This window comes from Talpa europaea (assembly GCF_964194135.1).
Source record: "Talpa europaea genome assembly, chromosome: 16".
In the NCBI taxonomy this organism is placed as follows: domain Eukaryota; kingdom Metazoa; phylum Chordata; class Mammalia; order Eulipotyphla; family Talpidae; genus Talpa; species Talpa europaea.
The window spans coordinates 8,030,354-8,102,442 of NC_140084.1; the positions used below are offsets into that span (position 1 = coordinate 8,030,354).

The 72,089-nt window shown below is 41.4% G+C and overlaps 1 protein-coding gene across 1 annotated transcript; it reads left to right on the top strand.

The window, feature by feature from the left end:
- Positions 1 to 6,306: 6,306 nt before the first annotated feature.
- Positions 6,307 to 48,506, top strand: CYB5B (cytochrome b5 type B; the record flags this gene model as incomplete). The annotated part of the gene is made up of 5 exons (XM_084256711.1): positions 6,307 to 6,468; positions 29,192 to 29,320; positions 29,855 to 29,884; positions 44,953 to 44,981; positions 48,416 to 48,506. 5 exons carry the CDS (start codon positions 6,307 to 6,309, stop codon positions 48,504 to 48,506), a joined length of 441 nt encoding a protein of 146 aa, XP_084112837.1.
- Between the last annotated feature and the right edge of the window lie 23,583 nt (positions 48,507 to 72,089).

Consider the following 72,089-nt stretch of genomic DNA (forward strand, 5'->3'; position numbering starts at 1 on the left):
CCAACCTATGGGGCTGTCCACAGCCACTGCAGCACCAGTTTGATCCCCAGGCAGGAAGCTGCCCACATGGTTCAGCAGACCTCTCCTGACTCACCCGCTGCTCCTCTCAGCAGTGTGTTTCGGTCGGTCTGCCTGTTCTGTTCCCCACTCTGTCTCTGGTGAATCCTCTCACCCCCCACACCTCTGGCCTGTGCCCCAGTTCTTGTATGCATAAATAGATAAATCTTTGAAGAAGAAAAAAAAAAGGAAATATATCCTATAGATGAAAATGTGCACGAGTGAAATGACATACCTATTTATTGAACCATTGGAGATAATGACAAAAGACTGGAAATAACCCAAATACATTATTAAAAGACAAACTGAGGCATATTGAAAATTTTAAGAGTTTATTTCATCAGAAATTGACACCAGTCAGGCAGTGCTCAGCTCCAAGTGGCTAGGAGAGCTCCACATACAGGGAGTCTGGGAGACATTTTTAGAGAAAAGGCAGAAGCAAAGTAAGGAAATGAAAGCCCTACTTGACCATTTCCAATTGGTTGTCCTTGGTGTTTTGATTTTGTAACCCTGAGGCATTTATAGACTTAGATTTTAGTTTGCTTTCATAGAATGAGAGTTGCCTAAGTCCATCAGCCTCCTTGTTAACACTATATTAATAGTAGACTAATCAAATAAACTAAGTTATAACCAAAAACAGAATATGTGACTGTAAAAAGAATGAAAAATCTCTCCAAACTGATACGGAATGATCTCAAAGAAATTAAGTTACTAAAACAACATGATCAAAATGTGTGTACTAAACTACACTTTGGATAAAAAAGAGGGCTGTTGAGAGGATGAGAAAGTGAAAGTGAATAGGAGGTGGGAACTGAATATACATACATAGATACATATACATGTATCTATGTAGTGAGAGACACCCATAAACATTTATTCACACATATTTTCCTTTCTAAGCATGAATGTATTTATTACCTGTTAAAAACAAACTTACAAACACTGGAAGAGAGAAAAGTCAGTGTTCTGAAGCCAGGAAAACCAACTCAGGGTATTAATCATCCTGGTCAGTGGCTGTTTGTACAGCTGTAGTTTCTTTTACCTTTAGAAACTGGACTGGATTGGTGAGGGTTGGGCCCCATTGGCATAAGACTCAACAGGATGGTCTGGGGAAAACTCCAGATGAGGCCAGCCAACAGGCTAGGGTAGTCTGGCTGACCAAGGAGTTGGAACAACTCTAAGATGCTTGCAACGAAACTCCCCCTAAAGCCATATCCTGGAGGATATGGGCTCCTAACTTTACACCCACTTCCTGAAACCTCCCTGATACTGGATGGATCAGGTCTGACCCTGGGAAGGGGAATGTGGAACTGTGATGGCTTTAAATGTTTCCCTTCCCAGGCCTCCCTCGTGGCGCAAGGGGTTAAGTCACAGCACTATAAGGCTATCCGTAGCCACTGCAGCTCTCAGGAGTTCCATCCCCAGCCAGCCAGGGAGCTACCCACCTGGTGTATCAAACCTCTCCTGTCTCACCCACTGCGCCCCTCAGCAGGGTATTTCAGTCAATCCCCTGTTCTGTTCCCCTCTCTGTCTCTGGTAAATCCTCTCACCCTCCCACACTTCTGGCCTGTGCCCCAATTCTTGTGTGCATAAATAAGAAAAAAAATCTTAAAAAATTTAAAAAAAGTAAAAAAAAGTAAAAATTTCCCTTCCCACAGGCAGGGTAAGAGATTAGGTTGCCAGGGCACATAATACCTTGAGAAGGGGATTAACAGATTGGAGGGCCACCCCTTTGTATTCCATTCCTGGAACAGGATAGGAGAACCACCCACCCCCCCCCACTCCAGCCCAGCACTCACAGTATGAGTACACAGAAGGTGTGTTTTAAAAACACATCAAAACACTGCAAAAAATGGGACAGAATCCTTGTTCCTTGCTGTTTGCAGAGCATGAACAGTTATCCTTGACATTTTCCCATTCCAGTTCCACTGTTTATACAAAAGCAAAACAAACTTTCAAGTAAATTAATAACTTCCCTTGAGTGGCATTTTACACACGAAGGCTACTGCTACCTGAGATTATTTAGAGATAAAACACCGGTACCAGTAGGAGAGGATTGCCTGATATGTGAAAATTGCAAAAGTAAAATGTTAATGTTAAAAATGTTTTGTATGCTAAGTGCCATCTTCCTCTTGGAAAGCTAAGTTTCCTTAAGAGTTGGATCTCATTTATAGCATCTACAAATAATATTCCAACACAGTCAGCATTTATTGAGGACTCTCTGTGGCAGGGACTATGCTAAGAGTTTTGCTTAATTCTCTCATTACACAGTGCTTAGCTATTGTCATTTAGAAGATATTTGTCAAAGAACTTGAAAAAGAAATCCATCTAATACTGAAGAAGAGAAAATTATAGACCAGTATTTCTCATGCATAGAGATGCAAAGATCCTTTAAAAATAGCAGCAAATTGAATTTAACAATATTAAAGACTAACATAACCAGGAATGAAAGATGATTAAAAAAATAAGAAAGACAATTAAGTTTTTGAAAACCATTCACAATATAATTCACCATCTTAACAAAATAAAGGAGAAAATTGTATAATTATCCCAATAGATGCAGAAAAAAAATCTGTATTAGAAATCATAACAAGCGGGCCTCCCTGGTGGCGCAGCGGTTGAGCACTGGGTTGCGAAGCTGCCCACGGCCTCTGTGGCGCCGGTTCGATCCCCGGCTGCTCCCCGGCCACCGGAGGAGGGTCCCACGTGGCGCGCAGACCTCTCCTGCCTCCCGCTGCTACCCTCAGCAGTGTACTTCGGTCCTTCTGCCTGCTCTGCTCCCCGCTCTGGCTCTGGTGAATTCTCTCACCCTCCCGCGCTTCTGACTGTACCCAGTGCATGTATTAACAAAAACAAACAAACAAATAAATAAATAAATAAACGTGCCTCTATTAAAAAAAAAAACTTAAAAAAAAAAAGAAATCATAACAAGCACTAAAACTATATGTGAGTTTGGCAAAGTCAGAGGCTACAAAGTGAATGTACAAAATCATATTTTTCTATTATAACTGAAAACAATTGGAAAATAACTCCGTTTATAATAGCATTAAAGCCATAAAATACTTAGAAACATTTAACAAAAATGCACACCTCTGTTACTCAAAACTATAAATTAAAAGAAAGATTTAAATCAGTGGCGATATAGATGCCATATTTGTGGATTGCGAAACTCAAGATTAGTAAAATGCCCATTCTCTATAAATTTATCTATAAACTGTTATATTAACAGGCTGATTTTTAAAAGAATTCTTTTTTTGAATAATTTTACAGAAAAGTTGCAAAAATACTAGAGTGTTCCTATGTGTTTTCATCCAGTTTCCCATAATGGTAACAAATTATATTACTATGATACATTTGTCAAAAATAAGAAATCAGAATTATATAAAATAAAATATTAATTAAAAAAATAAGAAATCAACACAGTACATTATTAGTACCTCTGGCCTGTACCCCAGTTCTCATATGCATAAATAAATAAATCTTTGAAAAAAAATTGGCAGACCTAGGAGTCAGTGTCTGGTGGGAAGTATTACAGTGGGAGGGGGACATGAGAAAAATGACATTACATCATGATCAACCTGTCAGTTGTAATGGCAGTTAAAATGAGGTGCCCATGACACTGCATGTTAACCAATATGCTGGGATCTGCAGTGGGGGACAGTTGAAGTGAATGTGATTTTAGAACACATAGAAACTAAAGTAGTGTAGGTCATGTCCTCATGACCTACTTTATTTGTATTTCACTGGTGTTTCCCTCAAAAACTTTTTCTATTCTAGGATCCAATCCAGAAAAACACACTGCATTTAATTGTCACCTTAGTCTGCTCAGACCTGTGACAATTTGTCAGTGCTCCCCCCCCCCACCTCCCGTCCGAGTTTAATAGTTCTGGGAAGTACCGCTCAGATTTTGTACAATGTCCCTCAGTTTGGGTTGGTCTAATGTTTTTCTCATGTTTAGACTGAAATTATGGGCTTGGGGGAAGGATGCCACGGGGGTGAAGTGCCCTCTTCATCACACACCAGGCGGTGCTTGTTATCAACATGAGTTATCACTAGTGATGTTAACTTTGATCACAAAGCTGATTTTAAAATTTATGTAGAAGTGCGAAGGACGTAGAATATAGCAAAAACATTCTAGAAAATGAGAGCAAAGCCGAAGGACTTACAGTACCTGACTTCAAACATTGCTACAAAGCTGTAATAATCAAGACTGTGGAGTTGGCATAGGATAGACAAAACGATGGAACAGAGTAGAACTTTCAGAAAAATCTACACTCTTGTCTATTAAGGAAATTTTCAACAAAGACATGAAAGCAATTCAAAGGGGATTTGTGTTTTCATCAAATGGTGTTGGAACAGGTAGCCACCGTGGCAAAAAAAAAAAAAACCAGATTGAGAACGCTGCCTAAGATTACCAAGTTTATGAGTGCAGGGACAGGGCCTCCAAGTTCCCCAAAGTTAGACTTTCTCACTAACGTGATATAAATTGTAAATAGGAATTCACAATTAACATATTTTGGACACACTATTTTTCAGAATTGAATTCAATTTGAAGCTGTACTCTTTATAAACGTCAATGTCACGGAGGAAAAAGACTAATGAAGCATAATTATATGCAACACATGACTCTGGATTGCATCCTGGATCACAGTAACGCACCAAAATTCCACAACTGGGAAATAATACGAACAACATGTTAGGTAATAGCTTAGCAAGCATGTCAATGTCAAAATTCCTTAAAGTTGAAACTTACACTGGGGTTATATAAGCACATGTCCTTATTCTTTGAAGATATATGCTGAACTATTTGGAAGTCAAGGGTCATGGTGTTCTGCAGTTTATTCTAAATTGAATGATAATAATAATGTTAAATCATTTATGTATGGAGAAATAGTAACAATTGGTGAATCTAAAAGTATATGAGAGTTCATTGTATTGTACTTCAACTAACCTGTTTGAAAAATGCTAAAACAGAAATTAAATTTTAATTAAAAAACACTTTAATGTGATCCTTATTCCCCTTGCTATGACAGTGACAAATTCAGCCTCAGTCATTTATGGGAGTTGATCTCCTTCCAGGAATTTTAGAGTGGAAAACATTCAAGAAGGGCCTTTTAGTCTTCAGTCCACATTCTTAAGCATCCTGAGACTCCGTGCATGAAAGATGTGTGGCAGTGGTGACAGTCTTCATACTGGGGCCTAAGTGTCTGGGAACCCTGAATCCAGGACCCTTTGAGGAAGCTTATAGGACGCCTGCTACTGAGAAACCCCAGTCCAGAGGTGCGGGGGTGGGGTGGGGTGAGAGGATTCACCAGACACAGAGTGGGGAACAGAACTGGCAGCTCTACTGAGACCCACTGCTGAGGGGAGCAGCGGGCAAGACAGAGGTCTGCTGCGCCGTGGTGGTAGTTCCCTGGTCAGGGATCGAACTTGTGCTGCAGCGATCCAGGGATCGCTTCATAGGTTGTGTCTTAACCCCTTGCGCCACCAGCGAGGTCCCACGAAGTCAGTCTTACTGGTGGCAGAAACACTACACCCAATCTCTATCCTAATAAGGTCGCAGGCTCCGTCACTCCGCCTTTTCCAGCACCATCTATCTATTACTCTGTGCCAAGTGCTCTTGCAGATACTCTCTCATCGGCCACGCTTCTCTGTAGGACACAGGATGCCATGCGCAGTGTCCTGATGAGGTGACGGCCTTAGAGAGGAGACGCCCCAGAGCGCGGCCTGGAGGCTGCAAGGCCGAGATCAGCCCGGCACTGGCCACCGAGGAGGCGGGGAAAACGCGCCTCCGGGACTCAGGAGGGGTCCCCGGCGAAGGCAGGGGCAGGGGGAAACTGGGAACTCGGCTCCCTCCGGCAGAGCTCCGCAGGCCCGCCTCGGAGCGAAGGGGAAGCCTGTCCCGGGTGACACCTGCCGACCGGCTTCTTCAGTCCGTTTCCAAAATCACGGCATCTGATTGGAGAGATAGCGGGGTATGGGCGGCCCTGGTTGGCTAGTGGGACCTCGAGCCAGGCCAACGCCCGAGGGTCAGGCGGGGAGTGGGCGGGATTTGGAGCTGAATCCCTCCTTTCATTGGCGAAAAGAAGACGACCCGGGCACTATTCGGAAGCCTGATTGGCCGTTGCCAGAGCCCGCTCCGGCCGTGTGGTTCCCAATTACGGAAGCCGGGAAGGCCCGAGCGCCGCGTTCCCTGAGGAAGTTCGCGCGGAAGCCCGGGTGGCAGGGCCGGAGAGACTCCCAGGCCCCATGGCGTCCGTGGAAGCCAGCGGCAGCGGTGGGAAAGGGCAAGGGGTCGAGAAGCCCGTCACTTATTATCGATTGGAGGAGGTGGCGAAGCGCAACTCCCCGGAGAACATATGGCTGGTGATTCACGGGCGAGTCTACGATATCACCCGCTTCCTCAACGAGGTGGGGGCCCCGGGGGGCGCAGCCCCAGGGAGGTGCAGGGGTGCGGGGTAGTGGGGCCGGCGAGGCAGTGGGGGGTGTGGGGGCGTGAGGGAAATGACGGCTGGCTGAGGGCCACGAGGCCTGCGACGAAGGGTCACGACACCCACGCCCCCAGGGGGCAGGTGGGGAGCCGAGGTCTGCTTGCCTTTCCCGCCTGCGCTGGAGGCTCAGACCTTCAATTACAGAGGTTACTTCACGCGTGCTGAGCACGGACTGCCCGCCGGGCTGGCTCCAGGCCGTCGTTACCCCCATTTTACAGTGAGGGAAACTGAGCCTCAGAGAGCCCGAGGACACTCAAGGTCACACACTTAGCAGCCCGGCTCTGAAGAGCCCCAGCCTCTCCTTTCACTTTACCGTCTGAAGTATAACCGTTTGGGGGTTTTTATCTTGAGAAGAAGCTGAGATCACCCCTACCCCAAATACACTGCCTCCCCCAGCCCCCTTTTCTAAATTGGAGTTGACCTTGACGCCAAAAGGTCTCGAGTTTCCTTTTTTTTTTTTTTTTTTTTGCGGTATTGAGTCAGGTTTTGTTATCTTAAATCTTCAAGGCTGTTGTATTAGTTCTCAGTAAAGAATTTCTGGAGACCTTTGTATTACAGAGTTGGTGGTGTTTAGTTTAAGGAAAAGGATAGGCATTTGATTTGTTTAGACCTCATGGGTGTTATCACTTGCAGATTTTTTTTTTAAAAGATTTATTTATTTTTATACAAGAGCTGGGGTACAGGCCAGAGGCGCAGGAGGGTGAGAGGATTCACCAGAGACAGAGTGGGGAGCAGAACAGGCAGATTGACTGAAATACACTGCTGAAGGGAGCAGGGGGCAGACAGGAGAGGTCTGTCATGCCATGTGGGAATCTCCCTGGGCAGCCGGGAATCGAACTCACGCTGCAGAGGCTGTGGACAACTTCACAGCACTGTGCTCAACCTGCTGCGCCAACGGGGAGGCCCCACTTGCAGAAATTTTAGACCATTTACAATGGACAGTAGCATGAGTTTTGACAAATATAAGAAATAAGGGTATTTCCATCAATCCAAAAGTTCCCTTTTGCTCCTTTGAAGTTGTTCCCCCACCCCAATCTTGGATGAACCACATAGATGTAAATTATATATAATTTTTGTGGTGTGAATCATTTTATTTTGAAAAACAGATTGATAGTGGTAATTACTTGCAGGTCTTTCATGCTGTAACCTTCCTGTAACTGAGAAAACAGTTCTCTCTCTCTCTTTTTTTTTTTTTTTTTAATAGAGGCATGTTATTTATTTATTTATTTATCTGTTTGCTTGTTTTGTTTATACATGCACTGGATACAGTCAGAAGCGCGGGAGGGTGAGAGAATTCACCAGAGCCAGAGCAGGGAGCAGAGCAGGCAGAAGGACCAAAGTACACTGCTGAGGGGAGCAGCGGGCGGCAGGAGAGGTCTGCACGCCATGTGGGACCCTCCTCTGGCGGCCGGGGAGCAGCCGGGGATCAAACCAGCGCCGCGGAGGCCACGGGCAGCTTCGCAACCCAGCGCTCAACCGCTGCGCCACCGGGGAGGCCCCAGTTCTTTCTTTTTTAACACTAAAGCACAAGCTCTCTGCTTCCGCTACCCCATGTTTTGATTACTTTAAAGCCTACCTTCTTGAAGTGGAGACTACAGTCATGTACCTATTTGGTTATCTCTAGATTCCTGTTCTCCCATCCACATATGGAATAGCCCCTTCCTAAGTTCTCCAGAGAGTTCTAGGTAGACAAATCAAAGTACCCAATGCTGCTTGAGCCACATTCCTGTTTTAATTATGTTTTCCATTCTCCACATCTTAGCAGCCAGTGCTGGCCTTCTTCCTACCTCAGAGATCATTACTTTTAAGTCTCCTCATTGGTACTTGATCACCCTTCTAAATGTCTGGCAACCTCTGGTTTATGTTCTCACTCTGTACCCAAACCTTCAGTGACTATGTCGCCACTCATAGCTTTACCCACCTGTTTATTTTCATCTGCCTCCCCTGTGTGCAGATAGCTTTTCCCATTACCTGGTCTATAGCTGGCCCCCACAATTTCATAGGCCAAGACCTGTGGGGCCTCTCCACTCAGATATCCTCCAAGTACTGCAAACCTACAGGTGACTCCAGCCTATGTTCCCTTTTAATGGATGGGCACAGCCATTCTCCCAATTCCTTACATCAAAACCCTGGGATGCAGGTAGGTATATGTAACGTCACCCTGTGATTTCCCTGGACCTACTGTGGAAAAGGCTAAATCATGATCTCAGTGTAAGTACAGGTGTGCATCAAGTCCCTTATGCTGCTGGTTCACAACAGAGACCCTTAACATGTCCTGAACAGAGGTGTATGCCCTAGTTTGGATTGGCCCCTAGGCAACTGCAGAAGAAGACCTGGGGGAAAGCAGTTCTTTTCTGCTAGTTTTTTCTCTGAAGCAAAATTTTCTATTACTTTGGGGCCTGGGGAAGAAATCGCTACATCCGGATGCATAAATCTATAAAAGTCTTTAAAACTTAAAGGTTTCTAAGATTATTTTTAATCTTCCAGGGCCCAATAAATTAACACCATTAGAATTTAGTAACTTCTTGGCATTTGTGTGGTATATGGCATTTAATACTTTTTTTTTTTTAATAGAGGCATGTTTTTATTTATTTATTTGTTTGTTTGTTTGTTTATACATGCACTGGGTACAGTCAGAAGCGCGGGAGGGTGAGAGAATTCACCAGAGCCAGAGCGGGAGGCAGAGCAGGCAGAAGGACCGAAGTACACTGCTGAGGGGAGCAGCGGGCGGCAGGAGAGGTCTGCGCGCCACGTGGGACCCTCCTCCGGTGGACGGGGAGCAGCTGGGGATCGAACCGGCGCCGCAGAGGCCGCGGGCAGCTTCGCAACCCAGCGCTCAACGGCTGCGCCACTGGGGAGGCCTGGCATTTAATACTTTTAAAAGTGCTTTCCCATTATTTCATCCTTGAGATAACTAGTTGAAAGTGGCTTGGAAAATAGGGACCCTTATTTTGACCAGGTTGTTACAGGTTCAGAGAGATATTGGTCGTACAGTTGGTAAGTAGAGAGATTGATTTAGATAGATCCCTGGTTTTCTCTTGTCTACATGTCATTACAGGTTTCCCCCACTATCTGAAGACAGACTATTCCTATTTGGTATGATTTGGTAGGTTATTTTTTTTTACAGATTTATTTATACAAGAACTGGGGCACAGGCCAGACGTGGGGGGAGGTGAGAGGATTCACCAGAGACAGAATGGGGAACAGAATGGGCAGACTAACTGAAGTACACTGCTGAGGGGAGCAGCGGGTGAGACAGGAGAGGTCTGCCGCGCCATGTGGGTTGCTCCCTGGCGATCTGGGAATTGAACCCGCACTGCAGAGACTGTGGACAGCTTGACAGTGCTGCACTCAACCCGCTGCACCACCAGGGAGGCCCTGGTAGGTTATTTTTTGGGTCCAGGTATGCTAAAAGATTTTTCCATATAAATTAATGGTAACAGCTTTCCCAGGCCTATGACATAACCTGCCAAATGGAGCATTCTGCTTTTGAGTAGTGGGAGAAATATGTACTTCAGAATTCTGGCTTTAGCTATGCCCTTTGATGTTCCCTCCATAATAAGTTTTAGTTACAGTTTGTAGCATGTTAAAGCATAGTTTATATTAGGTAGACAATCATATTTTTCAGTTGTGGCTTCATTTCCTCCCAAATTTCTTCTTGATTGATTTAGAATAGATGATGAGCTTGCAAGAAACACTCCCTGTTATAGAGCATATAAATTCTTCAGTCTTCAATAATAGTTTGCTCACTTGGTTCACCGCATGGTCACTGAGCCAGAGATAGCACAGGTGTGCCAAGAATGCCCTTGGAGCTTGAGCTTCAGCTCTACCTGCAGCTAGTCATTCTTACCTCTTCTGAAATATCTGTTTTCTTGTTCATTCCAGATCCATTCATTCACATACTGTTTCAAACATGTGTTAGGTGTATGCTATGTGCCAGATACCATTGTAGGTATTGGGCAGTGAATGTTATAAACATGCCCTCATGGAGATTACGCAAAGTAAATGCTAAAAAAAAAATTTGCTATCTTCGTGGTAGGTGCTAACAAGAAAAATAAAGCAGAGGACGATGGCCTGTATGAAGTGAAGGTGTGATGATGGGGGTGAAATTTTAGGAATAATGGCCAGAGATGGCTTTTTTTTTCCCTAAGATTCATTCATTCATTCATTCATTTATTTATTTATGCAAGCACTGGGTAATTGTCAGAAGCATGGGAGGGTGAGAGAATTCACCAGAGCCAGAGCCGGGAACAGAACAGGCAGACTGACGAAATACACTGCTGAGGGGAGCAGCGGGCTGCAGGAGAGGTCTGCGCGCCATGCAGGACCCTCCTCCAGTGGCCGGGGAGCAGCCGGAGATCGAACCGGTGCTGCAGAGGCTGCGGGCAGCTTCGCAACCCAGCGCTCAACCACTGTGCCACCGGGGAGGCCCAGAGATGGCTTTTTTAAGATGGCTAAAGACCAGAGGAAATAGAGAGAGAGAGCCATGTGGCTAACTGCAGGAAGAGCACACAAGGTCAGAGGCCTCACAGTGGCGTGTATCTGGTATGCTGAGGAAGAGTGAGGGAGGCCATGGAGGCTACAGAATAGTAGATGAGGTCAGCATGATCCAGGAAGAGCAGGTCATGTGTAGCTTTGCAGGTTTTAGGAAGGATGTTGATTTTTGTTCTAATGGAAACCATTGACAGGGAAGTGACAGGTGACCTCATGATTTAATAGCATCACCTGATTGCACTGTTCGTAAGAGCTTGAAGGAGCACAGGGTCAGAACTGAGGAGCTCAGGACCTCCTCGGTGGCGCAGCAGGTTGAGCACAGCACTGTGAAGCTGTCTGCAGCCTCTGCAGTGCAGGTTTGATTCCTGGCCAGCCAGGGAGATTATCACTTGGCACGACAGACCTCTCCTGTCTCGCCCGCTGCTCCCCTCAGCAGTGTATTTCAGTAAACTGCCTGTTCTACTCCCCACTCTGTCTCTGGTGACTCCTCTCAACACACCCCCCACAGATATCTCTGGCCTGTACCCCAGCTCTTGTATAAAAATAAATAAATCTTAAAAAAAAAAAAAAAACCCAAAAACTGAGAAGCTCAGTTAGAAGCTGTTGTAGTGATTTGGGCAAGAGGTGGTAGCTTGGACCAGGGTGCTGGCAGTAGGGTTAGTGACAAGTATGAGATTTTGGGTGTACTGTGATGGGCTAATAGAATTTAATAATGCTTTGGATTTGGGGAGTGAGAGAAGTCGATGATACCGAAGTTTTTACCCTCCAGGTCTGAAAGAATAGAGTTACTGTTAGATGAGAGGGGGACAACTTATAATTGGTTTTCTTTTTTTTTTTTTAAAGATTTATTTATACATATAAGAATGGGGTACAGGCCAGAGTTGGGGGGGGTCAGAGGATTCACCAGAGACAGAATGGGGAACAGAACAGGCAGATTGACTGAAATACCCTGCTGAGAGGAGCAGCTGGCAAGTCAGGAGAGGTCTGCTACGCCATGTGGGCAGTTCCCTGGCCGGGGATTGAACTCTTGCTGCAGTGGCTGCGGACAGCTTCATAGGTTGTGTTTTAACCCCTTGTGCCACCAGGGAGGCCCTATAATTGGTTTCCATCATCTTTCCGATCTAAAATGCCTTTGGGTTCCTCCTTATAAAGGAGTTCCTCAACCTAAATATCTTGCACTGTTTAGTGCTGTCTGGTTTTCTTTTTGTTAATGGATATGTTTAGAGTCTGATCCTGGGGTTTGATTGTGGTAATTTAGAATTGGTAATGTAATTGAATTATCTTTCCCCTAAAAGATTAAATTTGCATTTTGAGTCACTTTGTATTGGTTTATGAAATTATGAGTGAAAAGTTAGAATCCTGTCATAGTAGACATTGTTCTATCACTTAGTGCTTTAGAAAAATCACGTAAGGGCCTCCCCGGTGGCGCAGCGGTTGAGCGCTGGGTTGCGAACCTGCCCGCAGCCTCTGTGGCACCGGTTCGATCCCTGGCTGCTCCCCGGCCACCAGAGGAGGGTCCCACATGGCGCGCAGACCTCTCCTGCCTCCCGCTGCTCCCCTCAGCAGTGTACTTCGGTCCTTGCCTGCTCTGCTCCCTGCTCTGGCTCTGGTGAATTCTCTCACCCTCCCGTGCTTCTGACTGTACCCAGTGCATGTATAAACAAAAACAAGCAAATAAATAAATAAATAAAACATGCCTCTATTAAAAAAAAAGGAAAAAAAAAGAAAAATCACATAAAAAATGCTACAATACCTTATGACATGGACTAGAAAATGTCAAAGTGCATCTTCCTTAGCAAGGGTATGATTTTTTGAGCCTTTGTTTCAGTTAGTATTTGTTCTCACTATGAATAAAAAGAGACAAAAGTTTGAGAACCTCTGACTTAATGGAAAAATAACCATTTCTGAGAGGATTAACTTAAAATAACCCATTGTGATTTTAAAGCTTTCTATACATTATTTAGTGACTGTTAGTGTAAATGGGACTATTACTTTCGTGCCTGCCACATATATTGGGTAGCATTTTATTCATTCAACAAATATTTGTTCAGTGCTGAGTTCAGGTACTACGATTCTGATACATAAAAGTAAGTCGTGTGTTCTTGAAGCTCTCCTTCCAGGGGAGACAACAAATGAAATAGTTTAAAATGATAATGCTTCCTGTGAAGGAAACAAACAAGGAGTTGAAAAAGGAAAATAAGTTGGAGGGGAGGTATCTTTAATATGTGACATAGGAACACCTGGGTGAGAAGATGACTTTTAATAGAGCTGATAAGGTACTTCCTTTGGGAAGAGTAGATAAAAGAGCTTTCTATCAGCATTTCCAACAATCAAAGGTTTGGCACATTAGGGCCTGAAAGCAACTGTGGACCAAAGCTTGTCAGGAGCCAGGACAGATAAGGGTGGGTAGGAAGTATGGATTTGACTATCAATATAATACAGTGAGGGGTGTGAAACTGTTTTCCAAGTAGATTACTTTTGCTGAGGAGTCTAGTTTAGAAGGGGAAGCAGCACAGAAGGGAAGAAAGGGAAACTCTTTTAATCCCAAGAATTTGTTTGAATTCTACATCTTCTGCACATATACCAGTAGATGCAAATGTATAAAGAAGTACAATCATAGTATTCTTTAACTGAATTATAGTACATATTAATTGATTTTGTTTAGTTGTAACAATATAGTATTTATTGGGTGTTTAAGTGCTTTTCATGTTACTTCTCTTTTAATTAACCATTCCAACAATATTTTAGAGATGAGAAAACTGGGGAGCAGAGGGGTAATAAAATTCTGTGGGCTGGGGTCCTGCCCGATAGCCTGTGCCTATGATATTAGGGTTTGTCTCAGTTTTTTTCATCGTTGGAGGGTATGGAATTAGGTATGTTTTATAGCCACTTTCTTTTGCATTTAGATATAATTTGAAAGGTTGGGGATGTGACATAGGAAAGTTACAACAGGTACCTTTTTCTGGAACCCAGCTAATTTTTTCATTTTTTGAATAGGTTATCCAGTTATACCTTGAAAAGCCTCTGCCCTTATGCCTAGTTCTACTGCCTCCCAAAATTAACTGCAGTTTATGTATTCTCCACGGTTTTGTTTTGCATATGCAAGCCAGAGTGAATGTAGTCCCTCCCACTCTTTTTATACAAAAGGTAGCATACTTTACACGCTGACCTGTGCCTTGCTTATTTTTACTTGTTTATCTCTGTTATCTTTGCATATTAATACCTGAACAGTCTCTTATTCTTCATAGAATTTTTTTCATGGGCCATAATTATTCAGCATTCTCTTCCTTAGATAAACATTTGGGTTGTTGGTAATATTTTGCTAAGTTTGTTGTTGTTGTTGTTTTAAAGATTTATTTATTTATGCATACAAGAACTGGGGTACAGGCCAGAGTTGCAGGGGAGGGTGAGAGGATTCACCAGAGACAGAGCAGGGAACAGAACTGGCAGACTGACGAAATACACTGCTGAGAGGAACAGCGGGTGAGTGAGGAGAGGTCTGCTGCACCATGTGGGTAGCTCCCTGGCCAGGGATCGAACTTGTGCTGCAGTGGCTGTAAATAGGTTCACAGGTTGCGTTTGAACCCCTTGCGCCAGCATGGAGGCCCTGTTGTTGTTGTTTTTAAGCCCCTAAGTCAATTCTGTTGATATCTAATGTACATACAAAAAATGTACAGATTTTATGTGTAGAGTTTTCACAAATGTCTCCCCTTTGTAATGACCATCACAATCAAGACATAAAACATTTCTGTCACCTCTGCCCCAAACCATGATTTGATTTCTAACACTAGAACAGTGAGCACTTTTTGTGACCAACTTTGCTTCACCTATCTGTGAGAATCACCTGTTGTTTTCCATGTATCAGCTATTTGTTCCTTTTGATTTTGCTTTATGAGTATACAAAACATTTATTCACCTGCTTGACATTTGGGGTGTTGTCTTTCTTTTTTTTTTTTCCTCTTTTGTCTATAATGATGAAAGCTGCTATGAACTTTGATGGGTAAATCTTTGTGTGGACATGTTTTCTTTCTCTTGGGTCAGTAACCGTGAGTGAGATTGCTGGGTCATATAGTTTTGTTTTTACTTTTAAAGCAACTGTCAGACTTTTCCCCAAAGTGTTCACATCATTTTACGCTCCTAGCAGCAAGGCACAAGTGTTCTAATTTCTCCACAACCTCATTGACATGTGATGTTTGTTAGTCATTTTACTTTTAGCTGGTCTAATGGTTGTGTATTTGTGTATAATTATGGTCTTAACTTGCATCTCCCTGATCACTAATAGATATTGAGTATCTTCATGGACTTATTGGCCGTTTGTCTTCTTGTGAAGTGTCCATTTTTTTAATTGGGTTGGTTTTTTCATTATTGACTTGAAAGCCGCGTTTATATATTCTGGATGCAAATCCTTTTAGATGTAAATATTGCAGATACTTTTACCCATTCTATATTTTGCCATTTCATTTTCTTAATGTCTTTAGAAGAGAATTTTGGTGAATTCTTATACACATGAAATAAAATTCTAATGGCTAGGTGTTGGTTTTGCATGTCTAGTTGTTTTCTTACTTGACCACTTAATAGTTGCGTAATCTCGGGCAAATTAGCTAGTAAAGGTCCTTTCCTTCTGTAAATGGAGATAGTAGTACCTCTACCAGAGTTGTTTTTGTGACAGTTAATTTTTATAGACTTGCTATGGTCCCTGGCATAAAGAGCTCAGTAAATGTTAGCTGTTGTTTTTATTAGTAGTAGGAAATTAAATACATTGTTTCCTCTGTATCTTGCTAAGTGGCAGGTGCTCGGAAGAGAAAGTGAAGACAAAGATGAATGATTAGCTTTGAACTTGCAGAGAGTATGAGATTTTTGTAAGTAATTGTTGAGCAAGGGAGAGTGTGGTCTTGCCTTAAGACTGAGAATACAGGTTCTGTTTGGTGCATCCCAAGCTCCCCCCCAAAAGTGTTAGTTTGACTAATAATTCTTAGTGAATTTCTCCAAAATTAGTCAAGAAAGTGTGATTTGATCTTTGCCTACCTTGTGGAATTCGCAAATCTATAAACAGTGCTTTGTTTTCCTTGAGCAGTCTCAGGTGGTTAGTCCTGGGAAAGGCTAGAAATAAAATGAAGTTTAACCTCCAGCACTGTCCAGGTGAGATCTGTAACAACAAATCGACTTTTCTTATTTATTCATTTTGCATGTGGCATGGGTACCTCACACCAGAAAAGGAGAGGGGCATAGGGAGAGAAGAAAGAGTGAGTGCTCCCTGGGTCTCACTGAGTTCTAGATATCATGCTGTATTCTGGAACATAACCTTGAATAAAATAATCTGGTCCCTATTCTTATGAAGCCTGTATGAAGTCTGGTGGGGGAAGAAAGACAGTCCATAAACAGTTGTGATAAATAATCATCATGATGGTGCCTGAGGAATTGTGAGACTCTATAATAGTGGTACCTCATCCGGTGGGGATAAGGGTATCAAGTTATGTTTGGACCTGCAGACCTGAACTTCACACCCTGGCAGTGGTCACTTTGCCAAGGTTACACCCTGTCTGGCAACCATCAAGTTAGCCTCCTCTTGGTGACAGCCCTGTGTAACTGAGCTCATTCTAGTCCAAATGCAAATACCCATGGGCCTGCATCATTTCCTCCTGTTCACCACCCAGGTTTGTTATCTTTCTCTGGCCAGTCAGATTGTTTTTTAGGAAGTAGTTTTTATACTCCCCCAAATATTAACCTTCGTGTATTATTTTGGTGAGGTATTCTCATGATCTTTTTGGCTAGTGGTCCCTCTTTCCATCACCCAGCCTAATTTTGCAGCTTCCGCAGTCCAACTTAATGTTTCTAGCTTTTATTTTCCAAGTCAGATGTCTTTAGCATATCCCTATTGTTAAATTTTTATTACATCAGTATGGAATTTCCACCCACAGAGAATTTGTAATTTTTTCCTAACAAGATTTTTACTCTGTGACTATTTGCCATTTTTCACATTCTCTACTTTTCTGTCACTTTCCTTTCCAAAGAATGAGTATTCGGGAATTATTAGTTTCTATTAGTAAATTGTCCTCTTTCTTTTCTATATTGAAGCATTGATTTTCTTCCTCTTTCCAATAGTGCTCAGTAAAGAAAAGCCAACATATTCTGTGGACAGTTTGACTGACCAAAGTCGTCCTGAGGACATTAAAAAAATTGCTTTATATTTCCCTTGACTGAGAGAGATAAATAGATCATGGTCATTGTTTCATCTCTTTTGATTAGGATCAAGGTTGCAGTATAATTTATTTGAAATGTTTTATTTGTACTGTTCTATAATGCTTACATAATATACATTGAGACAAAGTCTATTAGTCTTAAAGCACAAAAGTTATCCAAGTCAAAAGAATCTTTTTTGCAAATTCATACAAGATTTAAAAGCAAAGCAGGGGCCTTCCTGGTGGAGCAAGGGGTTAAGCACCCCACTATGAAGCAATCCACAGCCTCTGCAGCACGAGTTCGATCCCCGGCCGGCCAGGGAGCAACCCACATGGTGAGGCAGACCTCTCCTGTCTTGCCTGCTGCTCCCTTCAGCAGTGTATTTCAGTCCGTCTGCCTGTTCTGTTCCCACTGTCTGTGGTGGATCGTCTCTTCCCCCGCATCTCTGGCCTGTACCCCACCTCTTGTATGCATAAATAAATAAATCTTTAAAAAAATAAAATAAAAGCAAAGCAGGTCCTAGGAGAAATGGGAACTATGTATACCTTATATTAGGTTTACTTTAAAAATATTGGGAGGAGGGGCCTCCCCGGTGGCGTAGCAGTTGAGTGCTGGGCTGCGAAGCTGCCAGCAGCCTCTGCACCGCCATCGAGGGTCCCACATGGCGTGCAGACCTCTGCTGCCACGCCTGCTGCTCCCCTCAGCAGTGTCCTCCGTCTGTCTGCCTGTTCTGCTTCCCGCTCTGGCTCTAGTGAATTCTCACCCTCCCGCACTTCTTTTTATTTTTTTTTTAATTCTTTTTTTTTTTATTTTTAATAGAGGCATGATTTATTTATTTGTTTGTTTGTTTGTTTGTTTTGTTTATACATGCACTGGGTACAGTCAGAAGCGTGGGAGGGTGAGAGAATTCACCAGAGCAGGGAGCAGAGCAGGCAGAAGGACCGAAGTACACTGCTGAGGGGAGCAGCGGGCGGCAGGAGAGGTCTGCGCGCCATGTGGGACCCTCCTCCGGTGGCCGGGGAGCAGCTGGGGATCGAACCGGCGCCGCAGAGGCCGCGGGCAGCTTCACAACCCAGCGCTCAACCGCTGCGCCACCGGGAGGCCCCCCGCACTTCTGACTGTACCCAGTGCTTGTATAAATAAATAAATAAATCTTTAAAAAAGAAAAAAATATTGGGAGGAATTTGATTGTCCAAAATATTTGAATAGTGTAGGCAACCAATCTAGATTACGGAGTATCACTCCCAGACACCTGTAGTCTTAACTTGTCTTATGTGATTCAGGAAAATGCTGCGTTTTGTCTTATGTAGATTATAGGTATATAAATCTTGCTTTCCTGTTTTTTTAATTATTATCACAAAATAAATGTGACAAAATTTTTCATTTTAATCTTTTTTAACTGTATAATTCAAGTAGTAATTGCATTTGCAATATTGTGTAACCATCACTGGTATTTCTAAAACTTTTTCATCACATCAAACAGGAACTCTGTAACCATTTAGGCAATAACACCTACTCTCCCACCCCCTCCCTCTCACCAAGTTCCCGGTAACCTGTAACCTGCTTTGTGTCTGTGAATTTGTCTATTCTAGGTACCTCATAAATGGGGTCACACAATATTTGTCCTTTTGCTTTTGCCTCTTTCACTTAGTATGATTTTTTTTTTGTTTTTAAGATTTATTTATTTATTTATACAAGCACTGGTACAGTCAGAAGTGCGGGAGGGTTAGAGAATTTACCAGAGTCAGAGCAGAGAGCAGAGCAGGCACACTGACAAAATACACTGCTGAGGGGAGCACCGGGTGGTAGGAGAGGTCTGCACTCCATGTGGGACCCTTACCCGGTGGCTGGGGATCGAACCGGCGCTGCAGAGGCTGCAGGCAGCTTTGCAATCCAGCGCTCAACTGCTGCTCCACCGGGGAGGCCCTAGCATGATTTTAAAACATTTTTATTGTGGTAAAATAGACATAGGATAAAATTTCCTTTTAAATATTTGGAAGTGCACACTTCCGTGGCATTTAAATACATTCACATAGGTGTGGGACCATCACTACCGTACATCTGCAGAACTGTTTCATCATCCTACACTGACACTGCCCGTTAAACAGTAATTCCCCCTGGCCGCCCTTTCTTCCAGTTGCTGGTACTCACTGTTCTACTTTTCATCTTCATGAATTTAACTACTGTAAATACCACCTATAAATAGAGTCGTGCAATATTTATTCCTTTGTATTTGACTTATTTCATATAGCATAATGTCTTCAAGGCTGATTCGTGTTGTAGCATGTATGAAAATTTCACTACTTTTAAGACAGTAATATTCCATTATAAGTATGTATAGAGCACATTTTTTGGTCTATCTTTTTAAATTTAGTCTGAAAGTGTTGTTATCTATTGTTTCCATTCCTTGGCTTTTATGGGCAATGCTGTGGTGAACGTTGATATTCACCGATCTGAGTCCTTTGGCATTTCAGAGTTTTTATACTACCAAGTGGGTTTATACATGGTAGTGGAACTGCTGGACCATATGGTAATTCTGTGTTTATTTTTTTGAGGCATCTCCAAACTGTTCCTTTTTTTTTTTTTTTTTTTTTAAGATTTATTTATTTATTTATACAAGAACTGGGGTACAGGCCAGATCTGCGGGAGGGTGAGAGGATTCATCAGAGACAGAGCAGGGAACAGAACAGGTAGACTGATGAAATGCACTGCTGAGGGGAGCAGCGGGCGTGACAGGAGAGGTCTGCCTTGCCATGTGGGATTCTCGCCCAGCTGGCCGGGATCAAACCGGCACTGCAGAGGCTGCGGACAGCTTCACAGTGCTGTGCTCAAGTGCCTGCGCCCCCAGGGGAGGCCCCAAACTGTCCTTCACAGCTACAGAACCATTTTACATTCCCAGCAGCAGTGTTGGGAACCAGATTCTCCATGTTGTCTCCAATACTTGTTACGTTCCAATTAGAGCCACCCTAATAGGTATAAAGTGGTGTCTCATTGTAGTTCAATTTGTATTTCCCTAATGATTAATAATGTTGCCTCTTTTCTTGTACTTTTGGTCCTCTGAGTATTTTTAGAGATATGTTTATTCAAATTATATGGCCATCTTTTCACTGGATTCTCTGTATTTTTGTTAATTTGGAGTTCTTTATATATGTTGGATATTAATCTCTTGTTAGATACGTGATTTTTAATTATTTTCCTTTTCACTTTCTTGATAATGTCCTCTGATGTACAAAGATTTTTTTTTTTGCTTTTTTTCAGTTTTTTTTTTTCTTTTTTTTTTTTAAATAACAAATTTTATTTTTATATTCCCCATACAATTGCAGCCCCCCCATTCTGACCCCAATCCCTCCCCTCCCGCCCCCTACCCCCCAAAAAGTGTCTCTGGTTCATAGTTTTTTGTTGATTTTGATTTTCACTTTCTTATAGTTATTCATTTTCCTGGTCCCTTATTTAAGTTTTCTAGATCCCTGCTATGAGCGAGACCATCCGGTATTTTTCTTTTTCTTTCTGGCTTATTTCGCTGAGCATGATCCCTTCCAGCGCCATCCATGTTGCTGCAAATTGCATGTGTTTATCTTTTTTGAATGCTGAGTAATATTCCATGGTATATATGTACCACATCTTCTTGATCCAGTCATCTATTTTTGGGCATTTGGGCTGTTTCCAAAACTTAGCTATTGTAAATAGTGCTGCTATAAACATAGGGGTGCAGGTGTTCTTTGGAATGGATGTTTCTGTGTCCTTTGGGTAGATACCTAGGAGTGGAATTGCTGGATCATATGGAAGCTCTATGTTTAGTAGGTCCAGAAATCTCCACACAGCTCTCCATAGTGGTTGGACCAGTTTGCACTCCCACCAGCAGTGCAGAAGAGTTCCTTTTTCTCCACACCCTCGCCAACATTTGTTGTTGCTAGTTTTTTTAATATGTGCCATTCTCACTGGTGTGAGATGGTATCTCATGGTAGTTTTGATTTGCATTTTCCTGATGACAAGTGATGTTGAACATTTTTTCATATGCCTGTTGGTTATTTGCATTTCCTCTTCAGAGAAGTTTCTTTTTAGCTCTTCTGCCCATTTTTTGACTGGGTTATTTTCTTTGTTGTTGCTGAGTCTCATCAGCTCTTTGCAGATTTTTGTGATCAGTCCTTTATCATTAGTGTTGTGTGCAAAAATGTTCTCCCAGTTGGTGGGGTTTCTCTTTGTTTTTGTTATTGTCTCTTTTGCTGTACAGAAGCTCTTTAATTTGATGTAGTGCCAGCTGTTTATCTTTGCCTTCACTATCACTGCTTTGGGTGATGTGTCTGTAAAGATGTCTTTGATGTGCAAATCACGTAGTGTTTCGCCTATATTTCCTTCTATATATTTTATGGTTTCAGGTCTTATGTCTAGTTCTTTAATCCATTTTGAGTTGATTTTTGTGTATGGTGTGAGGTAGTGGTCAAGCTTCATTCTTTTTTTTTTTTTTTTAAATTTTTTTTTTTTTATAGAGGCATGTTTTTATTTATTTATTTGTTTGTTTGTTCACACATGCACTGGGTACAGTCAGAAGCGCGGGAGGGTGAGAGAATTCACCAGAGCCAGAGCGGGAGGCAGAGCAGGCAGAAGGACCGAAGTACACTGCTGAGGGGAGCAGCGGGCGGCAGGAGAGGTCTGCGCGCCACGTGGGACCCTCCTCCGGTGGCCGGGGAGCAGCCGGGGATCGAACCGGCGCCGCAGAGGCCGCGGGCAACCTCGCAACCCAGCACTCAACCCGCTGCACCACTGGGGAGGCCCTCAAGCTTCATTCTTTTGCATGTAGAGACCCAGTTTTCCCAGCTCCATTTATTGAACAAACTTTCTTTGCTCCAATGCATAGTCTTTGCTCCTTTGTCAAAGATTAGTTGACCATAAATCTGTGGGTTTATTTCTGGATTTTCTATTCGATTCCATTGGTCTGTATATCTGTTCTTGTTCCAATACCATGCAGTTTTGATGATTGTGGCTTCTGATGTACAAAGATTTTTAATTTTGATGGAGTAAGTCTCTCCTTATCAGTAATTATTACTTTTTTTTAAATTAATTTTTTTAAAGATTTATTTATTTATTCAAGCACTGGGTAGTCAGAAGCGCAGGAGGGTAAGAGAATTCACTAGAGCCAGAGCGGGGAGCTGAGCAGGCAGAAGGACCGAAGTACACTGCTGAGGGGAGCAGTGGGCGGCAGGAGAGGTCTGCGCACCATGTGGGACCCTCCTCCGTTGGCCGGAGAGCAGCCGGGGATCGAACTGGCGCTGCAAAGGCTGCAGGCAGCTTCGCAACCCAGCGCTCAACGGCTGCACCACCGGGGAGGCCCCAGTAATTACTTTCTGTTGGTTAAACTCTCAATCAAAAGATAGAGATTAGCAGAATGGGAAAAAAGATGATCCAATTCTATGTTATCTACAGAAAACTCACTTTAGACCCAAAAACACTAATAGTTTGAAAGTTAAAGCATGGAAAAATAAGTCCTTTGCAAATAATAACCAGAAGAGCAGACATGGCTTTACTAGAGACTTCAAGTCAAAAAAAATTTCGTCAAAAAATGGCTTTTGATGGGCACATAGTTTCAGTTTTGCAAGATGAAAAACGTTTTGGAGATGGATGGTGCTGATGGTTGCACATTATACATTCTCACCATGAGTGCATGAAGATTCCAGTATCCCCACATCCTTGCTCCTTCATCTCACTTTTTTTTTCATTTTATATGTCCTAATGGGTATCTCATTGTGGTTTTGTTTTGCATTTCCTGAATGATTACTATGTTGAGCATTTTGTTTGTTGGCCATTTGTATAATATCTTAAGGGAAATGTCTATTCAAGTCCTTTCCCTGTTTTTTTAAAAATATTTATGCATATAAGAGGGGTGTAGGGCAAAGGGTGTGTGGGGAGGGGTGAGAGAATTCACCAGAGACAGTGGGGAGCAGAACAGTTGGATTGACTGAAATATATTGCTGAGAGGAGCAGCGGGTGAGACAGGAGAGGTCTGCTGTGCCATGTGAATAGCTCCCTGGCAGGGGAGTAAACTCATTGCTGCAGTGTGGCTGCTGATAGCTTCATAGTGCTGAGACTTAACCCCTTATACCACCAGGGAGGCCCCCTTTGCCTGTTTTATAATCAGCTAGATGATGCTCTTGTTAAGTTTAGGAGTTCTTAATATATTTTGGGTATTAATCCCAGGTTGACATATCTTCCATTCTGTAGCTTGCCTTTTCATTTTGTTGATTATGTCCTTTGAAGCATGAAAAGTTTTATTTGATGTAGACCTGTTTATCAATTTTTGCTTTTGTTGCCTGTGCTTTTGGTGTTATATTCAAAAAGGAGTGCCAAGTTCAGTGTCATAAAGCTTCCCCCCACACACAAGGACATTGGGCTTTTTCAAATTTAGGGTCATATTGAATAATGCTGCTATGATCATTTGTGGACCTGTGTGTCTAAGTCCATGTGTCTGTCTCCATGTCTTATAGTTGTATAGTTGGGGGCTTTTGCTTTAAATTTTTTTTTCTTTAATTTTTTATTGACTTTTTTTTAAGATAATTATAGGGTCATATGCAGCTGTCAAAAAGTAATAGATTCCTTGTGCCTTTAACTCATTCCCCCAATGATAACATTTTGCAAAACTGGTACAATATCACAGCTGGGATATTGGCATTCATCGAAGCCACAGGCCTTTAATTCTGACTTTCCCAGTTTTACTTCAATTTGATTTGTCTTTTAATTAAAGAGAAAACAGGATCGTTTACTTAGTAGCATCTAGAGTCATTTGTTCTGATTACTCAACATGCAAATTATATCTGCCTCTGATACAGAAATGGCATCTTGCCGCTTCTCTGGGACATTTAATCCTGACGAAATTATTCCTGGGCAACCTTTATCTATGTATCTGCCAGCAATTACCCTCTCTCCCTTCTTATAATGATATGTAAACTCTCTTATTCAGAATAACTGGGTCTTTATTTGAGTGGCCATAAATAGTACAGAATCATTGAATTTTTTTCCTAGTGGTTTTGAGTATTCTGAATTTAACCCATCTTTGGTCATCCTGAAGGGACTTGAGAATCCAGCAGTGTCTCACAGTCACCCAGAAGAACAGTAAGAGACATAGAAGGTTTGTTAGGTCTATCCTGGTCCTGAGTATTCCCTCTGAAAAAGAATTTATTTGAATAAAATGTTAACACCTTAGCTCTTTATATCATCCTACAGAGATTTGAAATGAACAATGCAGGGAAATATATTTTGTTCACCCCTAATTTCTAAATTTTTCGTATTGAAAAATATTTTGCAAAAGCAGTTATTAAAATGCTAGTGCATACATTTAAAGTAAACATACAAGGAGTTTGGAGCCCAAGAAAACAAGAGTTTACTTTGGTTAGAAGTCAGGCTGATTGTACATGATAGTTACAATTGGCAGTGTTTCTTCCAAAGATTGAATTTTTGCTGAGTTTTTATAGGTTATTGCCAGCTTGACTTTTCCCCTTTCTCTGTCTTTCATTTCTGCAGTCACCAGAAGAAAATTTTAAAGCATTAAAAAAGTGGCTCTTTCCTTATAAGTCTGCCAACACCCACTCCTCATTATCGCTAGTTTCAGACAAAGGGGAACATGGTTCTGATAAGAATGATCCTTTGGGCCTCACTGGTGGTGCATGGGGTTAAATCTCAGCACTGTGAAACTCTCAGCCGCCACTGCAGCACGAGTTTGATCCCCAGCCACGCAGCTGACCCACATGCTCTTGTCTCACCTGCTGCTCCCCACTTTGTCTCTGGTGAATCCTCTCACCCCCCGTACCTCTGGCCTACACCCCAGCTCTTATATGTATAAATAAATAAAATAAATCTTAAAAAAAAAGAATTATCTTTGCTGCACATCCATAAACTCAGAAATTCTTCTTTGTAGCTTAGAAACTCCAGGTCAAATGAAAATTATAAGGTTAAAGGTTATTTTGAGACCCTGCTTGGTGTTCAAAAAATACAGGTCTCTAATTCCTTTTTCAAAGTGGACGTCTTGGGCTGTGAGCTCCTCTTTTTGCCATCGGGTAGTGTCTGCTGGTGATGTTAGCTCCAGAACTTTCCACTTGGTCTTGAAAGCTCTGTTGGTATCTTTGGGTATGGCCATGACTGCTGTAGTCATCTGCCCCTGCATCATTTCTGATTGGTCATTGATATTACCTTGGCCCAGAATCAGAGAGTAAATGCCCTGAAAACCCAAATACATAAAGGGAGTGCCAGAAGGCAGAATTCACCAGGATGTAGCTAATGTTAGTAGTTCAATTCCTTGCTGTAATCTAGGCTTACAGCAGGATTGTTGGAGGCCTCCCTGGTGGCGTAAGAGGTTAAGCATCAGCACTATGAAACAATCCACAGCTACTGCAGCACGAGTTCAATCCCTGGCCAAGGAGGTGACCCACATGGCGCAGCAGACCTCTTCTGACTCGCCTGTTGCTCCCCTCAGCAGTGTATTTCAGACATTCCGCCTGTTCTGCTCCCCACTCTGTCTCTGGTGAATCCTCTCGCCTGCCCCCCCCCCCACTTCTGGCAGACACCCCAGTTCTTGTATGCATAAATAAATAAATCTTTTTTTTAAAAAATACAAGATTGTTGGACATAGGACTTTGGTTGTAACAGTGTCTGAGAATGTCATGTTGATTCATCCCCCATGAAGAATCAAAGGGAGGCTGTTTTGTCCCATTCATCATGTCCATGAGCATAATGGGATCAGTCATATAAGAGAAAGTGATACTATGTACTCTTGTTTTTTAAATGCTTCCTCTGGGTTTTTGAAGTAATATTTTACATGCCAAGGACTATTATGGAGTATAATTAATTTCCATTTTCCCTGAAGACTGTGCTTCATATTAGGTGTTAACTGTCAGATACTTGTTCCTGAGTGTGCTTCTTGTCACTCTCTAACAGGATGATAAATCCTGGTGGATGGTGCCTGCAAAGAAAGTAATGATAAAGATGGGTAGGACTATCCAGAGACAGAGGTTGGAGTTGAATAGCAGCTTCTGCCCTTAGCCTGGGAATTATTTTCGCTAGGACTGACCAGACTCTACCCCAGTCTCAGACCCAGTGCACTGCCTCCACCTGGAGTGCCAATATTATTTTAATATTGTCTAAAGTTTATAGAGTTCTAAAACAGAAGCTAGGGGTTCCCAGAAATCTCTCTGCTTGATCTAAATTATCTGTTTTAAGACCATATTTTTTTTCTTTTCTATTTATTTCTATATATGTATTTTACATCATTGTTCATTTTTGTACAGTTTGTTTTCTCCTCTCAGTTGTAGTCCCCATAAAATTCCTACCACCAAGTCACCCATGAACCATCACCATAGTCTCTTGTGCTCTTCCTACCCCTGTTTTAATCTCGCTCCCTCCCACTCCCCTGCTGAATAGCTCCGCTTTATAGTTGCCTGCTAGTTTTGTAAGACCACATTTTTGAGTGAGAGTTACTAAACCTAGGCTTTTTGTTAAAAAAAGATTTATTTATGAATACAAAAACTGGGGTACAGGCCAGAAGTCGGGGAGGGGGGATGTGAGAGGATTCACCAGAGACAGAGTGGGGAGCAGAACAGGCAGATCTACTGCAATAAACTGCTGAGGGGAGCAGCAGGGAGACAGGAGAGGTCTGCTGTGCCATGTGGGTAGCTCCCTGGCCAGGGATCCAACTCATGCTGCAGTGGCTGCTGATAGCTTCATAGTGCTGAGACAACCCCTTGTGCCACCAGGGAGGCCCAACCTAGGCTTTTTTGATTGCTCTGATGCCCCCTTGCCTCAGTGGGAAAAAAAAAAGGACTCTAAAAGTATACTGTATGAATTTACTTGTGTAAAAGCATACAATTTTGTCTTTTCCAAATTTGCTGCATTGAAAAAGATTTTTAAGTATTCTGCTTTCTCTGTTTATTTGTGGTGAGAGATTGGTGACAGTGAGAGTAATTTGTAGTTATAGAAAGAACTGTGTTGAACGTCATAAATTCAGTCATTCCCTGACGTTCCTCCTGCTGCTGAGGGTTGTTATGCTTTCACTCTCTGGTTGGGATATGTCTTATGGAAAAAAATGCTTGCCATAGTTTGGCTGCATAGAGCATACTGGCACTTAATTCCAAAACAAATGGTTTAACACAGCACAGAGGTTTCAAATGTAGTGAGAAATGAGTGGTTGTTTCCTTATTCTTGCTTTAAAACCACATGCTTAAGTATTAAAGAGAGAGAGTCACTCACTGGGTAGAGACCTTTTAGGAGACACTAGCACATTATCCTTAAGTTCAGGGAGCTTATAGACAAATGACTGTCACTGCAGGTTACACATAGAATTTTTGTGCTTCATTTGATTTTGTCTTTCAGAAAAGGATGAGCAAATTTGTGCTCTTTTTTTTTGTTACACAAAGTCACTATTATAAAAAGCATTACTTGCTATTTCAAAAATAATAAATCTAGATATGTTGAATAATGTAAATTCTAAATTTGCTATTTGTGTAAGTAAATATTGAATGTTTAAGTGAAGGATTGCTAAATATAACTCTTCAAAAATAATTTACTGAGTAGGTAATGTTTTACTTAGTAAAGTAATTTCAAAAGGGCATGCAGTGAAAAATTTTCCTTCTCTCCTGACTCTCAGCTACCAGGTTCTCCAGTGTTTACAGCAAGATTTTATGCACATGCATGCCTTAATCTGCTTTTTAAAATCATGGGTGACAATATATTGTACACATTGTACCATTCCCTTTTTTAATATAAAATATCTCATTGAATATAATAAACTACTCATACTACCTCCATTTTACAAATAAGGAAAGAAAGACATCTCAAGTTTCTTTTTTTTTTTTAAGATTTATTTATTTTTATTTATTTATGCATATAAGAAATGGGGTGTAGTCCAGAGGTGCAGGGAGTGAGAGAATTCACCAGAGACAAAGTGGGGAGTAGAACAGGCAGATCTATTGAAATACATCACTGAGGGGAGCAGCAGGCGTGATAGGAGATTTTTGCTGTGCCATGTGGGTTAGCTGCCTGGCTAGGGATCAGACTCAGTCACAGTGACTGGCGATAGCTTCAAAGCACTAAGACTTTAATCCTTACACTACCAGGGAGGCCCAACATCTCAGTTTCTTAAATACTTTTCCAGGGTCTTATAGCTTGTAAGTTACAGGTAGCCTCTATCTCCTCGGTACAGTGGCAGTTTTGGTACTACTACTTTAGATAACTTTTTATTTTGAAACCATTTCAAACTTACAGGAAAGTTATAAGAATGGAGTAAAGAATTCAATAAACACTTTATCATTTTTTAAAAGATTTATTTATTTATGCATACAAGAACTGGGGTACAAGCCAGAGGCGGGGGCGGGGGGAGGTGAGAGGATTCACCAGAGAGAATGGGGAGAAGAACAGACAGATTTACTGAAACACTGTTGAGGGGTGCAGCAGGCGAGACAGGAGAGGTCTGCTGTGCCATGTGGGTCACCTCCCTGGACGGGAATCGAACTCGTGCTGCAGTAGCTGCAGATAGCTTCATAATTCTGACACTTAACCCCTTGTGCCACCAAAGAGAGGCCCCTCATTTGGGTTTCTGCAACTGTCTCAATTATGTTGGGGAAAGGAATCAACCCTTTCCAGTTGTTGTGTCTCTTTATCCTCCTTCAATCAGGAGCAGTTCTTTAGTCTTTGACATATATAACCTTGATATTTTTGGAGCTCTCAGGCCTGTTTTATAGAATACCTTTCAATTTGCAACTGCCCTAGGTGTCCTCACAGTTAACACCTGTGTGATGTCTTTTTTTGTCCAGAATGTCACAGAAGTTATGTTACATTCTTTACATGGGATCCAGTCAGGTGACATACATGTTAGTTGTGTTCTGTTAGTCCCAATAAAGGGGAAAAAAGAGAAAGAAGGAGGGGGAAATAACTTACTAGTTTGCTCTTAAGAGAGCCCTCTGTTCAGTAAATACCTCTTTTCCTTGTAGCATCCTGGTGGAGAAGAGGTTCTGCTGGAACAAGCTGGCGCAGATGCAAGCGAAAGTTTTGAAGATGTGGGCCACTCCTCTGATGCCAGAGAAATGCTCAAGCAGTACTATATTGGTGATGTGCATCCGGTAAGACTAACTGAACTAGGCGTGCTTATGGAGGGGAAACTACAAACAGCCACACGGCACAATGAGGGAATACATTTTTAAAATGGAAATTCATTCTGCCAAGACATCAGGCTATGTTTTCTCCAAAACCATCTAGCCTTATTATGCTAAGATATTGCTTCTTTTTATAAGGTAGCACATGTACCTCTGAAAGCAAGGGAACTCATTTTGGATTATTGCTTGCTTGATTTTTTGATTGACTGGTCTTTGTATTAGAATGAGTAATATTTCTATAGAAGAGAGTGGTTTGGTGGTTCTTGCAAATTCCTCGCTGAAGATGGTCAGGTAAATTTTTAAAACCATACTGTGGCAACAAAGGATCTTGTTAGACTCAGAAACTGGAATGGAGGTTGTGGGCATTACCCTTCCACACACCCTAACATCTGCCAGGGAGTTCATTACCACCAGAATGTAGTACTGTGTTTGGAGGTTTGGAAGGAGCACACAGAGTTCATTTGGGAAGGTCTTAAAATATTTGTTTTCCTCTTTTAACAGAATGACCTTAAACCTCAACATGGTAGCAAGGTAAGAAAGCATTTGTTTATTTTGTGAGTTTTGAGTGTTGTTTCTATTTTCTCAAATAGAGGTTCGGTTTTTTTTTTTCCCAATTAACAAGAGAAGTGTTTACTTCTTCCCCAAGCACAAATCCTATTTTTCAGGAATTTGGACTCAGTATCATCTCAGAAAAAAATAGCTGAGTTTTATTCATGTTTCTATTTGCCTTTTTTTTTTTAAATTGAAACCCTAAAGTCATACCCTTTGAAAGAAATTAGTTTATGGGTTCAGGTGTAGAAAAGCAGGTGATAATAATTCTGGAAAAAGAATTGGAAAGTTGATTTTCTCTTAAAAGTGTTAGAAGGAATTGTAGAGAGTGACATAATTGACTAGAATAGGCCTTTCTGTCCCTGCTTCCCAAATTCAATTCTTCTGTAACACTAGGCTAAAACAGACCCACATCCTACTCATTTACTCAGTGATACAGCAAAAACGTAAGATTGTGTTTGAAACCTTAATGTGCACTATGTTATGTACCAGGAAGAAAATATGAAAGCCTTTTGCTTTCTACAGAACGCATGGTTCACCTGCCTTACTCCCTCACAGTTTTCCTTGACTACTGTCCTTTCCAGAACTACTCCACTGCCCTGTAACTTACAGAGACAGCACTTTATTGCTATCTAGAACATCATGGAGGTGGTGCTGCCTCCCCTTTTCCTCCTTCTAGTTCCTTTCCTTTCCTCATTGAACCAAAATTGCTAAGCAGCTTTGACACAGTTGAAATTGGCCTAGACCCAACAATTCTTTTAACTCAAGAGATTGCTTGACAGTGTCTGCCATCTGTTGCTCTGCAATCCAGGGTGTTTGTGTGTATTAATTCTTCTGTCTTGCTACACTCTGCTACTCTGAAAAACTGAATTGTTTATGAAGGGGGATGAAATGGTTTTTAAAATGTTTTGTGAGCACTATGGGTTTGTGCTCACATATACTCCTTTAACTCATATACAGCGAGAGATTGTGATTTTTGTCCTAAACCACCACAATAAATAAAGTCACAAAATTTTTTAGTTTCTTAATGGACATAAAATTATGCTATTCACTGTGCAATAGTATCGTGTCTAAATTAAAATATACTTTATTGCTAAAAAATTCTGTCATCTGTCATTCGGTGAGTAGTCATTTTTTTGGTGGTGGAGAATCTTGCCTCAATGTTGATGGCTGCTGACTGATCAGGGTGGTGGTTGCTGAAGGTTGGGGTGGCTGTGGCCATTTCTTAAAATGAAACAATGCAGTTTGTGCTATTGATTGGTTCTTCCTTTCATAAAAGATCTGTGTAGCATGTAATGCTTTTTTTCTCTTTGTTTTTAAGATTTTTTTTTTTTTTTTTTAATACAAGAACTGGATGCAGTTAGAGGCGCGGGAGGGTGAGAGAATTCACCAGAAACAGAACGGGGAGTAGAACAGGCAGATGGACCAAGGACACTGCTGAGGGGAGCAGCAGGCAAGACAGGAGAGGTCTGCTCGCCATATGGGTTTCTCCCTGGTCGGCCGGGAATCGAACCTGCATGCAGAGGCTGCGGACAGCTTCACAGTGCAGCGCTCAATCCACTGTGCCACTGGGGAGGCCCCTTCTTTCTCATTTTTTTTAAATAAGGTATCTTTTATCTTTCCTAGGATCAGGCCTACTCTGTGAGGTCAAACAGAAACCAGGACTTTGCAAAGCAATTTGAAGTTTCTTTTTATTTTTTTTTAAAAGATTTATTTATGCATAGAGGCCAGAGGTGTGGGGGTGAGAGTACTTACCAGAAACAGAGTAGGGAGCAGAGCAGACAGACTGACTGAAATACACTGCTGAGAGGAGTAGCGGGTGAGTCAGGAGACGTGTGCTGCGCCATGTGGGTAGCTCCCTGGTGAGGGATCAAATTCATGCTGCAGTGGCTGTGGGTAGCTTCATAGGTTGTGTCTTAATCCCTTGCACCACCAGGGAGACCCCCTTTTTTTTCCTTTTTCTTACACTATTGTTAAATTTTGGACAGTATTTGATTTCTCCCCTCAGGTATAGTCCCCATAGTTCTTCCATCACCATAGCACCTGTGACCCATCACCATAGTCCCTTGTGCCCCTCTTGTTTCCCCGCCCCTGATCTCAGCCACAGATCTATGGTCAACTTACAAGTTTTCTTTTTTCCTGATCCTTTTTTCAGTTTCTCTATATTCCACATATACGTGAAACCATCTGATACTTATCATTTTCCTTCTGACTTACTTCACTTATTCCAGCTCCATTCGTGTTGCTGAAAACGGCATGAGTTTATGTAATGTTGTTTGATATCATTTTACCCACAGTAGAACTTCTTTCAAAATTGAAGTCAAATCTTCTCAATGATTTGACTTTGAGACTGCTTCTTTATCATTTAAGTGCATGCAGTATTCTAAATCCTCTTTTGTCATTTCCGTGATGTTCACATAATACTATGTGAAGAAACCATTTTCTTTGCTTATCCATAAGAAACAGCTCCTCATCCATTTAAGTTTTAAAAGATTGAACTCATGATAATTCAATCTTCAAGTTCCACTTCTAATTTTAATTCTCTTACTACTACCACATCTGCAATTACTTCCATCATTGAAGTCTTTTTTTCTTTTTAAAGATTTATTTATTTATGCATACAAGAGCTGGGGTACAGGCCAGAGGTGGTGGGGAGGGTGAGAGGATTCACCAGACAGAGTGGGGAACAGAACAGGCAGATTGACCCAAGTATACTGCTGAGGGGAGCAGCGGCTGAGTCAGGAGAGGTCTGCTGCGCCATGTGGGTTGCTCCCTGGCTGGCCGGGAATCAAACTCGTGCTGCAGTGGCTGCGGATTGCTTCATAGGTTGCATCTTAACCCTTGCGCCACCAGGGAGGCCCCATCACAGAAGTCTTAAACCTTCATAGTTATCCAGGAGGGTTGGAATCCACTTTTTCCAAACTCCTGTTAATGTTGATATTTGATTCTCCTTTCCATGGACCACACATGTTCTTAATGGCATCTAGAATGGTGAGTCTTTTGCAGAGGGTTCTCAGTAGACTTTGCCCAGATCCATCAGAGGAATCACTATGATTTATGAAGTGTATTTCTTAAATAATAACGACTTGAAATTGCTCCTTTATCCTTGGGCTGCAAAGTGGATTTTGTGTTAATAGGCATGAAAATATTAATCTCTTCCATTTCCATCAGAGCTCTTGGGTGCATTGTCAATAAGCAATAACAGTTTAAGAGTTTGTTTGGTGGTTCTAGCAGGGGAGCACAGCTACTAGAATACCCTTGGCCAAAGAGTAGAGCTACTTGGATACCCTTGGCTGAAGAATGGTCTGTCTGTATTCGGGGAACACTGTCCTCTTCAACCCGTGGCTTCGGAAGGGACACACATGGAGAGGTGAAGGAGGAAGGAAACATTCCCTTAGCCAGCCACATCAGCCATATCAACCCTGGTTATCAGTGAGGTGACACAAGTCCCAGCAAGATAGCCTCACATCCAACAGCAGCAATGTTTTAAAAGGACTCTATTTCTGGGGCCTCCCTGGTGGCACAGCGGGTTGAGTGCCACGCTTTGAAGCTGTCTGCAGCCTCTGCAGTGCGGGTTCGATCCCAGCCAGCCGGTGAAAATACCACTTGGCGCGGCAGACCTCTCCTGTTTCGCCCACTGCTCCCCTCAGCAGTGTATTTTGGTCAGTCTGCCTGTTCTGCTCCCTACTCTGTCTCTGGTGAATCCTCTCACCCTCCCACATCTCTGGCCTGTACCCCAGCTCTTGTATAAAAATAAACAATTTAAAAAAAAGACTCTTAAAAAAAAAAAAAGACTATTTCTTAGCAGTAGGTCTCAACTGTGTTGTGTCCTTAAAATATTTTGTAAATCAACTTGCAAACAGATATGCTGTCATTCAGGCTTTGTTGTTCCATTAATAGAGCATTGACATGTAGATTTAGCCTTTGGTCTTTCACAACAGTAAATGAGTACTGGCTTCAACTTAAAGTCACCTGGTCTTATTAGCCCCTATCAAGAGAGTCAGCCTGTCCTTGGAAACTTTGGAGCCAGACACTGAAGACACTGACTTTTCTCTAACTGTGAAAGTCTGCGATGACGCCATCCAGTACAGGGCTGTTTCATCTCTATCAAAAATGTGTTGTTCATTATAGCCACCTTCATTTCATCAGTCATCTTAACTGGATATTCTTGGTAACTTTCTGCAGCTTCTACATCAGCTCTTGCTGCTTCCTTTTGCACTATTATCGTAGGGTACAGCTTGTTTTCTTAAACCTCGTGAACCAGCCTTAGCTAGCTTCAGACTTGTCTTTTGCTGCTTCCTCACTTTTCTCAGCTTTCATGGAATTGAAGAAGTTATGGCCTTCCTCTGCATTAGGCTTGACTTTAAGGGAAAGTTGTGATGGTTTAATAATCTTTCCAGACCACCAAAACATTCTCCGTATAAGCAGTTTTGCTGCCTTATCATTTGTGTGTTCACTAGTGTAGCACTTTTAATTTCCTTCTAGAACTTTTCCTTTGCATTCACAACTTGGTTGAGTGTTTTGTGCAGGAGACCTAACTTTCAGCTACCTTGGCTTTTGATATGCTTTCCTCACTTAGCTTTATCATTTCTAGCTTTTTAAAGTTAGAAACATGTGACTTTTCCTTCCTCTTGATCCAGAGGCCACTGTAGGGTTATTAATTGGCCTGACTTCAATATCATGTCTCAGGGAACAGGGAAATACAAAGAAAGAGCTAGAGGAGGGCGGGGATAATCAGTCAGTGGAACAGTCACAACAAACACATTTATTTAAGCTCACCGTATTATATGGGTGTGGTTCATAGTGTCCCAGAACAATTACAATAGTAAAAGGTCACTGACCATAGATCGCAATAACAGATATAATAATGATTAAGTTTGAAATATTTTAAGAACTACCAAAATGTGACTCAGATGCACAGTAAGCACTTGCAGTTAGTAAAATGGCACCTATCTATGCAGGCTTGCCAAGGTATGTGGGACACACAATAAAACAAGGTATCCATCCATGTAGTATCCATTCTTTAATTCTTACTATATAACTAAGGTAACATTTGAACTAAGCATGCCCTTGTTTAGCATATTGATCTTGTCTGGAAAACATTGCACTCAGGTCAACATTTGATTCAAGGGATATTCCTATTTGTACAAGGGATACACCTTGTGTCTAGGGGCCATAGTCCAGTTCTGCACAGCAACTGTGAGAGAGCCCTTTTTCTATATTAAAGCATTAGAATAAAAGTTTTGGTATTACAATTCTAGAAGCCTACAGTTGCTATAGGATTCTGTCATGGCTAGAAGTCTCATTGCTGTTTTTCTTCCTTGGTTGCACAGTCAGTAGTTAGGACCATTCCTGAGACTGGACAGTGGTGTTTTCCTAATTCTGTTACTTATGCAACCTATCTTGGAACCTTTTGGCATGTTTTCTGAAATGTGCGTTTCCTGGACTTTCAGTAATACTGATTGATAATCTCTAGAGGGGAAAAGTTGGGAATTTGCATTTAAAGTAACCCTAGTAGCCAAGCAGCAGACTTTTTGCTGTATGATATGCCTGTCATTTGAAAACTTAGGGGACTTGAATTCTCTTCTGTGGAAAGCATTTATCTTTCTTTCTGCCTTCTGTATGGCAAAAAAATTTGATTAGAGATGTCTTAACTAAACTAAAGCTGTTGTATGTTGGGCATTTTGTAAGAAATACCAAAAAAAAAAAAAAAAAAGAATAGATACCCTTTCAGGCCACCAAATGTCATAGTAATCTAGAAGTGACCACATGCAGCTTTGTCCATGCCTTGGTTAAGCAGTAATTAAAGGCTGTTTTCCTCATATCCATTGTTCCCAAAGGACAGTCTCTGTTTAGTAGAGAGTTTGCCTACTGAGTGTTTTCAGTCAAATGGCTGTACTTTGAGCAGATCAGGCAAGGAAAGCCTTTTGGAAAATTTTCAATGGCCCCTACGTAGGTTGTCATAGAAGTGGGTCCAACCTGATTTCAGTTCCAGGAAGAAATTCTTGACCTCGGATTTCTCTCTCTCTCTCTCTCTCTCTCTCTCTCTCTCTCTCTCTCTCTCTCTCTCTCTCTCTCTCTCTCTCTCTCTCTCTCTCTCTCTCTCTCTCTCTCGTTTCCTTTCTTTCTTTTTTTTTTTTTTTGTTTAAAGATTTATTTATTTATTTATTTATTTATTTATTTATTTATTTATTTATTTATACAAGCACTGGGTACAGTCAGAAGTGCGGGAGGATGAGAGAAATCACCAGAGCCAGAGCAGGGAACAGAACAGGCAGAGTGATGAGATACACTGCTGAGGGGAGCAGCAGGGGGCAGGAGAGGCCTACTTGTCATGTGGGAAGCTCGCTGGGGGCTCGGGATTGAACCAGCGTTGCAGAGGCTGCGGGCAGCCCCGCAGCCCAGCACTCAACCTCTGCGCCACCAGGGGAGGCCCGGATTTATTTCTTACGGAGGTTTAAAATGGGCATGTCTGTGTCTAGGATGTAGGTCTCTTAATTTTTCTGTCACTGGTTTAAACATTCACCATGAAGAAACAGATATGAAGTTCATTTTATTAATTACTTTCTGTTCTTTCGGTTAATGGTTTCTGAACCTCTGAAAAAGTGATTTTTAGGCCTTTTTTTTTAAATGAATGTTTTCTGCCTTATAGGTCAGAGTTTTTCTTTTCCATCTTCCTTTATTTTTCTACTTCTTCATGCACATCTCCATATCTTTTCCCTGCCTGGAACCTAACCACCTACCCACCCCACCTCATCCCCAACCTCCCAACGAAAAACCAGAACATTGCTATTCCAGAGTATAAATCAGCAACCATTTCCCAGTTTTTTCCAAACTACCTTTCAGATCACTTTTGCTACGACACAGGTGAATAATTGATAGTCACCTTTGTTTTTTGGTAATACTTGACCTTGAAATAATACCAAAACTTAAAAGCTTAGAAACTACAGCTCTGACAAGAGATGTTTTTCCTTACCAGCTTCTACCAAAGATAATTAACTATAGAGTTAGAATCCTTTTTGTCTCTGTGACTCTCTTTCTCACTGGATTAGTCCCCATGCTGAGAGCCATTAATCTTTTATTCATATTTGACTTAACTTTTTTTGGTCTGCTTTTGTTTATGGAAACTTACCTAAGAAACAGACTTAGTGTTTTCTGTGCCAGTTTGCCTTCTTGCGTACTGTACTGCCAGTAACCTAGAAACATTTGTGGCTTGTGAAGTCTCTCTTTTGATTTTGCATTTTATCACTCGGTCTGCCATCAGTTCAGGAGATAAGGTACATACAGATGGTTACCTGGCAGAAAAAGTGGACACATTGCATTCATTCACTCAATGGATATTTATTGAAATGATAATTCAGTTGCTTCACTATTCAAATCTTGTCACAATAATAGTCCCAATTACTTTACCATTTTCTCATTTAAAATTTTAGAATAGGTAGTGTACAGTGTTCATGATTAGAAATTCAAATAGTACAAATAAGTGTACTTCAAAAAATGGCTTCCTTATGTCCCCAGCTCTTAGCCTCCCACCTCCTCTTCCCTGGAGTGAGCCAGCCACCACTTTATTGTTTATTGTTTCCAAAGATTCTCTGCATGTAAGAATAAATATGCATCTTTCCTCTGCTTTATAAAGGGAAGGAGGGTAGGAAGAGTGGACAGATGGATGATGGACAGAGTGACCATTCCTCCCTTTTCAAAAAAACTCACATTGTTCTGCACCTTGTTTCTTTTAAATTTTATCTTAGTGATTATTCCTTATCAATTCATAAATGCCTTCCTCATTCTTTCAAGTAGCTATTTAGTAGTCAGTAGACAAAGTTTGAACGAGATGGCCTTTGGGGGCCTCCCGGGTGGCGCAAGGGGTTAAGACACAGCAATATGAAGCTACCCAAAGCCACTGCAGCGTGAGTTCGATCCCCGGCTGGGAAGGTGACCCACATGGCCCAGCAGACCTCTCCTGACTCGCCCACTGCTTCCCTCAACAGTGTATTTTAGTCAGTCTGTCTGTTCTGTTCCCCACTCTGTCTCTGGTGAATCCTCTCACACACACACACACACACCCCACACCTCTGGCCTGTACCCCAGTTCTTGTATAGATAAATAAATAAATCTTAAAAAAAAAAAAAAAAAGAATGAGCTAGCCTTTGCTATAATAGGAGTTGATTTTTTTTTTTTTTTCAAACAAATAAGATTGTGGGCCTCCCCGCTGGTGGCGCAGGCGGTTGAGCACAGCTCTGTGAAGCTGTCTGCAGCCTCTGTAGCGCTGTTTCGATCCTGGCTGGTGGGCGAGGGTCCCACATGGTGCGGCAGATGTCTCCTGTCTTGCCCACTGCTCCCCTCAACAGTGTATTTCGTCATTCTGCCTGTTCTGTTCCCTACTCTGTCTCTGGTGAATCCTCTCACCCTCCCACACAACTGGCCTATATCCCAGTTCTTGTATAAATAAATAAATAAATCTTAAAAAAAAAAAAAAAAAAACAGCCTAATAGGATTGTTCCATAAAGGTTTAGCATATTTTTAAAACTTTGTTTTTTAAGACATTTAACTTTAGGGCCTCCCCGGTGGCGCAGCGGTTGGGCACTGGGTTGCGAGGCTGCCCGCAGCCTCTGCAGCACCTGTTAGATCCCCGGCTGCTCCCCAGCCACCGGAGGAGGGTCCCACATGGCGTGCAGATCTCTCCTGCTGCCTGCTGTTCCCCTCAGCAGTGTACTTCGGTCTTTCTGCCTGCTCTGCTCCCCGCTCTGGCTCTGGTGAATTCTCTCACCCTCCCGTGCTTCTGACTGTACCCATTGCTTGTATGTATGTACAAATCAATCAATCAATCAATCTTAAAAAAAAAGATTTAACTTTAAAATCCAGTAAAATCCAAGTGTGTTAGAAGTAATCTGTAAATCTGTAAGTTGCATTTAAAGATTGGTGTAATTTTTCCTCCCTGATGCTACTGTTTTATACATTTAGTTTTCAATTATATATGCATACTGTATTATACATATATAACATTCATTTCACCTACTCCTTTATAGGAGAGATTAAAAAGAATGTAATTATGTTGCTAGTTCCATTATACTTAAAATTTCCTTTTAGGAAGTATTTTTAAAAATTGTTCAGTATTCCTATTATACTTACAACCTAATTTATTAGTGTTTGGAATGAGGCCACAGATGACCTTTAAAATGATTAGTGATTGCTACTTACCAAAGAATTTTATCTGATTGTTCCCTGCTTTTGTCTAATATATGTATTTTGTAACATAATCTTTTGAAATAAAGCATAGAATGTAATGGCAAAAATCACTCTTGAAAGACATAATACCTTTTGTTACGGGATCTCAAGGATTAATGCTTTTTCCTCTTAAAGGTCTATTTAAAAATGATGTGTAATTTTGCAAAACAATGTGTCATAAGTACAAGGCAACATCCTTTTCAAATCAGCCCTTCATTGTTATACAAGTTTTTTACTTTTTTTATTTTAAAGATTTATTTATTTATGCATACAAGAGCTGGGTACAGGCCAGAGGTGTGGCGGGTGAGAGGATTCACCAGAAACAGAGAGGGGAGCAGTGGTAGAGTCAGGAGAGGTCTGCTGCGCCATGTGGGTTGCTCCCTGGCAGACCGGGGGATCCAACTCATGCTGCAGAGACTGCGGACAGCTTCATAGGTTGTGTCTCAACCCCTTGCACCACCAGGGAGGCCCAAGTTTTTTACTTTTTAGGTCCCTGAAGGAATCATTTTGTTGTGAATTTTTTTTCTTGGTGATGTCTTACATAATTCAGCACAATGGATTCTTGAGAGAGTCATATAGAAATTTGTTTTAAAGGATGTTTTCTTCTTTTAATTTTGCTCTTATCTGCAGGGAAATGTTTTTTGCATGACTGGGCTCTAGAGACATATGCTTTACGAGACAGTAATTACTGAACTGTATCTTCATCCAGAAAGTTAATTTAGTACATTGGAGCTTCTTAAGGACACTATCCTCCAGATCCATACCACACAGCCGTAGTTAACACTGCAAAATATTGAAATCATGTTTTTTAAATACTCAAACTTTAGGTTGTGAGGGGAACCTAGTACTAAAAATCATGTAACCATAGCACATGCCATATATATATATTTTTTTTTTTTTCATATTCATTTTTTACAGGGAGGGGGCATTCTTTCTACTGGTATTTGAAGTCAAAAGCTACCAAGTTGTTTTTTTTTTTCTTTTTTTTGTAAAGATTTATTTATTTATGCATACAAGAGCTGAGGTACAGGCCAGAGATTTGGGAGTGAGAGGATTCACCAGAGACAGTGGAGAACAGAACAGGAAGATTGACTGGAGAACAGAACAGGCAGATTGACTGAAGTTCACCGCTAAAGGGAGCAGCGGGGGAGACAGGAGAGGTCTGCTGTGCCATGTGGGTTGCTCCTTGGCCAGCTGGGGATCAAACTTGTGCTGCAGAGGCTGTGGATACCTTCACAGTGTGGTGCTTAACCCCTTGCGCTACCAGGGAGGCCCAAAAGTTACCAAGTTTTCATAAGTAACGGCCACATACATACCAAAGTATTCTAAATAAAAAGCTGAAAAAACTACCAAACCACCAGAAACTCATTAAATTTGCTGAAGACTTCCTGTGGCTTAAAATCCACTTCCAATGTAAAATCTGCTTCTTTCAACTTAAATACTTGGAATCCTCTTGGAATAGCAAACATCAAATTTAGGAATTAAAGCATAAGCCTCGGGCCTCCCCGGTGGCGCAGCGGTTGAGCGCTGGGTTGCGAAGCTGCCCGCGGCCTCTGCGACGCCGGTTCGATCACCGGCTGCTCCCCGGCCACCGGAGGAGGGTCCCACATGGCGCGCAGACTTCTCCTGCCGCCCGCTGCTCCGAGGTGAGCAGGGCGGGGCCCGGGGCGCGCGGCCGCTGGACCCGACCCCGCTCCGTCCCTCCTCCCGTGCAAGACTTCGAGGTTCCAAACCCGTGTTGGAGCTTTTGTTCATGGAACTTGCACCGCCAGCCGCGCTCGCTCGGTTAAAGCTGGTTACAGCTCCCCGGGTGCAAACGACGCCGTGGAAGGGAGCGGGGCGCTCGCCGAGGGTCTCTCGCCGAGGTCTCGGGGGCCGCCCCTGCTGCTAGAAACTCGGGGACCGAAGCCGGGGTCGGGTGTGTGCGGCGCGCGGAAGGAAAGCCAGCGCGGGGGCTCTCGCGGGGCGGGTGGGTGGAGGTCATGGGCCCTCCTTAGGCATTACTTCTCCCATGTTTCTCATAAATAGGGTTTATATGAAACACCTCCTCCTCCTCCCCATCCCACCACACAGATCACTCATGTTTTCCAATTATGTTTCTTTGTCATCTTTTAAACATATCAAAGTGAGTTGGTGCTTACAGTACAGTGCCTATTCAGGTGATCTGGAAGAACTTTCCTTTATATGCCTGGTGTAAGATAGGAAAATGGGCAGTGGCGGTGCTCTTTCAGTCTTCCTAGACATGGAGAATGGTATTTCCTGCCAGACTTTTAGAAGGCTACTCTTAGACCTTTTGCTAAAATGCTTGTAGCTCAAAATATTTTGTTGAATTAATTAAGTATAACTTTAGAATTCAGGTTCATCTCATCTACACCTTTAACTTTTACAAGTCAGGAAGCTGATATTGCATTGAGTTTGACTAGATATAACTTTAGTTATGAGCAGCTTTACAAAAATACTAAATCTATATTTTTATATATATATTTACTTATTTTATGGGGAATTAAAAATTGAGTGACCTTTTTAAAGTTTAAAAACCAATTTATTTGAATAATTTGATCTAAAATTAGAATAAACTTAAAGTAATTTTGCTGTTTGAAGGTATGTTCCAAACTCCTTGGAGAGTAAAGAAACATGCATTTAATTACTTGGTAAGACTTTTGCTGGAGAAACTCTGGATTTGATCTCCTCTCTTGTAGCTAAAATCATGTAGTATTGCAATTACTTACTTTCCATGTCACAGACTAAGAGTAGTCACTGTTCTCCAGACCAAAAATCATGTATGTAGATTAAAATGTGAGCAAGAATATAATCATCCAGATATGCTTGGACACCCAAAGGGATAAATTAGAATCAGTCATATAGAGTAAGTATTTCATTTAAGCATTCATTATGCTTTAACACAGAAGTTTGGAGTAAGAATTGGGCAACTATACATAGAACTGAAGGGGGGAGGGGAGGTGAAGAAGGGTATTATGTTAATAGAACCTTCTTTTTCATTTTATAAAATTAAAAGTAAATCCTTTGGCTTCTTTCCAAACTTCACTGAGGTACTTCCCTACTGAGACAGTGCCTTAAACAACTTTTTCATTATAGTTGATTAAAAGTGGAGTCAGTGTAGTTCAGCATTTACTTGACTGTTAGTATCCTAGAGAAATGATATATTTCTTTCTCTTCTCTTTCCTCCAGTGTTGGGCAAGTTGGTCTTCTTGCTTCCAATGATGGATTACTGTTAATCCAGAGGTTAAGGTGCCTAGTTTAAAGAAAAAAAATGTATTTTTATTACATATTGACTGTTAGAAACTATTACAATTTCACTGTATTAGTGTCTTGATTCTCTGTCGTCTCTCTCTTCTTTCAGTTGCTTCTACATTATGGAAGACTCACTTTAGTTAGCACACATCCAGGCCTTTTGGTTATCAAAGAGGCTAGCAAGCTCTAATATCTAGGGAATCTATTTCTGTGAACTATCTGGCTTTTTAATGTAATCACAGATTAAACATCATAATACATATATTATTACTCCATTATGCTCTCATATAGAGGGTCCAAATTTTCCCAGGGTTGATTTTTGGTTTTTGTTTTAATTAACTATACAGGCCTCCCCAATGGCGCAAAGGTTAAAGTCCCAGCGCTATCAAACTATTGTCAGCCACTGCAGCATGAGTTCAATTCCTGACCAGGGAGTTAACCCACATATGGCACAACAGACCTCTCCTGTCTCACCCCCTGCTCCCCTCAGCAGTGTATTTCAGTATATCCACCTGCTCTCCTCTCTGGTGCATCCTCTCACCCCCACACCTCTGGCATACACCCCAGTTCTTGAATGCATAAATAAATAAAAATAAATCTTTTTTAAAAACTATACATCTTGGGCCTCCCCAGTGGCGCAGCAGTTGAGCGCTGGGTTGCGAAGCTGCCCGCAGCCTCCGTGGCACAGGTTCGATCCCCAGCTGCTCCCCTGCCACCGGAGGAGGGTCCCACATGGCGTGCAGACCTCTCCTGCCGCCCGCTGCTCCCCTCAGCAATGTACTTTGGTCCTTCTGCCTGCTCTACTCCCCACTCTGGCTCTGGTGAATTCTCTCACCCTCCCGCGCTTCTGACTGTACCCAGTGCATGTATAAACAAAACAAACAAACAAATAAATAAATAAATAAAACATGCCTCTTAAAAAAAAAAAAACTATACATCTTTTTGCTCTGTAAGGCATTGGCATATATATATGGATGGGTAAAGTGTGAAAGACCGTATGTATTTTCTTGATGGAATTTAGTTATTTCTTGGATACTATAGTGGAATACTTTACAAAGCAACATTATAAATGAGGCTGATCTACACACTACCATTACTACCACAGTTCCTTCCCAGTCTGTAAAATATATTTTAGATTTAGATTAAATATAAATTAAATATTTAGATTAAATTACAGACTGGGAAGGAATAGTGGTAGTGATGGTAATGTGTAGATCAGCCTCATTTATAATGTTGCTTTGTAAAGCATTTTATATTTATATTTTAAATATAAAGTATATTTATATTTAAATATAAAATATATTTTATATTTCTCAAAGATTGGCCTGTAACACTTTTTAATTAGCCCAATTCATACTATTCTGGCAGAAATGTCCCAGATAACAGTAATAATAAGGTCTTCAAGAAGTTTAGTAGATATTAATACAGTCTGTCTATAACCTTTTATTAGAAGTTTTACTTGCCTATAGGCTAATTTCTTTCAGATTTGGGGCATGTATTCATTTGCATGATAGAATTTTGGTTAAATGAAATTAGAACTCATTTTATGGTCTGCTCTAAAGTATCTAGGCCAGTATGTAGGGTTTCTGGAAATTCTTGGATATTACTGAAAATCGTGATTAAACTGTTAATATTCTGTGCTCACAGCCTGGCATACTTCTACATATTGGCAAAGATGGTATTTTAGACAGCAATAACCTGTGCTAATGGGTCTATTGTCCTCTGGCAGTAAGTTAGCAATTTTTTTGTTCTATATAGCTAATTTATGGAATAAATAGCTTCATTTGATATTTTCTTAAATTGGATAAACTGTTTTATTAAGGTATAATTCACATACCATCGAATTCACCTACACAAGACTTTTAAGTCAAGGGTTTTTACTGTATACAGAGCTGTGCAACCATAGTTACCATTAATTTTGCTCTTCCCCCCAGCTCTTGGAAATCACTCACCTAACTTTCTGCCTCTATAGGTTTACCCATTCTGACTGTTTCATAAATGGATATATATGTAGTCTTTTGTATCTCACTGCTTTTACTTAGCTTAATGTTTTCAAGGTTCATCTATGTTGTGGCATATATCAGTATTTCATTACTTTCTATAACCAGAATTTTTATTTTCTTGATTGTTTTCCACAAAGCAGTCACCTGTGCTATTTTAGAGCATATCACAGTTTATCTGTATGTTATGAATTTTAATTTTTTACTCCTTTTTAGAAAATATAATCTGAGCTACTGCCAGTGGCAAGCCCACTTGAACCAGTCATATCATTGTGACTGCAAATCAGTTCATTTCAGTATTGTTTATATCAGTAACATTTTTTATACATGTGAGAAAAGTTTAGGTCATTTCTCTGTGCTTTCATTAGCGGCTTTTCACTGGGGAAAATTAGTATATGGCCAGAAATAGAATTCCCAGTCCATCCACTGCATATAGATTTGCAAACTTCAAAATGCATGGAAGATGAAGTTTTGTTACTAGCTACAGAGTTCTCATAGACATTCAAGATTTTTATATTCTATGTTAATCTTCTTTCTTTTTGTTTGTTATTTTTGGATATGCGTCTTCTTCAGGATCCTTCGAAAAGTAATGAATGCAAAAGGTTGGTATCCCCCTATTGGACTTCCTTAATATGCAACTTATTGTCTGTCAAGTTTCTCCTATATATATATACATGTATAGCATAACTTAAGTGTACATTTTACAACTGTTTTTGTGTGTGTGGCCAAAATTATTGCAAATTTAGTAGATCCTTAGCATTAGCAGATTTTATTTTTCAATAATTTTGAATGGTTGCCAAAAGTCATATCTTGAGTAATTTTAATAAACTTTTGTGACATGTATTGTAATCATACTCAGAGGCAGGTATTCATAAATTAGTAACTACTAGTAAGTCAAGTCCTTAGACTCTATTATAATTCAACCCAGTTTGCTGCTTCCACTTAAAACTTGATCTCATTTAATCCTCACAACCATTCTTTAAAGTAGATGCTATTATTACATCTTTTTTTTTTTTTAAGATTGATTGATTTATGCATACAAGAGCTGGGGTGCAGGCCAGAGATGGGGGTGTGTGAGAGGATTCAGCAGAGACTGAGTGGGGAGCAGAATAGGCAGATGTACTAAAATACACTACTGAGGGGAGTAGCAATCGAGAGAGGAGAGGTCTGCTGTGCCATGTGGGTCACCTCCCTGGCCAGGCATTGAATTTATGCTGCAGATAGCTTTATAGTACTGCGTCTTAACCCCTTGCACCACCAGGGAGGCCTCTATTATTACATCTTTACAGAAGAGAAAAATATGTATTAGTCATTTTAGGAATTTGTGTTTTCTCAAAGGTTTACTTGTGATATATATATCCCTTGCAGTAATATTATTAATATAGTAGCATTAGCTTTAAAAGTTATACATTGCTATTCTTTAAATGTTTCTACTTGAGAACTGTGGAATCCTTGAATAAGAGTTCATGGTGAAGGTTCACAGTTGTTTTGGTGGTGGTAATTTTTTTTTTTTAACGATTTATTCATTTATTTATACAAGCGCTGGGTACAGTCAGAAGCGCGGGAGGGTGAGAGAATTCACCAGAGCCAGAGCAGGGAGCAGAGCAGGCAGAAGGACCGAAGCACACTGCTGAGGGGAGCAGCGGGTGGCAGGAGAGGTCTGCGCGCCATGTGGGACCCTCCTCCAGTGGCCGGGGAGAGCCCGGGATCGAACCGGCGCTGCAGAGGCTGCGGGCAGCTTCGCAGCCCAGCGCTCAACCGCTGTGCCACTGGGGAGGCCCTGGTGGTGGTAATTTTATGGGGACAACACCAGAAGGAAGAAATCAAACATTGTACAAAATTGAACAACAGGGCCTCCCTGGTGTCACAGGGGTTAAAGTCTCAGCACTATTAAGCTGTTACCAGCCGCTGCAGTGTGAGTTTGATTCACAGCCAGGGAGCTGACCCACATGGCATAGCAGACCTCTCCTGTCTGAGACCTCTCCTGTCTGGCCCGCTACTCCCCTCAACAGTGTATTTCAGTAGATCCGCCTGTTCTCTTCCCCACTCTGTCTCTGGTGAATCCTTTCACATACACCTCTCCACTCCCCACACCTCTGGCCTACACCCCAGTTCTTATATGTATAAATAAATAAAAATGAAAAAAAAGGTGCAGACTTAAAGTAAACTGTTAGCAAATTCAGCTTACTTAATATTAAGGACTTATGCACAGCCAGATGATCCATAAAGAAACTGAAAATGTAAGCCACAAACTTGTAACATTTATGCTACATGTAAAACTGATTCAGAATTATACATAATGCATAAAGAATTCTTGCAAATCAATTTTTAAAAGAATAACTTAGTAAATGAAAAAGATTTTCAGCACCTTACCGAGGAGGAAACAAAAATATAAGCATATTAGTAAAAGTGTTATTTTGTTTTCAACAGAGATGCAAATTGAAATCATAGGGTATATTTTACACCTACCAGTGGCAAAAATTATAAATTCTAAATATAGGAAGAATTGTTTAAGAATAGATCACTAAAATTCTCTCCTTGGGGAATATAAATGGATGCAGTCACTTTGGAAAGCAATTTGGCATTATCTCATAAATTTAACAGAATGAATAACCTGACCCATTTCTAGGGATATTCTCAAGAGAAATGTGTGCACAATTATACTAGGAAACAATACAAGAATAGGCATAGCTTTATAATTCAAGATGTTCACGTATGGAAAGCAACCATATTAATAAAGTGAATTAATTCATTTTGGTGTAGTCATACAGTGGAATACTACAACACAATAAAAATAAATGAATCACAACTTGCATGCAATAACCTGAATGAGTCTCTGAGAAGAGAGTTCTGTCTTTAGGCCAGGAAGTTATGTTGAATCTAAATTTCCTTTGGTGCAGTATAAATGCATTTCCTCTGGCTCTGTCCTCGGGGGCAGGTTAAGTATTATGAAAGATTATATGAGGATCAATGGTCAACCATTCTCAGCCTTTTGTACTGAAGAATTTCTCTTACTCAGTGTTTTCTCAAGGATTCTGCCTTTAACTTCTTTGTCTTCTGTGGTTGCTCTCCAAGATAACCGAGTTCATTACTCTTAGGGGGAGATTACTTCAAAGTTCCCATGTGTCATATTGCTGTTTACATGCCAACTTGCTTGTTTTTTTAAACAAACCTACCTGGCTAATATTCTAAACTTGTCCATAGCAGTTTTCTTCCATACATAAATGTACAAAAAATGTTAGGCATGTTTAGGCAAAGAGAATAATTTTTATTCTTGAATCCCTTGGCTTTAAAACCTTTTAATGTCTTAAGATGAAGGGCAGCCAGGTCATTTGGATCACTGAAGAATTATACCTTAAATCTAGCAGTGCTAATAAGCTCTATTAAAGAAGAATTACTGTTTTAAGGAGAGTGATGACTGTCCTGAAACTCCTAAGGAAAGTCTTTCCAAGCCAACTACTATTTACTTCATTAACACTATCGATGTGTTCTCTGTATTTGTGTGTCCTCATTAGTGTCCAAACTTAACTCAAGATAAAGAAAATGGTTTTGGAATCATACTGATTTACTTAGCTTTGTAATTCCACATACAAGACCTCTATTTCCTATGTATAAAATGAGAATAATAATAGCAGTACCTATTTCATAGGGTTGTTGTGAGGATTAAATTTTTGAAATGCATGTTGTGTTAACTGTGTTTTCTCTTTAAAAATGTAATGTGTTATATGTGAAAAATAAAGTACAAAGAAGAAAAATAAAACTACCCACAATCCAGAAATAATCCATATTATATGTAAAAAGTGTATGAATGTGTGTGTGTGATACCATACTATGTTTTTAATTTTAAAAAAATTGTTTAATATTGCCATTCCAATTGAGATAATTTTTTTAGACTACAATATGATAAAAACAGTTAAATTTCACAAAGCAAATCAAAACCTTTTGTCCATAAAAATATTAAAATGTGACTGTTGCAGGATGGCAAATGTTTGGTATAAACTGTTCATGACTTTATTGCTTTTTCCCCCACTTCTAGTTGCTGGTCATACTGGATTTTCCCCATCATAGGCGCTGTTCTCTTAGGTTTCCTGTACCGTTATTACACGTCGGAAAGCAAATCCTCCTGAGGAGACCATGTTGAAGTCTGGAAAGCTTATCCATTTGGGAGTGAAAACTAGAGACTTGTTTGGAGGCTGGAATGGTGCCCTCTTTTAGAATCCTACCAATTGTATTTTTCCCCCTGGGAGCCCAAATGGTTGTCCAGACACCCACCTCAGATCAGGGGCGATGTCCTTCATCTTGGAGCCTTACTCCCAAAGTACCTGCTCATTCTTCGTGTTTCTTGCCAGCTTCCCCTCTCTCCTCTGCTTTCCTCAGTACCTTCACATTTTTGAACTTTCTTTTACAGTTGCAATCCGTATGTCCTAGTGCATTGCTCTTGGGTAAAAAAGCGTTCCAATCTTTGAGTGCGCATTAGACATTCTTAACAGGGCAGCCCATTCTGGTTTTGAAGCTTATCCAATTTTTCTTTTAAACAAAAATAAAATTCTGACTTAATTATTTTTCATAAAGGATTTTATTCATGAAGTTGCTCACCTATAACTTAAGACACAGGTGCCAAATGATCATCTTCCTTGTTTCTATTTGTTAAGACTGCCAAAGGGCATCTCTCCTGCCTCCCCAGCTAAAGTAGCAGGTAGCTTTTGCCTCCCCCTAAGACTAGGCTGTTTTATTCCCAAGTTTGTGCTGGACAAAGCTATATTTCTTTATTTCTTGGGAAAAGGGAGAGATGATGAATTGGGGTGACAGAGTGAATTCACAGTCATCTTTCCTTTGAAAAATATGACTTTAGAAAAGCACCAAAGACTCTAGCCTTCTCTTTCACACCAGTTTCTAGTCATCTTTTCCTCCCCCCACCCCGCCACCATCTTTTATTGGTAAAATAATAAGTTTATAATTATTTCTGTAGAGCTTTGCCAGACCATTTTGCTGCCTTTCTGTTTATTGATTAGGAAAATTTTTATTCCCCTTTTTACAAAAGAGGATCTAAATTGATCCGAGATACAGTTTTTTATCTTGTTTGCCCCTGTAAAGCAACTCCATAGTAAAATGGCGTTTGAAAATGCAAGATTGTAACAGGACCATTTTCCATTTCACTTCTATTTCATCTGGCTCCAATTTGTGGTTTTGTTTTGTTTTTCCATTGAGAATAAAAAACTGGTAGTTTTTTTTTTTTTTCCTTGAATGAGTGTTTCATTGAGGAATAGGTTATTATTTAGAACTATGTTGCTGTTTCTTGGTTCATGAATTTCCCTGGCATATTTTGACTTTTTCTGTGGAAACTCCTGTGGAGACAGCACACAGACCATTTACTGCGAGCAGCTGTTTCTGGTGTTTTTTCTCCCCATCCTTTGAGGATGACAGGTCTGCCTTTGACCATTGTCATGTAGTGGGAATAGCTTGGTTAAAGAAGGACCACAGGTACACTGTTTAGTATCTTCTCCTGCTTCTAGCTGGCAGAGACTTGACAAGACAAGAAACTACCCAGCATAGAAGTATCTGCCCATGCAAACTATTTAAGAAAAAGTTCAACCCAGGTCTTGTATCCTGTAACTTAGCCATTGAATGAATTCAGAATTCATCAAAATAATATTAACCTTATACTTGCACACTTGGATATGACATCATGGAGTAATTTTAAGAGAATTTTAGTCTTTTATATATCAGAGATATGGGCTAAACAGACTTCTTTTTAGAAAATGTATGCATTATAAAATGCCACTTAAAGACAAGTTATTGAAAAAAAATCTTTGGTTATTATGTGCCATGAGCTTGGTGAGTGGTGTGACTGTTGATGCTCCTCCATTTGAAGGCAAGGAAGGATTGCCTTGAGTAAGAATTGGTATGTAATTTCTATAATATTTAAGTTGTGTGATTATGTGAGGAAATAAAGAACAAAGAAGCATTGAGGGGCTGGAAAAGGAACATTCAAGCCAAAACTAAGCCAGAAGATAATTTGGATCAATTAGAAGTATGTTGGCAGTCTCCAGTATTGAATGAAAATCATCTGGCTTTAAGAAACATTAAAGAATGATGGTCTTAAGTAAAATCGGTGTTTTTGATATTTTTAGAGTAAACACCAATGCAAAGGTATGTTTTTCTATTTTGCATTGGTTGTCTTTTCCTGTTTATATCTTGACTTGTTCTTACTCAGCCAGAGGGAAAGATTTTCAGACTTTGTCTCTACCACCCATGAGATACTTCTAGTAGCCAGGGCTTCTTTTGAACTACCGCTAATGTGATGTCACTTTATATTATTAAAAACCACTTTTGGGTCTATTCACAGTAATTCTGTTGCCCACATAAACAGGCAGGTGAAAAGGTAGAGCTTGTGTGAGAGTTTGTGGAGGTTTTTCTGAACAGTAAATTAATACAGTGTATTAGCCAAATCCACCAGAAAGGACTCACAACAGTCTCTACATTGGTAGGTCAGAAAATCTCTCTGGAGAGCAAGTGGAGTCAGTCCCTGTTGCCTGACCGTGGCCCCTAGAGCTGGTCTCTGGGGCATTTACTTGTTTATTCCTGAAGAAGACTAGCAGCTGCTGCTGCACTTCATATTGTATACATAATGTCTAGCAATCGCAGGAGGAGGTGAGGGAAAATTTATGCCAACCACATAGGGGTGGTAAATGCTGGGTCTCCAAAACTTCTTGGCACCTGTCTCTTTAAGAAGTGCTTATGGTTTGCAAATGATTTCTACATTTCTAAAGACTAGAAAGTAGTGGGGACAAAGTTTATATTGTATTTAGTTCTTAAGGGACTGCTTAAACAGAAACAAAAGTCAAGTGGAACCTATAATTTAGCCTGTAAAGTTCTTTTAGCAGTTGTCATAAATGCATCTGTTGTGAAATAAGAGCATTGTTGAGTTTATACACATTCAGTTGCGTTGTGGAGCAATGAAAAATGCTTTCAGGTCAGGTATATCATTACTTATGTTATCTCATGCTTAAAATCTCAAGTGATAGCTATCTGATTAAATTCCATTTTAGGAGATTGAAATGCAGAATATTAATGTTCATTGCTTCCTTTCCCAGGAGAAATGGATTCAGACATGTTTCAACAAGAAATTGATTTTTTTTAAAAACCATCTCATCCCATTGCCAAATATCACAAAAGTAGTGGGGAGTTTAGTCACATTTGGCTGTTGTGCTCTTAAAGAGCCCAGTTTGGAATTTGTGGGGGTGACCTCAGAGGGAGTTTCCAAGAAGCAGAGAGGTACTTGTCAAGTGACCCACCCTCCTCCAGTATCTCACTTGTGAGCTTTAGTGCTGCCCTTTGCCTGTACCTATATTTTGCACTTGCTGTTTGGACAGAACATTATTTAACTTCCTTTCTTCTTACTTCATTCTCCACTGTGGACAAGTGATATTAACATTCCTTTTGTGTATTCAATAATGGCATTTGTTTACCTATTTTATTTCAGCATATTTTGAACAAAGATCTTTGTCTCTTTCTGCTGGAATGTGCACACAGTGAATGTTTGTTAGAACTACACACAATAAAGATACTGTTTTCCTTTTCTTGCCCTGACTACAGTTATTTTAAAAAAAAAGTTGTGTGTGTGTGTGTGTGTTTTTGTTTTTTTTTTAAAGTAGAAGTGTTGGCTTTGTAATCCTCAGGTGTTTCTGAAGAAAAGAAGTTGGGACGCGTGAAAGGCCCATGTGTCAGTGCTGACACTGTGCTTAGTGTAACTTGCTGGGAGTTCTGCAGTTCCTCAGGATTCTGGCTGTAGCCTTTTGCTTAAAGTGAGTTGCTTGTTGAAAATCATAAGATGCAAAAATCAAGACTATGGCTGTATTCAGGGGTATGAATTGGGAACCAGGTAGATGGAGTGGGAGTTCTGCTTTTATTGAAACTATGGTGGAAAAACCAGTAAAAAGTAATATTTTATCTGCGATGCCATTCTTCAAATGGTTGTTTTTCTTGGAAATAGCTAAACTGTTGGGGAAAATTAATCACTGAAATTGAAGGTCTGGTGACTGTGTTAATAAAACAAGGGAAATAAACCACTTTTATAATTACCTTTAAAACATACTGATAGCCTTCTAACATTTCTAATGAGACATCCTTCATTAGGGCTTGGTCATTTCACTATCACGTGGGTTGCGGATTACTAACAGGAAAGGATTGTCTCATTCCTACTACTAGCATTTGAATGTAATTTTAATCTTGAATCCTAATAATTCAGACATATCACTGAACTCTTCCTGATGCTGAGTGCTTGACAGGAGCTTCACAAATACTGGTTGAGTCGTGAAAACCTGAGTTAGGAGATTCCAATTTTGTAAATCTAAGGTAAGAAATAACCACACCATCTGCTCAATTGTTAGTAATTGAAGGTAACAATGATGACCTAAAACTAATTCATTTAATAGATAGCTATAACTGAATTTCAAAGACTGTTTAACTTAATCATGCATACCAGCATCTTAAAAGGTTATTTTTTTTAATGAAGCATTCAGGAGAGACTAGAGTTGTTTTCAAATGAAATAGGAAGATAAAAATATTATACTGTGTCATTTTATGTTACACCATGTGCCATGCAGAACCTTTGATAGTTTATAGACATCTCCCTTACATTGTAGATGAGGATATACAAATTTTACCAGTGGTTCAGAGAGGCTCATTTGGCTTGCCTGAGGTCCTACAGGTAAAAGAAGAGCTAGAACGTAAGCCTAAATCTAGCCCTAAAACACTCAATTTCCATTGTTGGTGGTTTCCATACCAAAATAAATATGTCCGGTATATTTATTACTGATTTGTATGTATAGATGTTTCTGTGTATCATCAATAAAGTGGAATCAGTAATAAACACCGTCATTAGTAGATACTGAAAATAGCTACTATCTTGAGGTTGATGAAGTATTTGTTAAAGAGAATCATTATTTCATTAGCAACAACTCACTTAAAATAACCCTTCTCTTATAATACAGTTTCTTGAAGCAAGTATATGAGGATTTAGACATGAACTATGTTACTGGAAACAACTTTGGATGAAAGATAGCCTGTAAAGGATAGAGTGGAGGAAAATTGATTTCCTTAAGTAGCACTGGTGAGAAGTTCTTGAATAACTGCCCTGATTCTGACTTCTTGTAGGCTTCTACATAAAGTTTAACCTGCAACCATATATATGTTGTTTTTTATTAATGAGAAGTTAATTGCTAATAGGTTGACTTGAATTTTCCAGAACCTGTCTGTATAAGTCATGAAGATCTGATAAGTGGAAATCTGCTTTCTGCCATATAGCATAAGATTTAGGAACACTCATTTCCAGCTTTCAAAATTGTCTTATTGTGGAAAGATGGCTCAAGTTCATTGGAGAAGGCACAATGTAATGCAAATGCAAGTGCTGTTTGTTGCAAGTGTGACAAATGGCATCTTTTGACCCATCATCAGTGCCAGTCTTAAGGCGGTTTCCTATTGTTTGTTCCTGGTCCCAACATTCGTGACTGGAACATGCTAACATTAGAACCACATGGGCCTTGAAAGAAAAAGAAAAAAACTGAGGTGCTCAAATTTCATTTTTCCTTGAAGAAGTTTATTTTGGGGATCTTTTTTTCTAGTTACCTCATCTAAGTTTTTCAGAAATGGAGATGGCATTACCTTAGAACGATGGGATGATGTCCCCCAAAAAACATTTGCCCAACTTTGCTTTAATTACCCAAGAAGTCAAAAATATGTTCCAAATAATCTATGTCCTAGTAAACATTGGCAGGAATAAAGATTAGTTTCTAATCTGGACCAACCATGTAAACTAGTGCAGTTCTGTTTGAACATCTTTGTTTAAGATGTTCAAATATTAACCTTTGTTTACATCTAAATTCTACCTCTGAACCTTTCATGGATGGGACAATAAATTTACCTTTTCTCTTAATCTACTACGCACATAATCCTGATTACTATGGCAACTTATCTATCCTTAGAATGACTGCTTTTGATATGTCCTTGAAAGGTTCTGCCTCTCCAGGTATACCTAAGCACCCCTGAGCAGAAAATTTTTATTCTGTGCCAAGTCTAGATATCTATTTTTTTTTTAAGATTTATTTATTTATGCATACAAGAACTGGGGTACAGGCCAGAGGTATGGGGGGTGAGAGGATTCACCAGAGACAGAGTGGGGAACAGAACAGGCAGATCTACTGAAATACACTGCTGAGGGGAGCAGCAGGCGAGTCAGGAGAGGTCTGCTGCGCTCCATGTGGGTATCTCCCTGACCAGGGATTGAAATGCTGCAGTGGCTGCGGATAGCTTCATAGGATGCATCTTAAACCCTTGCGCCACCAGGGAGGCCCAGTCTAGGTATCTTTAGAAAAAAGAAATACCCCTCATTTTAAGAAAGCACATATTTATTGTCATAGAATAAGATATAGAAACCTATTTAAGCTGATGTAGGTAAAAGGGGAATTATTTGTTATGTATCCGATGGAACTTAAGGGTAGAAAGCAAAGCTAGTACTCATGAGCTACTAGGACTAGGAATCAGAAGATCATTAGGGTTCAAGGTGGCTACATTAGTTTTCAATCCAAACACCTAATAAAAATTAATTCCTAGAAGTGAGAATGTGGCCAAATAGTGTATCCAATTTGGTCCCATCAAGGCAATAAGGACCCATTCTTGAGGGTTGAATGGGGAGGAAGTCAGAGGAAGCACTTAGACAAGTCAGATACTGTTATATACTTTATGTGTGTGTATATTTTTTTTTATTTAAGTATTTTTGTTAATGGATTACATGACTTCTGAAGGAAGGGTTACTACATTATGCTGGGCCATAGTTAGGGCTAGCTAGGCATTGAATAGAATTGAGTATTGAATAGCATTGAGTATTCACTCAAATAGCATTGAGTATGAATTATCATGCTGTGTCAGAATAAACAACCATAGCAAAATTAACTATTTAGGAATCCCAATTAGAACTTTGAAATGGGGCCTCCCTGGCGGCGCAAGGGGTTGAGCTCAGTGCTGTGAAGCTGTCTGGAGCCTCTGCAGCGCAAGTTCAATCCCCGGCCAGGGAGCAACCCACATGGTGCAGCAGACCTCTCCTGTCTCACCGGTTGCTCCCCTCAGCAGTATATTTCAGTGGATCTGCCTGTTCTGTTCCCCACTCTGTCTATGGTGAATCCTCTCATTTCCTGTACCTCTGGCCTGTACCCCAGTTTTTGTATGCATAAATAAATAAATCTTAAAAAAAAAAACTTTGAAATGAATCCCACAGTAATGTTCACATCACTAATAACCACTGCCCCATTCACTCCTGTATACCCACAAACCAATCCTGTTTTCTCTGTAAATAAGATTCAGCTGTCAGTATTTAATGGTTTCATAGAAATATTTCATAGCAATATTTTAGACTTTATTGTTTAGAGTAAATTCACAGAAATATTGTGAAGTTAATACAGAGAGTTCCCACAAACTCACTTTCCCACTGTTAACCTCTTACACATTAATGTGGTATGTTGGTTGAAATTAATTAGCCAATATTAATATGTTATTATTAAAGCCCAGGCTTTGTTCATACTTCCTTAGTTTTTACCTGATGTCTTTTTTTCTGTCCCAGGATCTCATCCAGGACACCACATTACAGTTAGTCATCATGCTTCTTTAGGCTCCTCCTGACTGTGAGAGTTTCTCAGGCTCTTTCTTGATGACCTTGACAATTTTGAGGAATGTTGGTCAGCTTCATTGTGCGATACCCTCTTGGAATTTGGTCTTTTTCTCATGATTAGGATGCACTTTGGGTTCGATGGAGGAAGACTACAGAGGTAAATTGCCATTTTGTCACCTTATAGCAAGTATACATACTATCAACATGATTACGACTGTTGATGATCTTGATCACCTGGTTATAATGTTTATCAGTTCACTAAAGTTACTCTTTGGCAGGAACTTAACATAGTATTACATACTGGAGGAAGTTAGTCACATGCACTTAAGGAATGGGGATTTAAGCTCTATCTCCTTGAGTATAGAGTACATAAATTATTTGGAATTCTTCTGCACAGGAGATTGGTTTGTAAAATTTTATACTTGATTGATATTTGGATTTTTTGTGTGTTTTTTAATTTATTTTTATTTATTTTTAAAGATTTATTTATGCATACAAGAACTGGGGTACAGGCTAGAGGTGTGGGGGGTGAGAGGATTTACCAGAGACAGAGTGGGGAACAGAGCAGGCAGACTGACTGAAATACACTGCTGAGGGGAGCAGTGGGTGAGTCAGGAGAGGTCTGCTGCACCATGTAGGTAGCTCCCTGACTGGGGATTGAGCTGCAGTGGCTGTGGATAGCTTCATAGGTTGCATTTTAACCTCTTGCACCACCAGGGAGGCCCTAAATTGTTTTTAAAATTAACAATGAAGGATTTCTGATTAAACATAGAGAGAGTTAATACAAGAGTATAGCTCAGTTGATGAGAGATCTCAAACTTGGAATGTGGAAAACATTTAAATTTCTACAAAATGAAAAGCCATATCATAAATCCCTGAAAACTCATAAATGGGAAAATCCATTTACTCCTGAGAGTAGAGGTTGCATAGCAGCCTTGAAGACAGTGAGTTAGACAGTGAGTTGGCCCCCCCCACTCCCACTCCATCTCCATTGTCAGTCCTTTCCTACATAGCTAGGCAACTATCCCTCTTCTTTGGCAAAAACTGGAGGTTTAATCCTGGCAAAAGCTGAGCCAAGAGGATCTTGATGTGAGATCAACAAGGCAAAGTTGAGGGACAGTGGTGAGTATGGAGCTGAAAGTAGGGATTAATTGGGGGTTTATGCTAAATTGCTGGGACACCTCCACCCCAGCTCCCATCCCTGGTCTCCGAGAATACCAATATCCGGGCCTTCCTGGTGGCGCAAGGGATTAAGTCTCGGCACTATGAAGCTATCTGCAGCGTAAGTTCGAGTTTGATCCCTTATCCCCAGCCAGGGAGCTAGCCCACAAGGCGCAGCAGACCTCTGGTACCACGCCCTCTGCTCCCCTCAGCAGTGCATTTCAGTCAGGCTGCCTGTTCTGCTCCGCACTCTCTCTCTGGTGAATCCTCTTACCCCCCGCACCTCTGGCCTATACCCCAGTTCTTGCCTGCATAAATAAAAATAAATCTTTTTTTAAAAAAGAATACGGATATCCAAGATTATATCCAAGATACTTCTGCAAGCAAGGGTTGGAAGGATGCCTCTTGAGAAACTCACTAATCCAAGCAAAAAGATCTACAGTTGCTGACTTTGGGCAATTTTCACATGGTCTTTTAACAGTGAAATCCTTCAGTCACTGAGCTCTGCTGATGCAAAATATCCCAAACTGTTTTAAGTGCCTTGTCTAATAATTGAATGTGAATGAATAGCCAATGACTATCAACCATTTTTAGGAATCTTAACATGAAAGACAGAAACCAAAACAAAGAGGAAAAAAGTCAGGAAAGACATGATACCGTTTTTTAGAAAAAACTTGAAGACCAACCTTGGCAATTTCAGAGAGATGATACTATACGCATTAACACAGAGAGGCTGCAATTAAAAAAAAAAAATTCAAAAACTATTTTAGAAACTACAAATATGGGCTACCGATGAGTGGTAAAATCCCTGGGCACAAATTTAAGAAGAAACAGTATATTTACATAACCTGCATTTACTAATAACCAAGAAAAGCATTTTACAGTGAAGAAAGCTTAACTAAGTGATTGAGTTTTATAGCACCAGTATAAATGTCTCCTTTAAGCAGTGCATTGAGATGGGCACATCACCTCTGTTGGATTCCCCCAGTTCATAACTTAAGTCTGATCAGGCAGATCCAATCTGATGAACATTTTACAAAACAACTGACCAGAATTTGTTAAAATGTCAACATCATGAAAGACTCAAGAACAGTCAGATTGGAGGCTCCTAAGGAGACCTGAAAACTAAATGTATTGTGGGTTCCTGCAACAGGAAATGTACATCCATGGTGGAAAAACTGGTGACATTCAAATAAAGTATGTAGTCAATAGTATTGCTGCGGGCCTCCCCGGTGGCGCAGCGGTTGGGCGCTGGGTTGCGAAGCTGCCCGTGGCCTCTGCGGCGCCGGTTCAATCCCCGGCTGCTCCCCGGCCACCGGAGGAGGGTCCCACATGGCGCGCAGACCTTTCCTGCCGCCCGCTGCTCCCCTCAGCAGTGTACTTCGGTCCTTCTGCCTGCTCTGCTCCCCGCTCTGCCTCTGGTGAATTCTCTCACCCTCCCGCGCTTCTGACTGTACCCAGTGCTTGTATAAACAAAAACAAAAAACAAAAACAAACCAGCAAACAAATAAATAAAGCATGCCTCTTAAAAAAAAAAAAATAGTATTGCTGCAGTGTTATTCTCTTAGCCTTGTTTAAGTGTACTTTGGTTATGTAAAATGTTAACATTAGGGAGAGTTGGTTCAAGCATATATTGGGGACAATCTGTGCTATCTTTGCAAGTATTTGTAAAAAATTTTGAAAATATAGCTCTTTTAAAATGAGAGCAAAAAAAAATGGGCCTCCCTAGTGGCACAGGCGGTTGAGCGCAGTGCTATGAAGCTGTCCACAGCCTCTGCAGTGCTGGTTTGATCCCCGCCAGCTGCGGAGCAACCCACATGGCGTGGCAGACCTCTCCTGTCTCGCCCGCTGCTCCCCTCAGCAGCGTATTTCGGTCATTCTGCCTATTCTGTTCCCCGCTCTTTCTCTGGTGAATCCTCTCACCCTCCCGTACATCTAGCCTGTATCCCAGTTCTTGTATAAATAAAATAAATCTTAAAAACAAATGAGAGGGGAAAAAATAGGTTGGAAAATAAAAATGAAGAGGACCTCCCTAGTGGCGCATGGGTTAAAGTCTCAGCGCTATCATGCTATTTACAGCCACTGCAGCATGAGTTCGATCCCTGGCCAGGGAGCTGACCTGCATGATGCAGCAGACCTCTCCTGGCTCCCCACTGCTCCCCTCAGCCATGTATTTCAGTAGATCCTTTCACCCCCACACCTCTGGTCTAGACCCCAGTTCTTGAATGCAAAAATAAATAAAAATAAATCTTTAAAAAAAGAATTCTCCATAAGTTCGAACAAAATAGAAAGCTGAAAAATGAAGATTTCATGCAAGGAGATCCCCTGTCTTGATAGGAGATCTGAAGTGAAGAATGAGTAAAGTATCGCAGAAATAATATAAGTAAACATCCCAAAACTAATGATTATGATTTTTGAGATTCTCAAAGGACTGATTTCCCAGCGTGGTCATGAAGGATGATTCACACAGAGGCATCCCATGGTGGAATTTCAGAATGGAAGGGCCAAGGAGAAAATCCAAAATCATCAACCATGGTCACAACTTGGATCACCTTGACGTCACCTTGAAATAAATACCCGTATCTGGCCCTGCCTCAGATCAACTGAAACAATCCCTGTTTCAGGGGAATCTGATGAGGGTCAAGAACAACTGTCCTGAAAAATGCCAAAGAGCAAAAAATACAAAGAATCAAGAAACATCACTGTAAACACGAACACAATGGGATAATGCCTTCTACCCTACAATCCAGGTTACTTAAGAAACCCTTTGTTTAATGGAATTAAGAATTACCACTTCTTGGACCTCCCTGGTGGCACAGCGGTTGAGCTCTAGGTTGCGAAGCTGCCGGCAGCCTCTTCAGCACGGTTCAATCCCCCAGCTGCTCCCCGGCCACCGGAGAAGGGTCCCACATGGTGCACAGACCTCTCCTGCCGCCCGCTGCTCCCCTCAGCAGTGTACTTCGGTCCTTCTGCCTGCTCTGCTCCCCACTCTGGCTCTGGTGAATTCTCTCACCCTCCCGCACTTCTGACTGTACCCAGTGCTTGTATAAATAAATAAATAAATCTTAAAAAAAAAAAAAAAAAGAATTGGGCCTCCCCTGGTGGCTCAGCGGTTGAGCGCTGGGCTGCTAGGCTGCCTGCAGCCTCTGCAGCGCGGGTTCGGTCCCTGGCCACTGGCAAGGTTCCCACACAAAAAAAAAAAAAAAGAATTATCACTCTTCAGTCTATCCAGTGGTCCAACATTTTATAAATGAGATTTTTAAAAAATGGATGCACTGAATCATTTTCTGTATTTTCACTACATTATCCTTCCAAGCTATTCTTTCTTAAATACATTCTTTATTCAAAACCTGCCTGATTCTCAATATTCTCTCTGGCTTTAATACTACCAATTGGACTTAAGTACCTAAACTCTCTGCTATCTGTCAGCCACTGCTCCTATTGTCTTCTGCTTCCACCTTGCACTTTGCTACCTCTCATGCCCTTGAGAGTTCTTTCCCTTGAGCAAGAATATGCAGCATCCACCCCTAGTGGGTTTTGGCATGTGTTTTTGATTCCTGTGGACTGGTCCTCTAGGTTGGTTGTCTGTAGTACTGAGCAGTACCTGCTACAAGGGTGGCAGGAGACAGGCAGCATACTTAACCGTGTGGGCTTAACTGAATCATACCCAGACTGCAAAGTCCAACCAACAACCAACTTTTCCCCACAAAACCTCAATTTACTCCAATCTGCTATTCACTCTTCTCTTCTGTGAGTGCCGTTTCACTCATGACCATTTTCATTCTCTGCCACCAGACTAGTCCTTACATCAGTCTTCCCAAATAGACTAGCATTTCTTTGAGAGCAGGGTTTGGTCAGAATACAGTAAATTCTGACTCCTCATCAATAAGTTTCATGGAAATTTTAAGCACAAGAATGAAAACAGATCATTTGTTTCAATGTCTGGATTTTATTTTCCTCATCAACGGTTTAATGAAACTATGTTAAAGAAATGACATTATTGGAGGACCTGCTGTACTTTAGTGTCCCTTCACTGAGCCTAGTGCAATGCTGTACACAGTAGATGCTCGGAATACATTTGGTTGGGTTGAAATATTTATAGTAAAATGAAAAATGTGCCCTCTGCTGGTATGGTAGAAAATCTCAACCTTGGTCTGACCTCTAAGTAGAGCAAATGAACAAAGCCTTCATGACATTTAGGGCCCTCAACAGAAAATTCTTGACTGTTGGGTCTTGTTATCATGAAATAGTCAACTTCTTTCAAAAAGGCCTCAAAAGGGCAAAGTAAAGTGGTGATACAGAAGTATAAAAAAAAGATACATTCCCAATGGACAGAATAAACAGTGAATTATATACACCTTATATGTTATTACTGAGAAAGAATTGGAATTCTAACAAAAGGAACATTCAAAAGCAACTTTCAAAAGCAACTAAAATGCTTGATAGCTACAGGACATTGATTTCCACTTAATAAAAAAACAGCCTTTTTAAAAAAAAAGATTTGCTTTTATTTATGCATACAAGAAAGGGGGTGCAGGCCAGAGGTACTAGGGGTGAGAAGATTCACCAGAGACAGAGTGGGGACTAGAACAGGTGGATCTACTGAGATACACTGCTGAGGGGAGCAGTGGGCGAGACAGAAGTCCGCTGTGTCATGTGGTTTGCTCTCTGTGGGGATCAAACTCATGCTGCATTGGCTACTAATAGCTTGATAGTGCTGAGACATAACTCCTTGCACCACCAGGGAGGCCCAGCAGCCTATTTTTTTAAACTTGGGAAGGTTTAGGCCAAGTGTGTTGAGATCAAGTGGTGTTACTGATGTACTTTCTCAGAACCATTCATAATTGTAAAATTTGTGCTGATCTGTTGCCTTATATAGTAGCAATTAGAAACATTTGTGAGGAAATTTTCCTCAAAATGTTAATTTTATGGCAAATATTTCTTTGAAGGATAACCAGGATTTTTACTCTTCAGTTGGAATTCCCCTTGGATGCCTCCTTTCTGAGGATGTTGGGTCTGAAAAGAGTATCACTATTTCTCCACTATGAATGATAATTTAGAGATCTTTTAAAAAATGAACTATAAGAATTATTGGGGGCCTCCCTGGTGGCGCAGCAGTTGAGCGCTGGGTTGCGAAGCTGCCCGCAGCCTCTGCAGTGCCGGTTCGATCCCCAGCCACCGGGCGAGGGTCCCACATGGTGTGCAGACCTCTCCTGCCGCCCGCTGCTCCCCTCAGCAGTGTATTTCGTCTGTCTACCTGTTCTGTTCCCCACTCTGGCTCTGGTGAATTCTCTCACCCTTCCGCACTTCTGACTATACCCAGTGCTTGTATAAATAAATAAATAAATAAATCTTTTTAAAAAAAAAAAAAGAATTATTGGCCCACGTACACTTGCATGTGTAAAATATTTCTACATGTGCAGTGTGCTGCCATGGAAGCCTATCTACTACTTCTATTATACATGGACAGGCTCATTTTACCATTTAAGACAAAAAAAAAACCCAGACCCCACAGTTGTATAGTGTTGTGATTGTGTTCTTAACTGATGAGTATGGATGACTTCCTTAACCAGGTTTTTGATGTCTTCAACGGGTATTACCAGTGTTCTAATATGTGAGTCACACATGGGTCATGGGGTGTAATCATACTACATTCCCAGCCACCTTAACCAAATGAATATTAGCACATAGGTCTGACTTATTTGTGACTGATTTATTTGAAATTTTAACTTGGAGAATATTCAGATATCTAGGGGGACTGGATGGCTGTTGGGTGTTATCAAGATAACTGAAGGAACTGGAGTCCTCTGAGGAGCCGTGACTCATAAACCACGTAGCATTTAAATGACGCGCCCCGGGTGTGCTGCACGCCATCATGTGATTTGTAAAAAAGGTAGGATTTGTCCCAAGTATATACTGAAACATTATGTCCTGTGCTTAACATAACTGGTAACAGATTCTATCCCAATATCTTTAAAAAAGAAAAATAGGGTTATGATTCAGTGCCCAAACAGGCAATTCAGAAAGGAAGGATCACTGACGTTCAGAGGAGAGAGAGCTCTAGAACTGCTGTGTTTATTTTGCCACGGTCAATTTATTCTTTCCTCACAGAGAATTACTTACCTCTAACCTTGAATTTCCTACAGTGTGTTCAGCCACAAATCTCTCATGTTTATAATCCTTGTTACCATTTGGTAATATAATGCATGCTTATAAGTGACTTGAACCAGATAGTTTCCATTTTTTATTACATGGCTTTCTGTAGGGAGCCTTGCAGTGGGCTTCTCAACATCTGTCCTACCCCAAATGATAAGTCTAGGATAATTGGGGCAATCCCATCCCCCTAGTCTGATTGGTTGCACATGTGACCCACTTAATAGTGTAATGAGACCTCTGGAAGAAGTTTCCTCTCCAAAGAGAGAGTCACAGAAGGGACTGCTCTGGCTTCCCCTGCTCTCAGCCTGAAAATGGAGCAAACACTGAGATACCGAATAGAGAAATGGAAAGGACATGGGCCTTTGTTGATTCAAGCTCCTGGTTCAGTTACCCCCAAATTTCACCCTACAGTGGGACTACCAGTTATGTGGAGATTATAAATTTTCTTATTGTTTAAGCCATCTGAGCTAGGTTTCTATTACTTGCAGCCTCCTCACTGAAAAACTATTCTTAAAAAGGAATGACTCATGGGGAAACAATCCTCCCAGCTTCTGATGAACTCTGGCCTCCAGAGAGAATGATCTGGGCCATCAGATACATAAAAAATATGGAGATCATAAGATTAAAATGACAGTGGTTACGTTTAGGGGGAGGGTGGGGCTAGTTAGTGACTAGGAGCGGCCTGAAAGGGGCTTCTGGAATGCTAGTAATTTCTTGATCTGGGTGGTGGTTTGATTGGGTGTATTTACTTTAGGGTAAGTTCACTGAACTACATACTTAGGATCTTTGTGCCTTTTTGCTGGTAAGTTATACTTCAATAAAAAAGCTTACAAAAAAAAAAAAGCTTACTAAAAATATATTGTAACTAGACCTCCAAACAAACTGTATCTTGACTGGCAGAACACAAAAGGCATATTGTGTGTGTTTGTTAGGCAGCCAAATTAAGCTGCTCTAGGGATATGCTTTCTTTCCTAAGCTTCTAGAAGTTTATTGTAAAGATCCCTGTCACCAGCATGTGGCCAGTTCACTCTGATTGAAACCTCTAGTTCATGGATGAAGAAATGTATTGTGCTTAGTCAGTGTTTGTAGAATGTATGTGATTTGGGACTAAATTATCAGCAGACAGACCTGGTTTCGTTAGAGGAAAACCAGCTAAGCTAAATCTTAAATTAGAGAATGAAGTTGGACATATAACAGCCAGAATACCAATCTTCATGAGGGAGAGGATTTAGAGAGTAAGTACGTGAAACTAAATGGAGAATAAGGATGGTGAGTGACCAAGCCCAGGGAATTCAAATTCCTTAGAGATGCAGAGTTCTGTCCTATTCCTGATCCACAGAGCTTAGAAGTTCTATGTGGAGACATAATTTATGAGTGTGGACTATAATATATTCCACCCACTTTTCAAGGTGCTTTCCCATTCACTGTATGTTCATTATAACACGATGAGGTGGGTAAATTCAGTGTGATCATAAGAGAGACTATGAGAACAGCAGACCTGAGTCTGAATCCTGGCTCTGACTTACTAGTGGAGTGTCACTGTGGAATTTACTTATCCCGTATCCGTGCCAGCTCTCCAGGGGACATTTGGCAACATACAGAAACATTTTTGGTTGTCACAACTGAAGATGCCATTGGCATCTAGGGTGCTGCTAACCATCCTACAAGGCATAGTGTCCAAAGTGTCAATCGTACTGCTGTCGAGAATCCCTAGGCCCTTACAGATTCTCAGCCTCTTCGCCTGTAAATGGAGATATTACTGACATTACTTCTTCAGGTTATTAGAAAGATTAGGCTAAATAATCATTGATCTTGGGTTATCTGCACATCCACTCTTCCCGACCCTCATGTCGGAGCTGCCTTGGAACTGTACATCTCTACAGAGATTTCCACTGGCTGACTGCCAACCACCCATAGTCCCCATTTAGTTTTTTTTTTTTTTTTAAGATTTATTTATTTATTTATTTATACAAGCACTGGGTACAGTCAGAAGCTCAGGAGGGTGAGAGAATTCACCAGAGCCAGAGCAGGGAGCAGAGCAGGCAGAAGGAACGAAGTACACTGCTGAGGGGAGCAGCGGGTGGCAGGAGAGGTCTGCGCGCCATGTGGGACCCTCCTCCGATGGCGGGGAGCAGCCGGGGATCGAGCTGGCGCTGCAGAGGCTGCGGGCAGCTTCGCAACCCAGCGCTCAACCACTGCGCCACCGGGGAGGTCCAGTCCCCATTTAGTTTTATGTTTGTCCCTAGCAGGCATTTTGCAAGGTGTGACTCTGCCCCATTGCCATAGGTGACTGGATCAGGGGTGGGCATAGGGTCTTAGAGCAGTAAAAATTCTTTCCCCAAGGAATTTTGTACATTGTACTGAGATTCCGGGCTCTCTCTGGTTGGCATCTTGAGTGGAGAATATATACACCTGGGAGTTGTGGGTGATCACTTTCTCACATCTGGACCAGGATGCAAAGATACCCCATTTATAGCAAAAATAGAAGCACGTAACAGTTAAGGAGAAAAAGCAGCAATAAGAGTCCCCAGTGTTTGTTCTGTGACTTCACCCTGTCTGAGGTTCTGTAGGTCATTTATTTATATATATATATATATATTTTTTTTTTTTTTTTTTTTGCTTAAACTGGCATCAGTTACATGTCTCCTATGCATAGGGTCATAATAATGACTCCTGATAGCATGTGTAAAGCAGTATAGGTTCTTAGGAATACTAAGCCAGAATAAGTGGCAGATATTATCATCCCCATTTTGGAGATAAGAAATTGAGGCAGAGAGATTAAATAGTCTTGTATCACACAGCTCTTCAGTGGTACATGTTTCCCCCACTGTGTGAAAGGGGAACATTCCTATTTGTTAAGATCTGGTGGGTTTTTTGTTTTGTTGTGGGGGAGGTGTCTGAGAATTGTCATTAATTTATATAGGAAATATAAAAAAAAAATAAACTTTCAAAATAACCTACCAAATCATACCAGATAGAATGTTCTAATTTCAGGTAGTGGGGGAAATCTGTAAATCTGATAAAGATTCTGATACCTAGACCTGAGTTCTCTTATGTCTATTCTTTGAACTGTGACATATAAAAAAATTTCAGAATAGTGTATAAGTAGGTAAGTACCTTGATGAAGATAAAAATAATAATTCATGGGGCCTCCCTGGTGGCTCAAGGGGTTAAGCACAGCACTATGGAGCCATCCTCAGCCTCTGCAGCACGGATTTGATTCCTGGCCAGCCAGGGAGCACCCCACATGGCACAGCAGACCTCTCCTGACTCACCCACTGCTCCCCTCAGCAGTGTATTTCAGTCAGTCTGCCTGCTCTGTTCCCCACTCTGTCTCTGGTGAATCCTCTCACCCCCCACACCTCTGGCCTGTACCCCAGGTCTTGTATGCATAAATAAGTAAATCTTTCAAAAATAATAATTCATGTAGAGTTAAAAATAATTCAATGTGGGGCCCTTCCTGGTGGTGCAAGGAGTTAAGATGCAGCACTAGGAAGCTATCCACAGCCACTGCAGCATGAGTTCGATCAGGTAGGTGACCTGGCCAGGTAGGTGGCCCACATGGTAAAGCAGACCCCTCCTGTCTCACCAGCTGTTCCCCTCAGCAGTGTATTTCAGTTCATCTGCCTGTTCTGTTCCCTACTCTGTCTCTGGTGAATCTTCTCAGCACCCGCACCTCAGCCTGTACCCCAGTTCTTGTATGCATAAATAAATAAATCTTAAAAAGAAAATTCAATATGGGCCTCCCTGGTGATGCAGGGGTTAAAGTCTCAGCACTATCAAGCTATTGCCAGCTGCTACATGAGTTTGATCCTTGGCCAAAGAGCCAACCCACATATGGTGCAGCAGACCTCTTCTGTCTTACCCACTGCTCCCCTCAGGAGTGTATTTTAATAGATCCGCCTGTTCTGCTCCCCACTCTTGTCTCTGGTGAATCCTCTTACCCCCTCTCACCTCGGGCCTACACCACAGTTCTATGCATAAAGAAATAAAATAAAATAATTAAAAATAATAATAATAATAATTCAATGTATCCATTACCCAGGACAAGAACTAGAAAATTGGCAGCAGCCCCGAAGACCTTGCTGTATCCCTTTCTGGCATATCTCCCCATCCCCACCAGAGGTAACCAATATCCTGTTTTTCACTGAAATAGTTTTTTAAAAGTTTTCCTACCTATGTGTGCACTCCTAAACCACATGACTACTTTTACTTGTTTTGGAACTTTATATATACGAAATTGTGTGCTACTCAGATTGTGTGGCTTTCATAACTTGCTTCCTTTAACACTTTTTTAAGGTTCATCCATGGTGTTAAGTGTAGTAGTGTGGTTCATTTATCTTCTTTGATGTATGCATAGTCTGCAATGTATTTACCCAAATTACTATTAATGGGTATTAGGTTATTTATGACTTTTGGCTAACAAGATGGGAGGATCCTTGTCTGATATTGTGGTGCATAGGTGCAAGAATGTGCTCTGGGTGTTACCTAGCTGTGGACTTGCAGGGTTTGACACTTGCTTTGCTTCACATCTGTGTCAGTTGAGTTCCATGCAGGTGTCAATCCCTGGGGCCACAATATATATATTTTTTAAACATTTATTTATGCATACAAGAGCTGGGACACAGGCCAGAGATGTGGGGTGGGGGGGTAAGAGGATTCACCAGAGACAGAGTGGGGAACAGAAAAGGCAGACTGAAATACACTGCTGAGGGGAGCAGCGGGCAAGACAGGAGAGGTCTACTGCGCCATGTGGGTTGCTCCCTGGCTGTCTGGGGATCGAACTCGTGCTGCGGAGATTGTAGATTGCTTCATAGTGTGGCGCTTAACCCCTTGCGCCACCAGGGAGGACCACTGGGACCACAATATAAAGAAAGTACTGTGTAATGCTGTGGGATGCACAAACACAGTAACCTTCCTCAAAAAGGTAAGTATGGAGTTACCAGCAGTTCCACGACAAAGTATCTACATGAGAGAATCAAAAACATATGTTCAAACAAAAACTTGGACACAAATGTTCATAGCAGCATTATTCGTAATAGTCAAGCGATAAAAATAATTCTAGTATCCACAGACTGATGAATGAATAAATAAAACATGAGGTACCCATACAGTGGGATATTATGCAGAGAAAAAAGGAATGAAACACTGATGCATGCTATAATGTTACAAAGCATGAAAGAAGCCAGACACAGACAACCACATATTATATAATTCCACTGACATGGAATGTTCAGAATAGGAAAACTCAGAGACAGAAAGAAGATTATCAGTCACCATGGGCTGGGGAAGGGAGACTGCTGATGAATACATGGTACCTTTTTGAGGTGATGAAAATGTCCAGGAATTAGATAATGAAGATGATCTCACAAGTTTGTGAGTATACTAAAAACACTGAATCATATACTTTTATGCTATGTGAATTGCATCTTAAAGATGTCAATAAAAACACAGTATCCTTATCATCCATTCATTTTTTTCCAAAAACATTTATATTAAGTCCCTAAGACATGCCAGACATTCCTTAGCCCACCATGGGGGAAATAGTGGTCAGTGAGTTTATACGCGGCCCCTTTATTGGTCAGAACATTGCCAGGTAAGAAATGGCACATTCAAAAAGGGTCATTGAGCAGAGCTCAATGATGGGACTGTTTGCAGACATGCAGGCAGGGTGAAGAGAACCCTGCTGAAGGGATGTGAGGCACTTCAGGGCTGGCACCTGTTGGCAGCCATCACCATGGGGTCTGGGAGGGAAAAGGGAGAATGTGGCTACTATTAACCCAGCCAGAGCTGCAGGAGAAGGCTGTGAATAGGAGCTGCAATGGGATGGGCCACCATGCCTACCTTTGCCTCCCATTAAAAAGACACAGGGGGGCCACGGAGATGGAGGCTGAGGCAATAGTCGTCATCACTGTCAGTTTCTTGGGGTCTAACAGAGAGGGGAGAAGGCTGAAAGGGGCTCTGGTGAAGCAAATGGAGGCTATCTAGAAGTCTCTGTCTTCTTAGACCATACATTTTGAATGGGAAGATGCACAGGAAAGTTGAATAATTACAGAATGTGATTCACAAACACTCTGACATGAAAGAGAGCCTCTTGGTATATGGCAAGGTCTTTCCAGGGAGGAGGTGCTATTTAAGTTGGGGCCTGAAAGATGAGCCCTGAGGTCATGAAGGTACCAAGGATTGAGAAGGGGAAGCTTGGGGAGAATCAGCTTTGAGGCAGGGCTCAAGAATCCCCTTTGGGATACATTAAAGATAGAACATACACAAACATCGAAAAATAACAACCCAAGGCTGAGTGAAAATGCATGGGGCTCCCAGAGAGGCCGAGCAGAAGCTGTGGGCTGACACCCTGGGCCTGCCTCACACAGAAGGCAGGACGTGTGTGGACGGCGCCCTCCCTGGAGGTTACACCAAGTGCTGGCACAGCGTGCTGGCTCCAAGCCTGCTCGCCTGCTCATGGGTCTCCTTCCAGTGTTTATTGGGACTCCTGCCACGTTCCAGGTCCTCCCCTTACAAAGGCAGGGAGGACCAGGGGAAGGGAGTGTCCCTTCTGACTACCACATGGGACACACAGCCTTAAATAGGTAGGCGCCCCCATTTGATAGCCGGGGTGGCCACAGCCTTAAATAGGTAGGTGTCCCCATTTGATAGCCGGGGTGGCCACAGGGAGAAACGTGGTCTTGTCAGTCACGAAGGGTCCAAAATGTAGGTAGAAAGCACCTAGACCTGTGGTTAATACTGTGGCGCCCACAGCATCCACAGGGAAAAGCAGGCCCAGCATCCCAGCTGGAGCCAAATCAAGAAAGCAGGGGAGAATACCGCCTCTGCAACCAGCACATCCTTCCTCACCCTGGGGGTCTTAGGGCATCAGCCAGAGCACGCCTTTGGGGGCTTCTATCCCGCACAACTCGGCATATCACTAGTTTCTTCCAGAGAGGTCTCTCCCCTCTGGCTCCCTGCCCTGTCAGTTGCCCACAGACTGAAAAACAAAGGCTCGTTGCCTTCCCTAGAGACCTGGGCTTAAGGGATGGGCCTTGGGCAGGCTGGGCGGATGCTCTGTTGATTTTTTTTCCAAGTGCAGAGAATGTGACAGCCAATTCCTGTTGGAAGTGACTTTTGTTTTCTTTGGAGCACGAAGCACTTTTCCTTTCTCGTGACTGTTTCAGTTCAGGTCATGTTTAGGATGGAGATGATTCGCTAACCTAATTGCATGCCTTCCTGAGCTGAGGCTCTTAACCTTTTGGGGCACAGATCCTATTGCTACCCTGATAAAAAAATAAAACCATAGCCCCTCTTTCTGAAACAGCCATCCATACACCTGCACACAGACATTTACTATCAATCCTAGTAGTTTAAGTTGCTCCTTCCCATCCCTCCACTGTTCCCTCACCGCCAAGCTTTCTTTTCAGTCTGCATCTTAAAATTCCCTTTCTTTAGCATTTCTCAGGGGCCAGCATTTCTTGCCTGGCTCCTGCCTGAATTAATCCCATGTGTCCAGCCTGCTGAGGAACAGGGGCCCTTGCTAGTTTCTGGCTGCCTCTGCCTTGAAGGCTCCAGTCCAGTGGCACTCCAATTTTTCAGGCAGCAGAATATTCCAGTGGGATTTGTAATACCTTTGTCTCATCCATGCCTCATTTTTATTGAGGGGCCAGGCAGCAAGAGTCTCGGCAGATTCTGAAGAGGTGGCACAGCTTTGGATGAGACTCTGGGGAGACAGGCGTTGTCTGGTTTTGTTAAATTCCAGAAGCAAGTCACTTTGCCAAAAATGCCAAAAATAAAAGGACTGTCTAGACACTTACATATTAGAAACTCTAATGTGGAGACCATCTTGAAGATCACTGATTTATGCTTAAATGGTGAGAGAGAGGTTTGTTTTATTTCACGAACATGTATTGTATGACTGCCATGTGCCAGGCTGTGTTCTAGGCAACAGGGGCACACAGTGAATAAGAGAAGGTACCAGAGGATTTTAGGTAGTGACAAGAACAAGGATGAAAATGAAACAGAATGAAGTGATAGACGTGATGGTGGTGGGGACGTGATCAGAGAAGATACCTCTGAGAAGGTGGTGTTGGAACTGAAAGCTAAATCGTGAAAAGGCAGCGTCTATCGGGAGACGGGAACAGCTGCTGCAAAGACCCTGAGGTTCCACCAAGTTGGGCTGCTTGAGGAGGAGCAGAAACACCTGGGAAGCTGGGTTAGGGGTGGGAGGAGGAGATGAGCCAGGAAGGGGAGTCTTCTGTTGGATAGATCACTTGGGGCTTTGCAGGAAAGACAATGGAGCGTGTAGAGCAGGAGCTGACCTGGTCTGATCTGCATGTTTACAACAGGCCTCGGTGGAGAGAAGCATGTTTTGAGAGAGCAAGAGCAGAAGCAGAGGCTGTTGCACAGCAAGCAGGTGATGGTGGCTGGGACCCCTTGGTGGTCCCAATAGAGAGACAAGGACTGTTTTCCAGGTAAACATACTTGGTGCCTAATATGTTCTAACGCAAGTGGTTCAAACCTCCGAGAAGCTTATGTTTCACACGTTTTAGAACTGCCAGTGTTTCCTGTTTGTGCCCTTCCAGGGAAAACAATAACAAAGATCCAAGTCCTCCTTAAGAGAAAGTCCCTTGGCTATTCTTGTCCCCATAGTATGTTAATCTCCTTGGCAGACAGGAGGAGGGATGGAGAGCTGATACGTATTAAGTGCCAACTGCATACCTTGATCTCATCTAATCCCACAATA